Raw genomic sequence first — 72,089 nt, 5'->3', positions numbered from 1 at the left:
GCATTTGGCTCCCAAGCCTTCCTGATAACGTACGGGGTTCAGACCAGTGTTGGGGGTAACGAGTTACAAAGTAACGGATTACAGTAACTATATTACTTTTTTGGGTAACGAAGTAAAGTAACGCATTACACTAATAATATTGATAACTACACTACTTTACTAGACTATAGGAACGTGCTTTCCTGCATTACACAAGCCGTATTTGCCTGTGTGTAAAGTTCTGGGCCAGGTTTCCCGATAACGATTGATCTTAACGCTTAAGAACGTTTTCTACGAGTAATTTTACGATCGTTCGTTATTGTTTCACGTGCGTTTCCCAACAGTGCACGTAAAACAATCGCACGTAGCTGAGTTGAGAAAAAATAAAACAGAAAAAAATGGAATCCAGAAAAATTAAAACGGAAAAACGGAATTTGGAAAAAAATAAAACGGATTTCATAGGGCCCTAAAAAAGGAAAGTAAAGTAATAAGTAGTGTGGTTACTTTTCAAATGCAGTAACTAGTAAAGTAATCTCATTACAATTTACAGAAGTAACTAGTAACTAATTACATTTTTTGAGTAACTACCCCAACACTGGTTCAGACACACTCTCTCTGTTTAACCACTGATAAGCTACTACTAAATATACTGTAGAAACATAATTTTCTAAAGAAAGCTACTTTGCAATGATTTATCGTGAAAAGTGCTATACAAATAAACTTGAATTGAATTGAATTCTCTTGAGCAGCCCTCTCGGCTTTTAGGCTGAGGCAGGCCCTCAAAGCACAAATTGGGAACGATAGGGTCATAGGTAACCCTCACAGTAAGGGGAGCATTTCTTGGCTCGACCAGAAGTCAGCGCTAGATTAGAAGGGGCAGTCTAGCATGGTCCAATGAGAGACCATCAACTGATGCAGCTGAACACAGTCTTATATATCTCGAAAGAGAGCATGGGTCACGTTTAACCAGACCCGAAGAGAACCTGTAGAAACAATGGGACAAATAACCCATTCATGCATGGAGAGCTACTGATCCTCAGAGCCGGAGCACTCAGGAAGGGTTTCCAGAGAAACACATCTCACTCATACCTCAGGGAACACAGTGTACTCATGTCCAATCCACAGAGGGGCGATTTACCGGTTCGACCATAAGGGCAGTGTGACAAGGAGGTCCCATGGTCCTGAACATCTATCAAACTGCAGAGTGGAACCAAGGAGTGTTAGGCCAATCAATGCCTCGGCGAGAGGAGCTCTAGCTCAAAGAATGTGCATGATGGTTGAAAGGATGACTCAAATCCCAGGAAACCCCTCGGGTTGAAACATGGATAGCGCATCCTGTCTGGGGCAGCTTCTTGAAGCAAATACCCATCCAGGACACAATGGAAGCACATCACGAAGCATTATACTCCAAAAAGTGCTCAACCAGAATGTAGAAGCTGTATGACATGTGATTGCAGTGTTATACTGTGCACTTGATCATCTATAAAGGCTCTCACAGAGGCCCAGCGACTTGGCTGCATGGTCCAGTAAGCATGAAGCCAAAGATGCAGGGCTATTATCCAGTCTGGATCCAGTACTGGTGGGTGAGCTACCACCACCACAGTTGTTCTGACTTTAGCAGGGGAGGTGCTTGCATAAAAACAAAAAGAATCAGAAAAACAGAAAGACAGGTCCAAGTAGTACTGTGGAGCAAGCTAGTTAATGAATTCACATAAAACTAGCAATAGAGAAAATGGAAAAGGAACGTACTCGCCAACCACAGCTCCCGCGCATAACTCAAACTCACAGATTTAATCTGAAGATGAAGTCCCAAGAGCGCTTGGGTCCGGACCTTCAGTAGGTAGTTCTATGTCAAGTCAAGTCAAGTCAAGTCAAGTCACCTTTATTTAAATAGCGCTTTATACAAAACAGATTGTGTCAAAGCAACTGAACAACATTAATTAGGAAAACAGTGTGTCAATAATGCAAAATGACAGAGCAGTTCATCATTGAATTCAGTGATGTCATCATTCAGCTCAGTTCAGTTTAAATGGTATCTGTGCAATCATTTGCAATCAAGTCAACGATATTGTTGTAAATGAAGTGTCCCCCACTAAGCAAGCCATAGGTGACAGCGACAAGGAACCAATACTCCATCAATGACAGAATGGAGAAGAAACCAGGCTCAGTCGGGGGGACAGTTCTCCTCTGGCCAGACGAAACCAGCAGTTTAATTCCAGACTGCAGCTGGAATCAGATTGTGCAGAAGAATCATCTGTTTCCTGTGGTCTTGTCCCGGTGGTCATCTGAGACAAGGTCTTTACAAGGGATCTGGGGCTCATCTAGTTGTCCTGGTCTCCACTGTCTTTCAGGGCTGTAGAGGTCCTTTCTAGGTGCTGATCCACCATCTGGGCTGGATACGTACAGGCTCTGGGTGACTGCCGTGACCATCTGATCTGGATACAGACTGGATCTGGTGGCTACGGTGACCTCAGAATAAGAGAGAAACAGACTAATATTAGCGTAGATGCCATTCTTCTAATGATGTAGCAAGTACATCAGGTGTTATGGAAGTGTTCCCGGTTCCGGTTTACCTAATTAATGCAGCCTAAAAAACCTTTAACGGATTTGGATATTAGAAGCGTATTAGTGTGTTATGTGTAAGCCAGGTTAAAGAGATACAGAAGCTAACCAAAAGCATCGTAGGTCCAGCATGGGAGACTGCAATGCAAGCGCAGGAGTCTCCTACCTAATCTTGGTCAGGTGGGTGGTTTTTAGGGGAATTAAGGGGAGAATGATGAGAGCAGATGTTAATACTCTCAGAGGGAGGTAAGTAGATGTTTCATTGAAAGGTTGTGAGTTGTAGGTGGGGGAGTGAATGTACAGCGCTCTCTCCACCCTCAATACCATGACTGAGGTGCCCTTAAGCAAGACACCGAACCTCCAACTGCTCCCCGGACACCGCAGCATAAATGACTGTCCACTGCTCTGGGTGTGTGTTTACAGTGTGTGTGTGTGTGCGCACTTTGGATGGGTACCATACTTGGCTGTATGTCACGTAACTTTCACTTTTTTTCCCACCAAATGCTTTCCATGTCCTGCCCATCAACCACAAATCGCGTGCACTAGGCAGATAATTCTCACCGCAACAGCAACACGTAGCATGCATTCAGCTCCCACTGGAGTTAAGCCCACTCCACCCACATGCTAGATTATCTCAGAAATCAAGTGAGAACGGACACCACTGCTGCAAATGCGTCGCTATTCCTGCGAGAGGCAAACACACTCATGCAAATGCTATACAAACTCAGGTAACTGGTGAAGTACTAACATCCCCCTCAGTAGTCCCGCAAATGCATCACGATAAGCACAAGCCATCTTTTCTTGAGTCGAGCGCGTTCAATTCATGCCTATCCCTCACAAGAAATAAGCAATGATTGCAGAGTGCATTCAACTCCCTTGAGAGCAGAACGATATGAACAATACAGATATTTAATTAAAAACATTAAAAATCAAGCAGGGATTTAACTAACCCACTTTAAAAACTCACACTGCGTCTACACCGGATGCAAGCGCCGTGGTGCAGTGCAACATAAGACAATAGAACCCATTATAATTATGGCCCTATGATTTATGTGATGCGGAAAACGTGGATGGAATTGCAGAATCCAGTCATAAAAACAGAACTTACTGTATAACGCAGAATGTCACTTGATTCATTCACCCGAACTTTAACAAATTCAAAGTAGGTCATTACACATAAATTGCAATATTGACTGGTCTCTGTAAATATTAAATTTCTTAAGAATATTTTGCATTTCAAGATGGCGCCACAGATGGCAGCCATGATTTGTTGTTCCATGGTACTTTTACTTTTTTAGTTTGTCCTGTCCTTAAAAAACAGTCCAAGAGTGCACATCAATTAGGCCAAAAAAGCTCAATGTGGGTGCTCTACCACACAAAAATAAGAACAAAACATCAAAATAGGCACACCACAGCTCCAGATATAGAGAAATATTTAATGGGGGAAGTCATGGCCTAACGGTTAGAGTGTTGGCCTTGCAATCCAAGGGTTGTGAGTTTGAGTCTCGGGCCGGTAGGAATTGTAGGTGGGGGTGTGAATGTACAGCACTCTCTCCACCTTCAATACCATGACTGAGGTGCCCTTGAGCAAGGCCCCCCAGCAACCCCCAGCTGCTCCCTGGGCGTAGGGTAAATGGCTGCCCACTGCTCCGGATGTGTGTTCACAGTGTGTGTGTTCACTGCTGTGTGTGTGCACTTTGGATGGGTTAAATGCAGAGCACGAATTCTGAGTATGGGTCACCATACTTGGCTGTATGTCACGTCACTTTCACTGTCACTTTCACTTTCAAATCGGAATAGATTTTTCTGACATGCGCACACTGCACAAATAGTGAAAATGAAAGTGACATAGATAATATAGAGTTTCTCACTATTTGCACATAATAACCACTCTCCTACATGGTTTCTTAATTTGTTTTTAACAGCAGAATTAATATTTACCCATTTATGGATAAATATAGCCTACCTGTAAACTGCTGTGCTGTGCTGCTCATTTATCACGCAAAAAAAAGCCCCTCCCCGCGCCCAAACCGATACAACTCTTTATCACAACACAAAAAAAAATAACACTTCACCACTCCACAGTTGCTGAGTGAAACAAGAGCATTATAATCACATCACATTCACATACACAACCATATATTCAAGAGGAAGAGCTGCTCATTCCGTGCGTCATACATCATTACTTTATTTCTGCATCATTGCACATGCGCAGTCCTTTTAGTTTCGTGGTTCAATTCGATTGAGTGTTTACATGCACTCTCAATCGTATTAGAAGATGAATAAACCACCCGCTTCAATCCGATCTAAATTTCATTCCGATCGAGCTCAATCGGATCGATTAAGGTGTTTACATGAATGTTTTTCAATGTGTTTGAGCTGACAATCTGATTACAAATCGATTATTTGGTTGCATGTAAACGTAGCCATTGAAACCATTAGGAGATAAAGTATTCAAAGTATAAATCCAATATGCTTCACATTTTAAAAGTAGATTATGAATATCACCCCCTCTTCGAGGTAATTTTACTGCTTCGATGCCAATATACTGTAGAGTTGAAACGGATTGTTTAAACTTGGAAAAATGTTGTGCTACCGGACTTCTAGGGTCATGGTGCCTAATTGCACATCTATGTTCAGCAATACGAGTTTTAAGTTGTCTACTTGTTTTCCACATGTAGCCCAGTCCAGAAGGACAGAGCAACATATAAATAACGTTGGTTGTTTTACAAGAAATAGTTCCTCGGATCTTAAAACTTTTACCAGAAGAGGGATGATTAAAAGTTTGTGTTTTATATGTAAAATTACATTGTTGACAGCTACCACACTTGAAATTACCGAAAGGTAAATGTGTTGGTTGTGGAACTAACAAATCTGCCCTAACCAGCATGTTGCGCAAATTGGGAGGTCTTTTATAGACCATCCTATTTTATTCCAACTTGGGATCACTCTCAACAATGTGCCAATGTAACCCCTCTCTCCGGCATGGGAGGCGAACGCACTAACAAGGAGGCTAAATGACTGCAGCCACTAGCGTCTGTCGCTACTGCGTCTCTTGAGATCAGGGGAGTGAGGTTTACCTGCACAGCACCTACTCGCTGGCCTCAGTTACACTCACCCCCCTAAACCTCACTCCCATCCGGGTCACGGCACCAACGTAACCCCTCTCTCCCGGGTCCTCACCGCCACACCTCGCACTCGCTCAGAGTGGGCCTTGAACCCGGGTCTCCGGCATGGGAGGTGGACGCACTAACAAGGAGGCTAAATGACTTCAGCCACTAGCGTCAGTCGCTAGTGCGTCTCTTGAGATCAGGGGAGTAAGGTTTACCTGCACAGCACCTACTCACTGGCCTCCGTTACACCAATATTTCTGAATAATACCATCAATGTTTTTTATGCCAAAGGGGAATAACGAATAAAATGATTAACATGCTGTTTTAACATTTAGATCTCTTTTTCAGAAATTCTCTGACACTGCATTCGCCAGATGCAATACTAATAATAATAATAAAGATTAACAAAGTGAGGTGATTAAGATTAAGGTGATTAATTCTGTGGATTGGAGCACACTGAATTTTCTTGAGCTTAATGCAAGTAAAACTAAAGAAATTTTAATATATTTCCAAAAGAAACCCATCAGATTGTCCCTGTAAATGTATGTGTTGCTGCCTTGACATATGAATGCAACAGCTCCTCCCAAACAGCAATGGGTCAAATGGCTTACTTCAATTGCATTTCTCCACTCTGGTGACAATGAACTCTTATGAACCACATACTGTTTTTGTGGAACTTTAAGAAACTATTAAGAAATATTTCTTAAGATAGTGAAGAACACTGTTTTTTTGTGTTGTTTCACTTCTGCATCAGTTCCCAGTTTGATCCAAAAGGGGAAGAACTACATGAGCTTGAAGCATTTCGTAGTTTTGTACCTGTTTTAAATGATTTTTGTTTTATCTCGTAATACCTAGAACAGAGTTCACAATCTCAATTCCTGGAGGGCCACAGCTCTGCAGAGTTTAGATCCAACCAGCTCCAACTTACACCTGCTTGGAATATTCCAGTAATCATGAAGACCTTGATCAGCTGGATCAGGTGTGTTTGAATAGTTCCTGGAGAGCCACAGCTCTGCATAGTTTAGTTGTGGCCTAACGGTTAGAGTGTTGGACTTGCAATCCAAGGGTTGCAAGTTTGAGTCTCGGGCCGGCAGGAATTGTAGGTGGGGGAGTGAATGTACAGCGCGCTCTCCACCTTCAATACCACGACTGAGGTGCCCTTGAGCAAGGCACTGAACCCCCAACTGCTCCCTGGGCGCCGCAGCATAAATGATACCCACTGCTCCGGGTGTGTTTGTTCACTGCTGTGTGTGTGCACTTTGGATGGGTTAAAAGCAGATTGTGAATTCCAAGTATGAGTCACCATACTTGGCTGTATGTCACGTCACTTTCTTTTTTTTTTTTTTTCTACCTAACATTGTTCGGGAGGCAGACACACTCTTGCAGTTTAAATCTAGATTAAAGACCTATCTCTTTAACCTGGCTTACACATAACACACTAATACACTTCTAATATCCAAATCCGTTAAAGGATTTTTAGGCTGCATTAATTAGGTAAACCGGAACCGCAAACACTTCCCATAACTTGTTACATCGTTAGAAGAATGGCATCTATGCTAATATTAGTCTGTTTCTCTCTTATTCTGAGGTCACCGTACCGTTGACTTGATTGCAAATTATTGCACAGATACTATTTAAACTGAACTGAGCTGCATGATGACATCACTGAATTCAATGATGAACTGCCTTTAACTGAAAAATGAGTGTTTACTATTGTTATTTTTTTCATTATTGCCACACTATTTTAATATTTAATACTGTAATGCTGCTTTGACAGCTTTGAGCAGTAGGTACATGTTTGTTTTATAACAATTTCTGTGTAAAATACTTTTTAAACCAATCCCATTTTGTCCATTATGGGGATGAGAAAAAAAAAGGTGTCTAAAACTAAAAAAAAAAAAAAAAAAAAAAAAAACTTTTAAATAAAAATATGTATATTCCAAGTTGAAATGTTTCTGAATCCCAGGAATGAGCCACTTAACCTAACTAAACACCTAATAGGGAATCTTACACTTACAGATGGTACAGATCTCTGTGCACTAGGACATCATGAAAACAGTGTCATCTCCATCTTAAACAACGAACACAGAAAATCTGTAATTAATTTCTCCATTTCTAATGATTGCCTCTCTCTCAGGTACTATGTAAATACATATGCATTATATATATAGCTGTATGTAGAGGAAATAATCCACAAATATGTACATAAAGTTTCTGTTCCAGATTTCATATCACTTTTATTATTATTATTATTATTATTATTATTATTATTATTATTATTATTATAGTCTTATTTAATTGTTCTTTCTGTTCTCATGTCAGATATGTAGGGAAGAGTTGGGGGGGGCTACTGTTTTTCCCAAAATAATCACAAGATAAAGTCAAGATAAATTTGATTGTAACTGGGCTCCATTGACGAGAGTGATGTAGAAGTTTTCACCATGGAGCTTACACTGGTGATGAACCTGAGACAAAATCACAGTAAATTATCTCATTAAATTATCTCACAGTAAATTATCTCATTCCAAGCAGTAAGAAAAGTGTTTTAAAGTTTGTTGTTTTGTAGAACATCACAGTTATATGTGATATGAGAACAATAGAGCTTAGGGAGTACGTGCTATTTAATAAATATAATTATATTTTCAGAATGACATGATTTTTCCCTCAAATATAGTGAGTGGGGTAAAACGCCCCGAGGGGGCAATGAGCAATTACTGGAGCTATTGTGTTCTGAACATCAAATCAAACATTTCGCCGCCTTGGAATCATAAGGTTGGAATTCCATAGACTTATGTAAATAGAACCCTTTTTTTTTTTTTTTTTTTTTTTTAAGTGCCCAAATGTACTCAGCTAACAAAAGAAACATCTCATAATGTAAATAAGTTTTCACAGAATAAGAATAATAACTCCATTTTGACAAACGTCAGATAGAACCTTATAATTCCAAGACAATGATTTTTACTGTGTTCCTCACATGATGGCACAGTTTTTTGGTCCATGGAGCAAACGCTGGCTTTTCTGCTTCTGCTGAAGAAAACACAATTCCAGTTAGATTGAGAGGTTGTAATTATAATTGTGTGCTGGTATGGATATGAGTGTGGTTTATATGCGTGTACAAATCTGACTGTAACAACCCAATAATAAAAAAAAATTTTAATTAATTAAAAAAAATATTTTAAATCAGCTTAACATTTAGTATAATTAAAATATTTTTCATAAAAACCATGTTCAGCTGTCCACCACAGTTGCTTCAGTTATTACTCAGCAGTTTGTGGTTTGTTTCCTACAAATACAGAAATCTGTGCACATCCCAAAAACCCAAATCTGGTTCAGGTGCCTGGGGAAAATTCTTACTCCAAAATGAATATTCTGCTGTTCTGAAAATATTTTTAGAGCACTAACTAGTGTTTGTGGGTATTAGACTACCAGTAGTTGACTTGCATCTTACTGTTATTGCTTATAATCATAAATCTTCACTGTATATTATTTCTATAAGATGTCATCAAGAAAAATTAAACACTTCTGAAACTAATGTTTGATCTAATGCATCACTGTCTTTTTTTTTTTAATTGGAGAAAAAAGGAACATAAAATAGCAATACAAAATATAAACAAATAAGATAAAAAAAGCTCACATTTAGTTTTAACAAATAAAGATATTACAAAATAACAGGGGGATAGAAGATTGTATCAGCATTTAAAACATGTCACTTACTTTTTATTTTTTTTAACAGTCTAACTGAAGAAATATGAAAGTCAAAATCAGAACAAAACAAATTTAACAGGTATTTTTGTTTGTGTAAAATAAAACGGTTAACAATAAATTCTAGATCCTTATTGCTTTTGTTTTCATAATACAAGATAACATCCTTTAAAGTAAAGCAACAATTATTATTCATTAAATTAAATATAAACTCTACCAAATCCATCCAAAACTTGTTTATGACTTTACAGTCAAGTCAAGTCTCCTTCGGTGACAGAATGGAGAGAAAACATTGGGAGAAACCAGGCTCAGTTGGGGGGCCAGTTCTCCTCTGACCAGACGAAACCAGCAGTTCAGTTCCAGGCTGCAGCAAAGTCAGATTGTGCAGAAGAATCATCTGTTTCCTGTGGTCTTGACCCGGTGGTCGTCTGAGACAAGGTCTTTACAGGGGATCTGTCTCTGGGGCTCTAGTCCTGGTCTCCGCTGTCTTTCAGGGTTGTAGAGGTCCTTTCTAGGTGCTGATCCACCATCTGGTCTGGATACGTACTGGATCCGGGTGACTGCAGTGACCATCTGACTTGGATACAGACTGGATCTGGTGGCCACGGTGACCTCAGAATAAGAGAGAAACAGACTAATATTAGCGTAGATGCCATTCTTCTAACGATGTAGCAAGTACATCGAGTGTTATGGGAAGTGTTCCCGGTTCCGGTTTACCTAATTAATGCAGCCTAAAAATCCTTTAACGGATTTGAATATTAGAAGTGTATTAGTATGTTATGTGTAAGCCAGGTTAAAGAGATGGGTCTTTAATCTAGATTTAAACTGCAAGAGTGTGTCTGCCTCCCGAACAATGTTAGGTAGGTTATTCCAGAGTTTGGGCGCTAAATAGGAGAAGGATCTGCCACCCGCAGTTGACTTTGACATTCTAGGTATTATCAAATTGCCAGAGTTTTGAGAACGCAGCGGACGTGGAGGACTGTAATGTAACGAGCTCATTCAAATACTGAGGTGCTAAACCATTCAGGGCTTTATAAGTAATAAGCAAGATTTTAAAATCTATATGATGTTTGATAGGGAGCCTGTGCAGTGTTGACAGAACCGGCCTAATATGATCATACTTCCTGGTTCTAGTAAGAACTCTAGCTGCTGCATTTTGGACTAACTGGAGTTTGTTTACTAAGCGTGCAGAACAACCACCCAATAAAGCATTACAATAATCTAACCTTGAGGTCATAAACGTATGGATTTACATTTCTGCATTTGACATTGAGAGCATAGGCGGTAATTTGTCACAGTCTTCAGCTGGTGTGCCCAGGATGACACTGTTTTCTGTGAGCACATGGCTTGTGTTGTGTTTGTTTGGTGCCATGTGCTCTCTCCTGTCTATTTTCTGACCCCACCCATCTTGTTACATCATTATTGTCTCCCTCGTTGGGTTCCCTATTTATTCTCCTAGTGTCTGTAATCCTGTGCTGATCTGTTGTTTTCTATTGTGGTGTTATGTCTATTTATAGTGCAGTTTCTAGTCTGCCTGTTTTTCCCCCCTTGGGGTTGTTTTTGTTAGCTTTGTTTCATTTTCTTATTAAAAGAAGGACCATTCTGCCTCTTTCTCACTGTGACAGAACAGATCTGCCAGATTGAAGACTCAGCGGCAAGGGGAATTTTTTTATACTCAGCTGCCAGACAACAGAGGATCCAGACCCTGGCCAATGGGCCACATCCCTGCCCACAAGACAATTGCCCCTTTGGGTTGTATGCAGAAAAATGCAGTTTTACAAATGTTAGAAACGTGGCTTTCTAAAGAAAGATTGCTATCAAATAGCACACCTAGGTTCCTAACTGATGATGAAGAATTGACAGAGCAGCCATCAAGTCTTAGACAGCGTTCTAGGTTATTACATGCAGAGCTTCTAGGTCTTATAATTAACACCTCCTATTTTTTCAGAATTTAGCAGTAAGAAATTACTCATCCAGTTTTTTATATCGACTATGCATTCCGTTAGTTTTTCAAATTGGTATGTTTCGCTGGGCCGCGAAGAAATATAGAGCTGAGTATCATCAGCATAACAGTGAAAGCTAACACCGTGTTTCCGTGATGATATTTCCCAAGGGTAACATGTAAAGCGTGAAGAGTAACGGCCCTAGTACTGAGCCTTGCGGTACTCCATACTGCACTTGTGAACGATATGATACCTCTTCATTCACTGCTACGAATTGATGGCGGTCATATAAGTAAGATTTAAACCATGCTAATGCACTTCCATTAATGCCAACAAAGTTTTCTAGTCTATGCAAAAGAATAATGTGGTCAATAGTGTCGAACGCAGCACTAAGATCCAATAGCACTAATAGAGAGATACAACCACGATCAGATGATAAGAGCAGGTCATTTGTAACTCTAAGAGCAGTCTCAGTACTATGATACGGTCTAAATCCTGACTGGAAATCCTCACAGATGCCATTTTTCTCTAAGAAGGAATATAATTGTGAGGATACTACAATTGTGAGGATACAATTGCATTAGGCTAATTAAAATGTATTCAATATATGAATCTAACTTTTGCAAACATAGCCTTTCTAAAATGCAAAAACTGAAGAAGTGTATTTGATTTTCGTTCACTTTATTTCCGTGAAAATAGCTGCCATTGTTGTGCAATAGAACATTTAAAACAGGCTCATTAAAACAAATGCACACACACGAGATGAAATGTGCATAGATCTTTACAAAATACGACTGGATTATAAAGCCTGTGCCTTGCTTTGCTTTTGTCAAGTAAATAGCAGCTTGAATTTTCTTCTCAACTTCTTGTTGACTCCATTTCTACGATACACCACCGTTCCCCACGGGTCTCCCGCGAAATTTTCTGACCGCCCACACCCGCCCGCAGCAAAGGTAAACCCGCCCACTCCCGCGAGATTTGCGTTGTGTCCCGCGGGTCCCGCGGGAGCCCAAACCCAATGCAGCCCTTTAGTTTAGATGATTTATAAAGTTTATACAATTCTTCCTCTCCTATAGTAGAGAATGAGTGGAACTGTTCCTCAGGGGATCTATAGTGCACTGTCTGATGTGATACTGTAGCTGACGGCTACATGGTTACAATTTTATTTCTAATAGTATCGATCTTAGAAGTAAAGTAGTTCATAAAGTCATTACTGCTGTGCTTTTGGGAAATGTCAACACTTGTTGATGCTTTATTTTTCATTAATTTAGCCACTGTATTGAATAAATACCTGGGGTTAATGTTTGTTTTCTTCTAAAAGAGACGAAAAGTAATCAGATTTAGCAGTTTTTAATGCTTTTCTGTAGGATAGGTTACTTTCCTTCCAAGCAATACGAAATACCTCTAGTTTTGTTTTCCTCCAGCTGCGCTCCATTTTCCGGGCTGCTCTCTTTAGGGTGCGAGTGTGCTCATTACACCACGGTGTCAGACTGTTTTCCTTAATCTTCCTTAAGTGTAAAGGAGCAACTTATTTAAAATGCTAGAAAAGAAAGAGTGCATAGTTTCTGTTACATCATCAAGTTGTTCTGAGTTTTTGGATATGCTAAGGAATTGGGATACATGAGGAAGATTACTTACAAAGCAGTCTTTTGTGGTAGAAGTGATGGTTCTACCATACTTGTAACAAGAAGTAGAATTTACAGTTTTAGCTATATGAAGTTTGCACAAAACTAGATAATGATCTGGGATATCATCGCTTGGCTGCATAATTTCAACACCATCAACATCAATTCCATGTGACAGTATTAAATCAAGAGTATGATTTCGACAATGAGTAGGTCCTGAGACGTGTTGTCTAACCCCAATAGAGTTCAGAATGTCTATAAATGCTGATCCCAATGCATCTTTTTCATTATCAACATGGATATTAAAATCACCAACAATTAAAACTTTATCTGCAGCCAGCACTTACTCGGATTTTAAAATCAGCAAACTCTTTAATAAAGTCTGTATGGTGCCCTGGTGGCCTGTATACAGTAGCCAGTACAAACATCACAGGGGATTTATCATTAACATTTGTTTCTCTGGATTATGGTTATATGAAGCACCATTACTTACAGTCGGAAAATAAAAGACTTTCCCAGCATTACACAAACTGCATACATCATCAATATCAGTGACTCTTGATATTAATTAATTAGAAGGGTACATGGTTTGTAGAATTTTGAAATGTAGTATTTTATAAGTGATTTTTAAGTATATTTTATACTTATTTTATAAGTATATTTTAATAAGTGATTTTTTTGCACTAAAAATCTTTTAACTGCACTGTTGTTCACTTCATTGATTTGCACTATATCTGTCATTTACCTTGCGCTGCTTTATTTAACTTTATTTTTAACTTGTATTTTTATTATATGTCTTTTATATTTTATAAATCCCTTATTGTATAATTGTATCTACATTTTATATTTGATCTAGTTATTTTTTTAGGCTTTAATGTTAATGTTATCTGTATGCACCGGAGACTGAGAGTAACGCAATTTCGATTCTCTGTATGTATGTACTGTACATGTGGAAATTGACAATAAAGCAGACTTGAACTTGAACTTGAACTTATTAGTATAGGATTAGGTTAAGTTACCCTATCCCAGTATTTAATAGTAATTAACCAGCAATTCTCAATTATAGAGTAAAAAAATCCCTCTAGGAGATTTCAATTTGTTTTTGGAAAATATTTCAAATATGTTTGTTATTGCATTTTTTCTCCGTTAGCTCAGCCTTTGCTGTAAATCTCGGCTTTGACTGCGCTTGCGGAATAAAGGCGTGGGGGAGGGGCTCGCTGACACGCTCTGTGCGTCTGACGTCAGAACGCAAAGCCCCCAAGCCGGACCGAAGTTGTAAACAATAAAACCCAACCCCGTCCATCATCCATGCGCTAAAGATGCGTTTGTCCGCGATGACGGCCGTGTTGTCGGTGCTGCTGTGCCTCCTGTGCTCCCTCAGGTCCGCTCGAGGTGGGTGTGAATGTGTGTTTAGAGCGGTTCGGCTCTGAATCGGTGATGCTGCGCGATAGCAGCGCTGCTAATGCTAACGCGACCGTTATTCCGTTATTCCCGCAAATCCGCCGGTTCCCGTTGATGTTCGCTGCGGCTTCGGTCCTGAACGCTTCTCTGAGCTGCAGTGTGACAAAAGAGTCTGGAATGCGAGGGTCCTGGGCTGACAGAGGAGCTAACACACATCCAGCTTCAGATGAGGATGACGATGGAGGAGACTCCACGGTTCTCCATCATTCCCATAAACACATCACACTGCTGCTGATGACTAATATACAGTATATAACGCTGTCTCTCAGTAATGACTGCTGCTGATGATTACTGTACGGTATATAGCGCTGTCTCTCAGTAATGACTGCTGCTGATGATCACTGTACGGTATATAACGCTGTCTCTCAGTAATGACTGCTGCTGATGATCACTGTACGGTATATAGCGCTGTCTCTCAGTAATGACTGCTGCTGATGATCACTGTACGGTATATAACGCTGTCTCTCACAGTAATGACTGCTGCTGATGATCACTGTACGGTATATAGCGCTGTCTCTCAGTAATGACTGCTGCTGATGATCACTGTACGGTATATAACGCTGTCTCTCAGTAATGACTGCTGCTGATGATCACTGTACGGTATATAACGCTGTCTCTCAGTAATGACTGCTGCTGATGACTAATATACAGTATATAACGCTGTCTCTCAGTAATGACTGCTGCTGATGACTAATATACAGTATATAACGCTGTCTCTCAGTAATGACTGCTGCTGATGACTAATATACAGTATATAACGCTGTCTCTCAGTAATGACTGCTGCTGATGATTACAGTATATAACGCTGTCTCTCAGTAATGACTGCTGCTGATGATCACTGTACGGTATATAACGCTGTCTCTCAGTAATGACTGCTGCTGATGATCACTGTACGGTATATAACGCTGTCTCTCAGTAATGACTGCTGCTGATGATTACAGTATATAACGCTGTCTCTCAGTAATGACTGCTGCTGATGATTACAGTATATAACGCTGTCTCTCAGTAATGACTGCTGCTGATGATTACTGTACGGTATATAACGCTGTCTCTCAGTAATGACTGCTGATGATGATCACTGTACGGTATATAACGCTGTCTCTCAGTAATGACTGCTGCTGATGATCACTGTACGGTATATAACGCTGTCTCTCAGTAATGACTGCTGATGATGATCACTGTACGGTATATAACGCTGTCTCTCAGTAATGACTGCTGCTGATGATTACAGTATATAACGCTGTCTCTCAGTAATGACTGCTGATGATGATTACTGTACGGTATATAACGCTGTCTCTCAGTAATGACTGCTGCTGATGATTACAGTATATAACGCTGTCTCTCAGTAATGACTGCTGCTGATGATTACAGTATATAACGCTGTCTCTCAGTAATGACTGCTGATGATGATCACTGTACGGTATATAACGCTGTCTCTCAGTAATGACTGCTGCTGATGATTACAGTATATAACGCTGTGTCTCTCAGTAATGACTGCTGATGATGATTACTGTACGGTATATAACGCTGTCTCTCAGTAATGACTGCTGCTGATGATTACAGTATATAACGCTACCTCACAGTAAATACTGCTGCTGATGATTACTGTACGGTATATAACGCTGTCTCTCAGTAATGACTGCTGCTGATGATCACTGTACGGTATATAACGCTGTCTCTCAGTAATGACTGCTGCTGATGATTACTGTACGGTATATAACGCTGTCTCTCAGTAATGACTGCTGCTGATGATTACTGTACGGTATATAACGCTGTCTCTCAGTAATGACTGCTGCTGATGATTACAGTATAACGCTGTCTCTCAGTAATGACTGCTGCTGATGATTACAGTATATAACGCTGTCTCTCAGTAATGACTGCTGCTGATGATTACTGTACGGTATATAACGCTGTCTCTCAGTAATGACTGCTGCTGATGATTACTGTACGGTATATAACGCTGTCTCTCAGTAATGACTGCTGCTGATGATTACTGTACGGTATATAACGCTGTCTCTCAGTAATGACTGCTGCTGATGATTACTGTACGGTATATAACGCTGTCTCTCAGTAATGACAGATGGACAGCTGCTGCTGATTGTGTTTTCAGCAGCTCCATGGTTTTAATGAACCTGCTCCAGATGGCCTCATCCAGATCTTAATAATCATATATCTGTATCATAGATGAGCAGTTTATCAGTCATACATCCATATACTGATCAGCATCTGAGAACATCAGCAGCATTCTGGTTTCCTAGTCAAAGCCACAGCACCGATCATGTCAAATAAATGTAGAAATCTAATTTCAAGTTGATATTGTAATATATATATCACTATATATTGGTCACACCAGTGTTGATGTACTATTATAATTTTTTTAGTATTTATTTTTAGAATTTTAAAGTTTTAGTAATAATTACTAAAACTTTAAAATTCTAAAAATAAATACTAAAGAAAATTATTATTGTGTATTTGTCTTTTTTTTAGAATTTCGTTTTAATTTTAGAATTTTCATTTTGAAGTTTTAGTAAATTTTGGTATATTTTTTGTCTTATGTCTAGATTTTATATAAAAAAAAATCATCACTAATAATATTATTACATTTTTATTATTATCAATCTTAGCCATTTTATTCTTAAACATAATGAAAATGAGATCATTTGGCAACTATCTAGGTTATTTTTTTTTAAATGTTTTTCTATGATTAATCCTGGGCTGCACTGCTCTCTAGATATCAGTATCGGCCTTAGTTTTTAGACATGTATTAAACGTGTTATTAGAAGAATGAATATAAGGCCGCTTTGCTTTGTAAGTTCATCTGAATGTTGAACTACGGCTCACGCGTTACACTGACAGAACGAATCATGAGAATTCCCTTCATGTTGGTATCAGATTAAATGAATAACATGTTCCTTTCATATTCCACAGTGCTGTATTAGTTAAGATCCTGATGTGCTATTATTCCATGTAACGTCACTGTAGCTGCAGATATCTGACGTGGTGCACTGAGCTTGTTTATTCTCACAAGTCATGTGATCACCGCGGGCCAATCGCAGACGTGCTCATTGTCACATGTGTTCTGGCAGGTTACTATGGCAACCCCCTGAGCAAGTACATCCGTCACTACGAGGGTCTGTCGTATGACAGGGATCTGCTGCACAGTCAGCACCAGAGAGCCAAGAGAGCGCTGTCTCTGCAGGAGCGTGAGCTGCAGCTGGAGTTCCACGCTCACGGCAGGTGAGGGATCCTTCCTGCTCCGCTTCCGATCGGAGATCAAATCAAATCTTCAAATCTTCAAAATGGGTTGTTCAAAAAAACATTCTGAATTCAGATTAGATCACAAAATCCAATCTTGGTTTGGATCTGGATTAAATCCTCAGGTTGTGTTGTTCAAAATGTCTTAGAAAGATTGGGTACTTTTTGTCCAAAAAACCTGGATTATTCTGATCCCAGCAGAAGGGTGGATTCCAGGAACAAAAATGTAATTTGGGAGTGAATCATGAATTATGGGGAAAACTCCTAACACTGTGTCTGAGCGGGGCAAAATACTGCAGAACCACTGATCTATAATGGAGATTCATATAAAGATCAGTCAGTAGAACACATTATAATCAGTGATGCCGTCTACACTGGATGCGGTGCGACAAATCCCTGACAGTAAACTGCTGGCGCGTTTTGTTGATGTCAAGCGGACACAAATTTCAACTGTCGCTTTGTCACGTCCGGTGTAGACAGTCTTTAGCTGATGCGCCATCCGGTGTACACACGGTGTAAGGAGAGATGACTGAGGACTAGGGATGTCAACGATTAATCGACGCTCGATTAATTGTCGATAAGAGATGCAATCGATTAAAGCAATCATGGACGATTAACCTGTTTAATGTTGGGCTGTGTGCAGCTCATGCGCAAAACACGTGCGAGCGGCTGTGGGTGACGGTATATAAATGCATCATCATTCAATTATAATGTACAAATTAAGCTTTTAATGTGATTTAAACTTAAAAAGTACATTAAAATAGAAACAACACAAAACATGGAAAGCAATAGAAATGTAGTAACTAAGTAATTTCCGCAGATAATAGTTTCATATCATGCGCTTTGCAGGGCTGTGGGACACAGGACAGAAAGGCTATCCTACAACTTGTTAATCCATTCCTACGATTTATTAATTTGTGGCAACTGTCCATGTTTGGTTAATTTGTTCCTTAAGTAACCCATGATTTAACCGAAATAAGGGAACAAATGAATAAATCAAACGAATTCTTAATTAATTCTATTTTTTATTTCCCTTCCCATGTTTACCACAGTAAGAGATGCAAAAACAGTGATTAAAAGTGAAAGACAATAAAATAAACCTGCGAAATTGGAGGGTTAGACGGTGAGGATTTAGGAAAAGAAACAATGCCTAAATATTATTGAATTTGTGGAAATTCGTGACCAACCGGCAAACCAGAACAAAGCCGTGTAAATGTAGTCTACGGGCTGGAACGGCATCCAAAAGTATGGTGCGATGTAACATTTTCCAGCTAACCAATTATTTCTTTAATAAACAAAGCTTTTATACCACACTTGTCATAATCAGAGCTTATAATTTGTAAATAAATAAATGCTGGATTCAAAACAGCAATTAAAAGGCACTGTGACCGACCCTGACAACACGTTTTCCCGGAGCATTCAGTGATGTCACTAAACGGCCGAGCATTGTTCACTAGTTTCTGCATGGACCTAACTAGGGCACAGGTTTTCAAAAAAAAAAAAAAACTACATATATCTGACTTAAATAATTAAGATAACGAATTTAAAACAGAAGTGTGGCGGCGCTCCATAAGTTCATGTAGAAAAAAGGCATGACAACGCGCATTCTGTTTGTTTGCTTTATTTTACAAGAGCACAAATCTTCTGTTTTTATTGTGAGTGTGCACAATTTTTTTTTTTTTATGTCTCAACTGTTTCAATCACGCTGGTGCCTCGCGCGCACTTATTCTAGCAATTCAAACTTCAAATACAGTCAACCAAACATATAAATGCTTACACTGGTCAGTTTAAATAGACCGTAGTATACCGGCCCACTCTGCTGTTGTGCCAAGGACATTTTTTCTCATGTGAGAGGATAATCTTTTCCGTCTATATGTGAATGCATGTAAAGTGCAAGCCTAGTTTGCATTATAAAAAATAGTTTAACATTCAAATACATTGCGAATATGGAAACATTAGGATTTGTGCCGAATGAGATGTGAGCAAAAACCTCCAAATACAGGCCTGTGTTTGGAATGTTTTTATTTTAAATGCCATAATGTCAGTTGAAAACATTGCAACTGTGTTTTAAAATGCAACAACAAGCACCACGAAACCATGTAAAGAGGTCTCCGTGCCGGTATAGAAAACAGACAACAAAGTAAACGATGCCGGCTCAATATATCAGCCATCGATGGCATTGTCTATCAGCCCAACCCTATGTCCCTAAATCCCCAAACATCTGTTAATATCAAACAAAAATATTATATTCAGCTTTTTTTTTTTTTATCACTTTAATCACATCTTTAGAGATGGACCAGTCAGAACAAGTGGTAGTAGAGCACTAGTAATTCAGATTGAAAACCTGGAAAGTGTGTACCAGTCTAGGGATGTTCATTTTAAGAATTTTGACCGATTAATACAATCAGTTAAACGGTTTAAAAAGGTTTGCTGCATGGTTCAAATCAGCTTCTTGTATAAAAAAAAATAAATAGAATTTTTTTTTTTACAAAAAAAATACAGAAGTCGAGTACGCTATAAGAAGTCGCATTTTATTATTTCATTCCGGAATAGACCTAATGCCAGTTTACAAACATTATAATAAACACTGTAAACATAGCTTGGTTATTTATCAGTTCCCCCTCACTCCACAACAAATCATTTCAATCAACAGTATTTAGAAAAGAACAAGAATTAAAAATATAAGAAGTTATAACAAAATATAAACGACAAGCCAAAATGAATTAATTTAGGCTAAAACTAATTGGAAACCAACGTTGGGTCTGTCCTTCGACACATAATCAAATGTTTCCTTTTTAATGATGTATTTGCCAAATTATTATTTATTATGTAACCTAGCCTACTTCACTCGCGTTCCAATATCCACGTAAAACTAAATGTTTTTGCATAACATCACGGGCGGTACGGTGATAACACTTAACGGCACAGATTTTGCTACATAGGCCTATTTTTAAACTGAGCAGTGTGTTTAACCCCATATGTTTGACTGACTGTATTTTTATTATGATAATGAACAGGCTGCATTTTCAAGGTAGCAAAGCTTAACTTTGTGCTGCGCACGTGCGGGCGCCAGCGCAATCAATGGAGTTTTTTCCTTGTTCTAAACAGTGGAAGCAACTACTCCTTTTAGTCATAAAGATAATCGGAATTTTTGGTAAAAGGTTTGCCTTTTACTTGTTGACATTCACAATAAACCACAAAATCTTTGTGCTTTTGTAAAATAAGCCTAATGAAAAACAGGATGCCGCTTTCTGCCGTCTGGGTTCATTTCATGCAGTACAAAAATTAACAGAAACTCTGCATACTAGGCTACTTGTTTTTCATTCATTTTCTTAATTTATTATTTAAGTAAAAATATTTCTTGTATAGGCCTATATATATATATATGTACAGTGCCCTCCATAAGTATTGGAACAGTAAAGACAATATTGCTCTCTCTGCTGTGGAGTCAGTACATTTGCAAATATGATTAAAAGATGAATATGAGACAAAACTACAGAATGTCACATTTTATTATGGAGGTCTTAATCGACACATGTTTTTAACCAAATTAAAAGGACAGCACTTTTAGAGTTCATCCCCCTATTTGAATTGTGAGCATAAGAATTATAAGACGTAAAAGATTAAAGCTAATATTTTAGTTGCAGATCCCTTGCATGGCAATCAGACCAGTGTGAGTCTGCAACCAACATGACATCACCAGACTCTTGGTCTTATGCTTTGAAATGCTTTCCAGCCTTTAATCCAGCTAATTCCAACTGTTGCTTGTTTTGGGGAGTTTCTGTCTTTAGTCTCCTCTTCAGCTGGTGAAATTAATGTTCAATCAGATTTAAATCTGGAGATAGATTTGGGCAATCTAAGACTTTACATTTCTTTGCCCTGATATAGTCCTTGACTAAACTGACAGGGTGTTTTGGGTCATTGTCCTGATCCAATATGAAGTGCTTTCTAATGAGTCTGGTGGAATTTTCTTGAATATTGGTAGCAAGATGATTTTGTACCCTTCCAGATTCATTCTGCTACTGCCATCATACATGAAGTCATCATTAAAATGAAGAGGTCCTGTTCCAGAGACAGCCATGCATGCCCATGCCATGACACCACCTCCACCAAGCTTTACAGATGAGGTTGTGTGCTTAGGATCATTTGCAGTTCCCTTTTTTCTACACACTTTTGCTTTCCAATCACTTAGGATGGAAGGTTTAATCTTTTGTCCTCATCGGTCCCATCAACTCAGTTCCAAAACTCTACTGACTCACATTTGTGAATAGTCTTGCCTTTCTATTTTTGGTTGCTGATCAGAGGTTTGGCATCTTGCTGTAGTCAGTCTCTGTAATTCTGTGTCAAATTCTCCTGCGGACTGTAGATTATCAGAGCATCACCCCAGCTTTCTGTAGGTTTTGTTTTTCCTATAGTTCTAATTGACTTCCTCTTTTCTTTTAGCATCCAAATTGCTTGCTTTTCTTTCAGAGTCGGCTTCCTCGTCTTCTTCCTGGTTTGCGTGTGTCATCATCGAATGCAAGACTTAAAATGCACAACGAATCAATGGCTATACTAACTGATAAGGACACACATTCCCTGCTGTTAATATCTGAAAGACTTAATGCAACAGGACACAGCTGAACACTTAGAAAGAGCTGTGAGGCAACTGTTCCAATACTTATGCTCACATCAGATAGGGAGATGAAACTCTAAAAAAGTGCTGATCTTCTTACCTGGTAAAACATCTTTGTGTTGAATCATCACCCAATAATTAAAATGTGACCTTCTGTAGAGTTTGTCTCATATTCATCTTTCAAATCATATTTACACGAGATTTCTGATTCCAACAGCAAACAGAACAAATTTTTGTCCTTTTTTTTTTAACTGTCCTCCAATACTTAATATATATACACTATGCAAGTCAATGCAAATATATATATATATATAATAATATATTATATATACTTAGGGATGTGCGTCAAAATGAGTAATCACGATTAATCACCACCTCCAGAAAAATAATAAAGTTTTTGTTTACATATAAATATGTGTGTATACTGGTGTATATTTTTTATGTATGTATATAAATACACACACAATGCATGTATATATATTAAGAAGAATATGTTATGTTTCTATATTATCATATATATTTATATATAATATCTAAATAGAAAATAAATATAACAATCGTATATACATGTAAATAATTTTATATTATAATTTAATGTATGTGTGTGGATTTATATAACATAATAAATATACCCTGTACACATACATATATTATGTAAACAAAACTTTTATTTTTGGATGTGATAATCGTGATTAATCATTTGACAGCCCTAATATACTATAGATCTATAATATAATATAGAGAGAGAGAGAGAGAGGATGTGAATCCTCATGTTCAGTTGTTTGAAAGTGAAAACAGTGACGTGACATGTTTATTGTAGTCACAGTAGCCTATATAACATCACATTTAGAAAGAATTATTACTTTATATAATTTTTATTAAAGCTCCCAAAACCAAAAAAACCATTGTTATATTTTTATGACCTAGGCTACGCGGAGCTAAACTCTCGAGACGAGACTTATGACAGATAAAATGTGTTACTAAATAAATACATGATTGTGATAGAGAATTTGACCACAACATACATTACCACAGTCTTTTTGACTCTCTGAGATGAGCCTGAAATGATCCGCGGCTCTGACGCGCTCCAGACGCGGAGAAACTCCTTTTTGTTCATAACCACTCCTCTAGCCCCAGCTGGCCACAGCTTGGCCCAAGGTCTTTCGTCAGGCCAAAAAACCTGCCGTTTTGGCCCCGAGGAAGCCCCGACGAGGTTCGATCAAGTCCCGGAAGTGACAGTGGAAACGCGACTGGCCTGGCACGCCACTAGCACGCCCGTCTTTGACCCTGACAGTGGAAACGCGGCGGCTTAATGAGGGAGGAGAGCACTGTTACATTGACCTACAATTCCTGCCGGCCCCAGACTCGAACGCACAACCTTTGGGTTACGAGTCCAACTCTCCTAACCATTAGGCAGCACAACCTTCCCAACAAGAGGTTAGTATTTTAATGGGTCACAGACACTTATACTTCTAATTTAATTCAATTCTATTTTAAAACAATCTTGACAGTTAACGGTTAATAATTGGTTAACGAGCGTTGGTTGTCGGTTAGGAAAAATAACCAAAATGAACATCCCTAATCCAGTCCAATGTTGCTTTGAAAAACCTGATCCTAGATAGCAAAACACAGGATTTCCACATCCAGATCACTCTGATCCAGATTAAACCTTTTGAACAAGTGGAACCAGAAAGATTTTACCGATGGATTATGTCAGTGTGTCTCTGTCATCAACACCTTGAATTCATCTGGCATATGAGAGAAACTAATTATCTGCACATGACATGAACGGCTCATAGGTATTGTTTCATAAATCAGTATAATAACAATAAACACTTTAGGTTTTATAGCGCACTTAAAATTGCATCTCAAGCATTTTACTAAATTAAAGAAGTTAAGTAAAACATGCATGAAAAACAGTATGTGAGGTGTGTGTGTGTGTGTGTCATCTCTTCTTGCTGCTTGTCTCCATCTCTCAGACATTTCAGCTGCGAATGAAGCGAGACACCAGGCTGTTCTCAGACGACTTTAAGCTGGAGATGTGGGACAGGAGCTGGGACTACGACACCTCACACATCTACACCGGAGAAATATACGGTGATATACTCCAGATCATTCTTCATCAGTCCCAGTGTGTTTACACTACTGATTAAGACACTAAATTAATTACTTACATTACATTTTGAATTTAAATTATTTTGACTCATTTTTAAAGCATTTTTCCTCGTATTATTTCTGAACACGTTTGTACAAGATGTAGTTGTGTTCATGCATCTTTTCTGCAGAGATATTTAACAAGTGATTTGTTTAACATTTACATCATATTGATGACTTCATGTGTGCTGCACTTGGAATAGAATTTTCTAAACTAGAGGGTTAATAAAGAATAAGTTACTTGAATCATGTTGTAGTTACATTTTCAAAGTTGACTCGTTAATAATAGTTAAAAATTGAGAATCAGTCAAACGTTCTTTTGTTTTGCCATATTGTCCAACCTTACTTTCATTCATCAATTCAAGCCTGCATTAAACTGATCAAAAGTGAGAGTAAAGACATTTATAATGTTACAAAAGATTTCTATTTCAAATAAATGCTGTTCTTTTGATCTTTCTATTCATCTGTGAAATCCTGAAAATAAAGTGCATCACAGTTTCCACAAAAATATTGTGCAGCACACCTGTGTTCAACTATTGATAATAATCAGAAATGTGTCTTGAGCACCAAATCATCATATTAGAATGATTTCTGAAGATCATGTGACACTGAAGACTGGAGTAATGATGTTTTGATCACAGATATTTTGAATTGTAATATTTCACAGTTTCTACTGTATTTTTGATGGCATAAGCATTAGGGCTGTCAATTTTTTTTTTTTTTTTTTTTTTTCGAATTTTTTGTCGAAATTTAAAAACTAAAAAATCCACATTCGAATGTAAAAAAGGTTGCATTCAAATTAAGGAGGTGCGTTAAGGAGGATGCTTTACGGCCCGTCCCGGGTATACTTCAAATGCCGCGTTCCGTCTTGCGCCCAGCAGCAGCGTCACGGCTTTCAAAATGCGGACGAACTCAACACACAGTACCACTTCTGTCTCATCAGTCACCTCATGCATGTGCTGTTGTACACACACTGTCCTCACGGTCTCTAAAATTGCCTGCACGCGGGCGGGGTGCGCTGCTGTCCACAAGCCCTAGAGAACATCAATGTGGAGAAGATCTTGTTTACATCAAAACTGAAACCAATGCTAATGCTTTGAATAAACGTGCATTAGTAATATTTTGCTCGATGCACCCTCTTGTGGCCTCAGGAGAGAAGACAAAAGCTTTTCTTCACCCTAACTGAAATTATGCATTTTAAATTTGAATATAATTCAAATTTGATAATATAGAAGTACAAAATTCAAATAGAGTTTTTCAGCCATTTTGACAGCCCTAATAAGCACAGCCTGGTGAGCAGAAGAGACTCTCTCTCTCTCTCAGAAGCACGAGCAGATCTTGTGTGTTTGTCTGTGATGTTGTTGGCTCATCTCGTCTGATCCGGGTCCGTCTGTCACTCAGGTGAAAACAGGGCTCTCCTGACGCACGGGCTCGGTCGTGGACGGGAAAGTTCGAGGGCTTCATTCAGACCCATCGAGGCTTTTGTACGTGGAAAGCAGCGGGTCGAGATATTCTGCAGGGAAAGAACGTCCCGTTCCATTCCGTCATCTACCACGAGGACGACATCCGTGAGTGAGAAACACTGAACACCTCATACAGGAGGAGAAACAGCTCTGTGCTCAGCTTGCATCTTCATCAGGGCGTGACGTTTCTCTCGTCACTTATTCACCAGACTGCTTGTGTTTATCCAGCGACAGATGCTGACACATGTACAGCGTTCATAGGTCACAGGGTGATTTCTGCTGCGATTGTGTTGCGTGTTTAACCGGCCTTCAGCACTTCAGGACCAAACGGCTGAAAAACAACAATGTAAATGTCTCGAGTCGTGTTTTTTAACCAAGCTTCATTCTAAGCTACGATTGTTCCTCTGAAACCAAACGAGTGTTCCTGAGAGAGACGCTACTAACTCAAGACCACTGTCACGTGCGTCTGATTGAGTTCAGCAGAGTTGTTGGATCAGTTTGTTACGGATTGTCCTTATTTATAATCATAAACTGATTTGTTGGTAACAATTTGTACTTGTCAATATTAGTTAACAGGAACTAACAATGAAAAATACTCCTAAATTATTGACTAACATGTTAATTTCAACATTTACTAATACATAATTAAAAACAAAAGTTTTTGGTAATATCGTTTTACAAACCCCAGACATGAACAAACAATGAGCAGCTGTGTTTTTACTAACCAGATTCATGAATACTGTAACAAAAGAATTGCACATTGACAATGTTAGTTCATATATTTGGGATTTTTATAAAACGTCTATTTGTTTTCTTACTCAAGGGGTTTTTGTGCCTCTATGATATATACATATTGTGATAATTATGTGCTATGAACAGCTTCAATGTAGTTAACTGTTTATGACACATCTCTCTGAAATGCTTGATTCTGATTGGTCGGTCTTGTAGCTGGTGGTCACATGTTTTCTGTTTAACTGACCGCTAACCCTAAACTAGAGCCATATCAAATCCGTTTTATTTTTTTCCCAAATTCCGTTTCTTCCATTTGAATTAAATCACCGCGAGCATCACACTCTTCAGTGTGTGGTGTTCCTAATACATACTTAAAACAGTGGTTTTCAAACCTGTGGGCCGACATGGTATTGCAGGTGGGCCGCCAATTACTATTAAAATAAATAATAATATTGTTAATATATGTAAAAATGTCTAAGTCATAAAACATAATAACATCATTTCATATATATAATTAAATAAACCAGAGTTATTTTCTGTTCTTTGCCAGTTCATTCTAGGGCTGTGCGATAGAAATCGTCATAAAATCACGATTTGAGCGTGCGCGGTTTCTAAATCGCTTTATAGCACGATTTTCCGTTTCCTGACCTCCCGCAGTATGCCATCCGACATACTGCGCGAGAACAGAACAGACTGGGAATATGCCTACATAACTCCAGGTTCACACACTGTCTGTGATGCGCCTTTTTTCCGAGCCCATGTTAACGGATCAGAGCGTTCACACTGCACGCGGTAAAAGGGTAGAAATAAAAACGTGCGAAAATAATTAATATCTAGCACATGAGCATAGAGAGAGTTGTGAGTGCACAGGACGCAGTTTGAGTGAGAGAGAAGACACGTTTTAAGTGCGCGCACTTCTCTCCGGGCGAGAGCAGCGTGTATCTGAGCAAGCGCGTCTGGTTTTGTGACAGAGCAAAAGAAATCTGCGTGTGAACAGACAGATTCGCGCTCGCGCATTATTTTAATGTGCTTTCGCATTACATTAATGCGCTCTCGCTGCTGCACTGCATACACATACTGTATACGCACTGCAGACGCGTGTGGCCTACGTGTGAACCTGTATAATGTATAAACAAATCTGTTTCAACACCTGAAGCACCGCTACAATTAATGAGCTCTATTGAACCATGTATGGCAAAAAAGAAAAAAAGTCCCTGGTCACATGATGTATTTATTTATATTTTTTTGCCATAAGTCTAGAAATTTTGTAACACCTTTACTATAGTGATTATTTTGACTTATGTCTGTTCTAGAGAAGTTACAACTTTTGATAAAGCTCTAATTGGTTTTCTTTTGGAAATATGTTTCAAATTCATCCTGAATGCATTCATGACTGTAAAGCATATCTGTGTGTGTCAAAATTGTGATTAATTGCGATAGGTTTTTTTTTTTTTTGTCCATATCGCACAGCCCTAGTTCATTCAATAAACAAAGTTAACAATCTAGCTTCGAGTACTAAGTTATTAACCCAAACAATAGCGGGGTCAGTTCATTTTTTTGCAGTGGGCCGCGCAAACATGTGTTTTGGTTGTGTGGGCCGCGAGTTGAAAAAGGTTGGGAACCACTGCATTAAACTGTGCGCCTGCTCATTCATTCACACAGAGACACACAGAACACAGGATTCATATTTAAACACTGTTTCTGTGGTTTCATATTCACAGACAAGATTTAAGTAAACTGACCTACTTTTGATTCATTCATCCAAACTTTAGCAAATTTCATGTTAAAATTGTAGCGTCTGTTTTATGACTGGATTGGGCATCCCAGTTAAACTCATGTGATCTGCTCAGAGTCTGATAACACATCATGATGAAGTCCATCTGCTCTGAGCAGGTTCTGATGGTGTTTCTTTTTCCTCTCTGTCACCTGATCAGATTATCCTCACAGGTATGGGCCGGGAGGTGGCTGTGCGGACTCGTCTGTGTTCGAGCGCATGAAGAGATATCAGGCGTCTGCGCTGGAGGATCCGCTCAAGGTCAGACATCTGCTTCAGTGTTTGTTCAGAGAAAGTTCTGCTGACTCTCAGGTGATGAGGCGTCTGTGTTTCCCTCAGGAGACGATCACGTCCACAGATGACCACGTCTTAGCTGAGGAAGAAGAGGATGACGCAGGTGGAGAAGAACACCTGCCAGCTCTTCATCCAAACTGATCACCTCTTCTACAAGTACTACACGAGCAGAGAGGCCGTGATCGCTCAGGTGCGTCCTGTCCTGTCCTGTCCTGTCCCATTCTGACCTGACCTGTCCTGTCCTGACCTGTCCTGTCCTGTACTCTCCTGACCTGTCCCGTTCTGACTTGACCTGACCTGACCTGACCTGATCTGTCCTGTCCTGTCCTGTCCTGTCCTGTCCTCTGACCTGTCCTACCCCTACATCACCTAACCTGACCTGTCCTGACCTGTCCTGTCCTGTCCTGTCCTGTCCTGACCTGTCCTGACCTGTCCTGTCCCGTTCTGACCTGACCTGACCTGTCCTGTCCTGTCCCGTTCTGACCTGATCTGTCCTGTCCTGACCTGTCCCGTCCCGTTCTGACTGACCTGATCTGTCCTGTCCTGACCTGACCTGTCCCGTTCTGACCTGACCTGTCCTGTCCTGACCTCACCTGACCTGTCCTGTCCTGACCTGTCCCGTCCCGTTCTGACCTGTCCTGTCCTGACCTGTCCCGTCCTGTTCTGACCTATCCTGTCCTGTCCTGACCTGACCTGTCCCGTTCTGACCTGACCTGATCTGTTCTGTCCTGTCCTGTCCTGTCCTGACCTGACCTGTCCCGTTCTGACCTGACCTGACCTGACCTGATCTGTCCTGTCCTGTCCTGACCTGACCTGACCTGACCTGACCTGACCTGTCCCGTTCTGACCTGACCTGATCTGTCCTGTCCTGTCCTGACCTGTCCCGTCCCGTTCTGACCTGTCCTGTCCTGACCTGTCCCGTCCCGTTCTGACCTATCCTGTCCTGTCCTGACCTGACCTGTCCCGTTCTGACCTGACCTGATCTGTCCTGTCCTGTCCTGTCCTGACCTGACCTGTCCTGTGTCGTTCTGACATGACCTGTCACTGGACCTGACCTGACCTCCACCTGTCCTGTCCTGTCCTGTCCTGACCTGACCTGACCTGTCCTGACCTGTCCTGTCCTGTCCTGTGGACCTGTCCTGACCTGACCTGTCCCGTTCTGACCTGACCTGACCTGACCTGACCTGACCTGACCTGTCCTGTCCTGTCCTGTCCTGTCCTGTCCTGTCCTGTCCTGTCCTGTCCTGTCCCGTTCTGACCTGACCTGTCCTGACCTGACCTGACCTGATCTGTCCTGTCCTGTCCTGTCCTGTCCTGTCCTGTCCTGACCTGACCTGACCTGATCTGTCCCGTCCTGTCCTGACCTGTCCTGACCTGACCTGTCCCGTTCTGACCTGACCTGTCCTGACCTGACCTGACCTGACCTGATCTGTCCTGTCCTGTCCTGTCCTGTCCTGTCCTGTCCTGTCCTGACCTGACCTGTCCCGTTCTGACCTGACCTGTCCTGACCTGACCTGACCTGACCTGTCCTGTCCTGTCCTGTCCTGTCCTGACCTGACCTGACCTGACCTGAGGTCCGTTTCTGACCTGACCTGATCTGTCCTGTCCTGACCCTGAGACGGCTAGATCAGTGAGTGGTGATGCTGATGATGATGCTCTGTGTCCCGCGCAGATCTCCAGTCACGTCAAGGCCATCGATGCCATCTATCAGGGCACGGGACTTCATGGAATCCGCAACATCAGCTTCATGGTCAAGAGGATACGGGTGATTCACATTTAATGAGTGCATGCGCAGAGCTCAAAACACTTCCAGATGTTATACTATCACTGAAATACTGTTATAGGAACAATAACATTTAAAGTTTAAGTTTTCCTTTTTCATTTCAGTTAAAGTTGTAGTCATTTTGTTGTGTAGGTATGTTTTTTAGGTAAATATTTCTATATATTTTTAAATTTATTTTAATACTTTATGAAAGCCCTCGTAACGTTTGGTTAAATCATTATGACATAAAAAGTCAGAATTATTACGCAAGTCAAAATTTTGCCTTAATTTCAAGTTTGTATTTCCTAGTTATGATTTGTCATTTATTTGACTTTTTGTCATCATTTCAGATTTTGTCAAAATTATGACATAAAAAGTAAAAAAAAAAAAAAAAAAAAAAAAAAAAAAAAAAACATACGTCACAATTATAATACAAAGTGTTAATTTCATAATTACAAATTTTCACGTCATAATTATTCATCAAAGCATGATATTTTTTCTAATGTGGTGGAAATGTGCTTCCATGATCATCTTAATGCAAAATGAGGAAATGTTTTTTTAATTAGCGACTAGCTGAACCAGTTGTTTTTCAATATATATATATATATAGTATATTTTCAGTAACACAAATGTTGTTTAGTTGTTAATAGCCCAGCTTTAGACGCAGCAGCTGGTTCCTGACAGCGTTGTGTCGTTCGACTCGTCTCAGATAAACACCACCAGTGATGAGCGCGATCGCTCCAACCCCTTCCGCTTCGCTAACATCGGTGTGGAGAAGTTCCTGGAGCTGAACTCGGAGCAGAATCACGACGATTACTGTCTGGCGTACGTCTTCACTGACCGGGACTTTGATGACGGAGTGCTGGGTCTGGCCTGGGTCGGCGCTCCAGCCGGTAACTGTGCTGCATTATAAAGATGTTCACTCTGATGAAGTGTTTTCCCTCAGGCCTCTGATGCTGCAGTGTGTTTCTCAGGGAGCTCTGGGGGAATCTGTGAGAAGAATAAGCTGTATTCTGATGGCAAGAAGAAGTCTCTGAACACCGGGATCATCACGGTGCAGAACTACGCCTCACACGTGCCTCCACAAGTCTCACACATCACCTTCGCTCACGAGGTCGGACACAACTTCGGTTCCCGGTGAGTGAGGAGGAAGGTCCAGACTGTGTCTTATTTCAGAGTCACCCTGACATGAGGAGATCTGACTGAGAACAACACACAGTAGACTTCATTTACAGTTTATTCCTTGATTTATTCAGGGTTTCTGCGAGCCTTAAAAAGGTCTCAAGTCTTCAAGTTCTAAAGTCATTAAAGGCTGCATAATTGTATTCACAACCAAAAAAGGGACCTTTTTGTCTTGTTTCTCAGTACAAATATCTAAACATCCTTAATCAAGAGAACTATACTGGAGATGCAGATTGAACTTATAAAGTCTTGTTTTTTGAGAAATATAACAGTTTTATGCTTAAAACACAAATGCTCCATCAGAACAAATTCAAACCTTCAAATTCAGTTGATTTTTCTTACTCTATTTGTCCCTGGTTGACCATTTTCATAAAACACATGTAATTTAGTTTCTCCAGTAAATGTAAATGTATCTTGATGTAAGTATCTTCAGACATATGCACTGGAAGCACTGAGGAAGAGCAGCAGTTTGTTCAGAAGGAACAGTAAAAGCTATTTCCATATTCTTGTGTTTATGAGCAGAGATATTCAAGCTGTTATTGTGAACTGATTAAAACGTAATGGAGATTGACAGAACAGGTTTCAATTCAGTTTATTCCTTATAATTTTTTTTTGTTTGTTTTGTTTTTAAAAAGGTCTTTAAAAAGTCTTAAATTTACCTTCATAAAACCAGCAGAAACCCTGTTGATGTAAATTTAAATACTTTCAGGATTATAATTCATCTCAGTGTGTAAAGAGTGGTGGGACTTAAAGATGATGATGATGATGATGATGATGATGATGATTAGGGGTGAGTAAGATGAACAGAATCTTATATCACGATATAAGTACTTTTTTCATGGTAACAATACATATCACAATATAGTTTTTCAGCATTTACCATAGAACATGATACCATAGAAATACTCTCACTGAAGACAAGCAGAAAGCCAGTGATTAAGAATCAGAAACTAATTACAAGCAACAGAACAAAAATTACAGTAGAATAAAAAAATAAGAAATACTACATACTAAATTGTAAAAAAAATATGCATAAAAACTGCATATTCTTCACTGTCTAAATTAAATATATATTTCTTTTTATTAAAGTTCCAAAAGTGATTTAGTCAAGAGCAGTGAGTGAGAGATTTTCACTTGTGTTGTTTGAGTACCACGAATGACAGACAGCAGGAGTTTTAGACTGCTGTCACTTTAAGAGCTTTATGAGTTCTCTTTTGCTGCTGATTGCATTTCAATGGCTTAAAATCACTTGTTTTTAGACTGCAATGCTTAAAAACGCATACAAACGATAAGCACAGTAATGTCACATGAGCATTTAACCACGATAGAGACGATAAGTCCAATATCTCTACCGGTAAATCATGTCTACCGTATATTGCCCACCCCTAGTGATGATGAAGATGATGATGATGATGTTGTGATGATGTTAATGATGTTAATGATGATGGTTATGATGTAGGGATGCAACGATACCATTTTTTCAGAACCGATCCGATCCCGAAAATTCTGAGTATCTGATGATGCAGTTCAGTCAGTGCACTGTTTGAGTGAAAGAATTACTCCAGGATATTGTTTTTTTTTTTTTTTTTTTTTTCGACTCAGAGGGAGTGTCAGCCATGTTAAAAAAGTGAATAACTTAAGTAATTTGTGAATTAATACTTATTGGAGACACGAACCATTTCAAACGATTCAGTCCGATTTGGTGAACTGATTCAACCGGTTCACTAAGAAGAACCGGTCCAATCGAACGATTGGTTCACAAACCGGACATCACTAGTACAAAGGGAAGAGATACTGATACGTAGTGTATTAAATCTGTGTGTTAGTTTAATGAGCCTTATCTCTGAACAGTTTTAAACCTCAGTTACTCTTAACACATAATAGAGTTTTTTACTTTAGTAACCGAACTAACCGAACGCGACACAGTTTGATTGCTGAATGGAGGATGACAGACAGCTGCAGTGGAAAGAGTTTATGTGAACTTGAATTTAATGACTTCAATATTAATCCGTACCTCACATTGAACTACGGAACCGCTTCTATACGCACAATATCGGATTTTGATTGGTCTCGTCTGACCGATAACAGATCCGCAGAAAATTACAGTATCGGAGCGATGCATCCCTAATATGATAATGATGATTATTGTGATGATGATGATCCACAGCATGACTCTGGGTCGGAGTGCACTCCGGGCGAGTCCAAGAGCCAGGATAAGAAAGAGCGAGGGAACTACATCATGTACGCTCGAGCCACATCCGGAGACAAGCTGAACAACAACAAGTTCTCCGTCTGCAGCGTCAAGAACATCAGCCAGGTGCTGGAGAAGAAGAGTGGCAGCTGTTTCGTAGGTGAGTCTCAGAGCGGCGGGAGAGTGAGTCCTGATCTTCAGCTGGAGCACTGACACTGTGTGTGTGTGTGTGTGTGTGTGTGTCAGAGTCTGGACAGCCCATCTGTGGGAACGGTCTGGTGGAGCCGGGCGAGGAGTGTGACTGTGGCAACAATCATCATAAAGACGAGTGCTGCTACGACGCCAATCAGCCAGACAACAGGAAGTGCAAACTCAAACCCAACAAAGTCTGCAGGTACAGCACTCAGTGCTCAGTGCAGTGTGTGTTTCTCCAGCGTGATTTCTGTTGGATCCATATTAGTAGTAGAGGTCTTCACGGGTCCATTTGGATCCAAAAAACCCAAGGCCCAAGCAGGTTCAGAACTTCTAATGGTGCTTTTCCACTGCGTGGTACGACTCAGCTCGGCACAGCTCGGCTCTGTTTGCGTTTCCACTGCAGCTTTAGTACCACTTTAACGTGGGTGGGATTATTTACATGTTGTTATAGTTGTGCCGCCACTACTGCTGAAAAACTTTATTCCGTGTCGCCCCATCAAGCTCTTGCTGGATCCGCTCCTCTGCTATCAATAAGAGGAACGTCTGTACTTCCTCAATAGACCACGAAACAGCCATTTTTTGGTTGTTAAAAAAGGTGCGCTCATTCGAAACCGTTGTGTTTGATTCGCAAGTTCAGTGACGCAGGTAGTGACGATCCGTGATCAGCAGAGTTTACACGTCATGTTTTGGTAACAGTACGGTTCACTTGGAGCCTCAACCGAGGTGGTACTAAAAAAAGTACCAGGTGCTGAACCCAGTGGAAAACCCCCCAAAAGTGAAGCGTACCGTGCAGTGGAAAAGCGCCATAGGAGCGCCTCGGACACAGGTCGGGTGCAGCATTATTAAAGCTGTGCTGTCTGTCATTAATGATTATCAAAACAACACATTCACTGCTGCTGAACTGAATAACTTTTGAAACAAGAATCTGTTTTGTATTTGATAGTTTATTCAATTTTTTTATGTTTTTGTACCTGAATTCTACTGTTAGACCAAAATAGTTTCCAAAATGAAATTCAGGCCCTGAGTTTAACTCATATTATTGGTTAAATGACAATATTCAGTGATGTGATGAAATGTTCTCTGCATGGAGTAACGTCTGGTGCAGTTGCAGCTTGCACTTATTAAAACATAGAAAACAAAGAAGTAGCAAAGATAATAGTCATTCATTTTAATAAACATGCTATGATAAATTTGAGAATATTTTTATTCTCATTGTAAAGTAGCAGAGCATAAGGTCATGAATAATTGTGTGAGAAGTCGTGGAAGTTCACTGTAAGCATGTGCATGATGCCAGAATGTGTTGATATGCTGTGTGTGTGCAGTCCGAGTCAGGGCCCCTGCTGCAGGGCCGAGTGCTCCTACAAGGGCCGGAACGAGAAGTGTCGCGAGGATCATCAGTGCACTCATAACGGCACCTCTAACCACTCCCCCACCCAATACCCCAAATCAAACCCCAAAGCCAACCACACGGACACACACGTCTGACACGAACGTCTTCATTAACCCGCATCATAAACACCAATATAATCTCACCATTATAGTGACCTACATGAAGAAGATAATAATGTACTCTTATACTGTAATGTACTCATTCTAATATTTTAAAAAATCATTGTTCTGGGGATTGCGTCTCTTTATATCAGGCAATCCAGTTGTGTTCCTCTGCGGCCAGATTAAACCTTGTCGTAGCCTATAAATTATTCTGTATTCATTATTTTTCAGAAACCTTGCACTTTTCTTCTCCATTTTAAAGGTGTTCTTGTATTCAAATTAAGCACAGTCCACTGTCTCACTCCTGCTCTGTGTTTCAGGGCTGCTCCGGATCCATCTGTGAGAAGTATGGGCTGGAGGTCTGCACCTGTGCCAGTGTGGACGGCAAAGACGAGACCGAGCTCTGCCACGTGTGCTGCATGGAGAGAAGTCAGTACAGAGCTTCAGATTGTGATGTATATCACCAATAATCATATGCACACTCAGACAGGGGTCCTGCAGGTCTTAAACAGTTTCAGTGCACTCTTCCACAAAATAAGAGCTCTTAAATCAGAGCTGAACATCTGAAATTCATGAAGTCACTGCATTAAATACTGCATGGACTGCAAAATAATGACATCTTCCTCAGTGTTTTGCCTTGTTTTACAGTTCAAAATATCTAAACATCCTTAATTAAGATGTGTTTACTGGAGATGCAAAATGAAGAAGTCTAGTTTTCTAAGCATAATGACATGAGTTTACTATTAAAACAAGAACAAATATTTGCTAATGAGGAATGAAAACTTGTTGCACTGGAAAACAAGACTAAAATACTGAAGAGCAGCACGTTTTGCAGTATGATCAGAAGATACAGTAGAAGTTATTTAAACAACATAATGACATATTGTGTTACCTTTAATTTATTCATTTGAGGTTCTTTCTTAAAAAGCTCGTAAAAATGCTTAAATTGAACAAAACTTGCTGAAACCCTGTTTAAAACACTGCTAATATTTCTACATTGCATATTACTGTAATTTCTTACACGTCTCTGTACTTACAGTAGCTTCATTTCCATCGAGTCAAGATTCAGAATGCTTTAACACGATACAATTTCATAATCAATTGATGATTGATAATAATATAGAATTATTGTAATTATCAGTACCAAATGCACATGTTGCATTAATGAAGATCATGCTGCCAAGTTCACATTCCTGTATTATCCAGAAATTGGAGACTACTGATTTTTAATCAAGTTCATATTTGTTTTGTAGATATTATGCATACACAGGAATGTTTGGAGAATGATACTGTAACTTGCATTCATTTATTTTTTCAGTGCAATTACTAAATGAAACATAAGATGGTGCCAGTTGCATTTGTATGAAACAGGACTGTGTTTTATCAGTGAATATATTATTACTTAATGCTAAGATTGACCAATCAGAACTACATATCATAGAGAGCTGTACAATAAACACCACTCAATTAAATAACCATGCTTAAATTAAAGATACTCCCCTACTCACAACACACTTCATTAGTTTAAATCAGAAAATGTTGTCACAATGCAAACCTGTGTCCACAGTGAACCCCAGCACCTGCAGCAGCACGGGATCCGAGCGTCTCGCCCGCTTCTTCAATAAGAAGGTCACTACTCTCCAGGCCGGCTCGCCCTGCAATGACTTCAAGGGCTACTGTGACGTCTTCATGAAGTGCCGTCTGGTGGACGCCGACGGTCCTCTGGCACGCCTGAAGAAGGCCATCTTCAACCCGGAGCTGTATGAGAACATTGCAGAGTGGATTGTGGTGCGTGTCCCGTCGTCTCAGATCGTCTGAGTTTGTGTCTAAGTGTCTTTATTCAGTGTTTGATTCTGATAGTGTTTGTTCTGTGTTTGTTTCTGAGTGTTTATTCAGTGTTTGTGTCCGAGTGTGTTTATTCGGTGTGAGTGTTTATTAGGGGTGTAACGGTACACGTATTCATACCGTACAGCTCACGGGGCAAATTCCAAATGGAAGAGATCATCCCAATGCCTTTGGATTGGGGACTTTGGAGTGAGCAGGGCACATGTGTGCCATTATGTAGTCGTTTGGAATGCACTTGGCAAAGGGAACGACGTAATTACCACATTATCTTCGGCTGGGATGTTCCTGTGTCAACGCAGCACGGTGTCGATCAGCAGATGTCACTGACGTACACCTGCATAAAAAATATACATTTTATATTTAAAAAAGTTTTATATATATTAGTTTTCATATATTATATAGCGTATTTTAAAAACTTTTTCAAATATAAAATGTATGTTTATTTGCAACAGTTATGCTAACAACAATAAAAAGACATGCCAGTAAAACAGCAACATCTGCTGACGGACACCGTGCTGCGTTGTCACATCTCTAACCTTCAAAATCAACCGAACGATAACAACAATTTTACAAATTGCCCAAAAACCGTACGGTACGAATACGTTTACCCAGGGCCTAAAACTAACTTTTTGCCACATCTGCCAATGGCCGGTGACATGATAAAATTTACCGGCCAAAATTTTTTTTTACCGGCCATGAAACTCTTTTTGCAAAAACAGGCAGTTATTACTACTACAATGACTAAACATATTTACAATTTTTTTCATTTTTCCTGCTGGTGCATTTTTCCTCAATTTTACCTATTAATTATAGCCATTCAGCATTACAGTATAATTGAAATCCATTATTTTTAACATTTAATAGACTCTGAAATCCATTATTTTTAACATTTAATAGACTCTGAAATATATAACAACTTTTAATTTAAGTGATTTTAAAACAATCTTCACATAAACTATATTATATATGTATGAACTATACATATTAATCTTTATTCAAGCTATAAAAGTTAATCAGCGACTAGAACAGTCCAAGGATTTCTCTTTTTCTTTTGTTCTTTGATTAACATCAGTGACAGACTTCAGCAGGTTTCACTTTAAAATCAGCTTGTTTCTTTAAAAACCTGACGCATATGACGCGCGGATCTGACACGTATCCAATTTTTCTCCCAACGTCTTTACGGTCATTTAAAACTTTGTAACTCATTTTAAGACTGTTCACAAGGTTACTCGCCAAAACCGCTCATTTTGACATAATTGTGTGTGTTTTCATGCGTTGAAGCGCTACTGGTGTGCTGTCTAAAGCGGCTCAGTGTTTGTGTACAGCAGAACATGCAGCCTTTCAAACTGTTTATTCTGTGTTTGTGCCCTAGAGTGTTTATTCGGCGTTTGTGTCCGAGAGTGTTTATTCGGCGTTTGTATACCGATAACTCTAATACTGTGTTTGTGCCCTAGAGTGTTTATTCGGTGTATGTGTCCGAGAGTGTTTATTCGGTGTTTGTGTACGAGAGCGTTTATTCGGTGATTGTGTCCGAGAGTGTTTATTTTCGGTGTTGTGTCCGAGAGCGTTTATTCGGCGTTTGTGTCCGAGAGCGTTTATTCTGTGTTTGTGCCTTAGAGTGTTTATTCGGCGTTTGTGTCCGAGAGTGTGTGTTTGTGTCCGAGTGTTTATTCTGTGTTTATTCGGAGCGTTTGTGTCCGAGAGAGTGTTTATTCGGTGTTTGTGTCGAGGAGCGTTTATTCGGTTATGTGTTGTTTATTCCGTGTTTGTGTCTGTGTTTTATCGGCGTTTGTGTCCGAGAGAGTGTTTATTCGGCGTTTGTGTGTTGTGAGAGTGTTTATTCGGCGTTTGTGTCCGAGAGCGTTTATTCGGTGTTTGTGTCCGAGAGCGTTTATTCTGTGTTTGTGTCCGAGAGCGTTTATTCTGTGTTTGTGCCTTAGAGTGTTTATCTGGCGTTTGTGTCCGAGAGCGTTTATTCGGCGTTTGTGTCCCTATTTTTATTCTGTGTTTGTGCCCTAGAGCGTTTATTCGGCGTTTGTGTCCGAGAGCGTTTATTCGGCGTTTGTGTCCGAGAGCGTTTATTCGGCGTTTGTGTCCGAGAGTGTTTATTCAGTGTTTTTGTTCAATAGCGTTTATTCGGTGTGAGTGTTTATTCTGTGTTTATGTCAGAGAGCATTTATTTGGTGTTAGAGTGTTTATTCGAGTGTTTATTCGGTGTGTGTGCGAGAGTGTTTATTCGTGTTTATTCGGTGTATTCGTTTGTATCAGAGTGTTTATTCGGTGTTTGTGTCCGAGAGCGTTTATTCGGTGTTTGTGTCCGAGAGTGTTTATTCGGTGTTTGTGTCCGAGAGCGTTTATTCGGCGTTTGTGTCCGAGAGTGTTTATTCAGTGTTTTTGTTCAATAGCGTTTATTCGGTCGTTGTGTCCGAGAGCGTTTTAGAGCGTTTATTCGGCCGTTTATTCGTGTTGTGTCCGAGAGTGTTTATTCGGCGTTTGTGTCAGAGAGTGTTTATTCGGTTTTGTTCAATAGTGTGCCCTAGAGTGTTTTGTTTATTCTGTGTTTATGTCAGAGAGCATTTATTTGGTGTTTGTGCCCTAGAGTGTTTATTTGGCGACATATTTCAGAATTCTTTATTCGTTGTCCGAGTACCATATATTCTTATTCGTTTTTCCTGAGTGAGAGCGTTAAATCGTTTATTCAGTGTTTTTGTTCAATAGCGTTTATTCGGTGTGAGTGTTTATTCTGTGTTTATGTCAGAGAGCATTTATTTGGTGTTTGTGCCCTAGAGTGTTTATTTGGCATTTGTGTCAGAGTTCGGTGTTTGTGTCCTGAGAGTGTTTATTCGGTGTTTGTGTCCGAGAGCGTTTATTCGGCGTTTGTGTCCGAGAGCGTTTATTCGGCGTTTGTGTCCGAGAGCGTTTATTCGGCGTTTGTGTCCGAGAGCGTTTTCGGTGTTTTATCCGAGAGCGTTTTTTATCGTTTGTGTCCGAGAGTGTTTATTCGGTGTTTGTGTCCGAGAGCGTTTATTTCGGGTGTTGTGTCCGAGAGTCGTTTATTCGGCGTTTGTGTCCCAGAGCGTTTATTCGGTGTTTGTGTCTGAGAGCTATTCAGTTTTTGTGTCGGAGCGTTTATTCGGTGTTTGTGTCCGAGAGCGTTTATTCGGCGTTTGTGTCCGAGAGAGTGTTTTTGTTCAATAGGTTTATTCGTGTCCGTTTAGAGTGTTTATGTCAGGAGCATTATTTGTGTTTGTGGCCCTAGAGTGTTTTATTCGAGTGTTTTTGTGTCCGAGAGCGTTTATTCGGTGTGTTTGTGTCCGAGAGTGTTTATTCGGCGTTTGTGTCACGAGAGTGTTTGTGACCGAGATTGTGTCTGAGAGCGTTTATTCAGTGTTTGTGTCCGAGAGCGTTTATTCGGTGTTTGTGTCCGGAGAGTGTTTATTCGTGTTTTTGTTCAATAGCGTTTATTCGGCGTTTGTGTCAGAGAGCGTTTATTCAGTGTTTGTGCCCTAGAGCGTTTATTCGGTGTTTGTGTCCGAGAGCGTTTATTCGGCGTTTGTGTCCGAGTGTTTATTCAGTGTTTTTGTTCAATAGCGGTTTCAAGTCGGTGCCCTAAGTGTTTATTCTGGCATTTATGTCAGAGAGTGTTTATTCGGTTTGTGCCTAGTTTTATTGTCCGAGAGTGTTTATTCGGTGTTTGTGTCCGAGAGTGTTTATTCGGCGTTTGTGTCCGAGAGCGTTTTCGGTGTTCGTGTGTATGAGTGTCCGAGGTGTTTTTGTCCGAGAGTGTTTATTCGGCGTTTGTGTCCGAGAGCGTTCATTCTGTGTTTGTGCCCTAGAGTGTTTATTCGGCGTTTGTGTCCGAGAGTGTTTATTCTGTGTTTGTGCAATAGTGTTTATTCGAGAGTGTTTATTCGGTGGTGTTGTGCCCTAGAGTGTTTATTCGGCGTTCGTGTGTCCGAGTGAGTGTTTGTTTATTCGGTGTTTGTGTCCGAGAGCGTTTATTCGGCGTTTGTGTCCGAGAGTGTTTCGGTGTTTGTGTCCGAGTGTTTTAGAGTTCATTCGGTTTGTGTCGTGTTTGGATTGTGTTTTTGTGTAAGGTTATTTGGAGAGTGTTTATTCGGTGTTTGTGCCCTATAGGTGTTTATTCGTGTTTTGTATGTGTCCGAGATTATTCAGTGTTTGTGTCCGAGAGCGTTTATTCGGTGTTTGTGCCCTAGAGCGTTTATTCGGCGTTTGTGTCCGAGAGCGTTTATTCGGTGTTTGTGTCCGAGAGCGTTTATTCGGCGGTGAGTTTATTCGGTGTTTGTGTCAGAGAGCGTGTTTATTTGGTGTTTGTGTCCTAGAGGCGTTTATTATCGGCGTTTGTGTCCGAGTGTTTATTCGGTGTTTGTTCATAGAGTGTTTATTCAGCGTTTGTGTCCGAGAGCGTTTATTCTGTGTTTGTGTCGAGAGTGTTTATTTTCGGTTCGAGAGCGTTTGTTTGTCCGAGAGCGTTTTATTCGTTGTTTGTGTCCGAGAGCGTTTATTCGGCGTTTGTGTCCGAGAGTGTTTATTCAGTGTTTTTGTTCAATAGCGTTTATTCGGCGTTTGTGTCCGAGAGCGTTTATTCAGTGTTTGTGCCCTAGAGCGTTTATTCGGCGTTTGTGTCCGATAGCGTCAGAGTGTTTATTCCGTTATCTATCCCTGAATCTATCTATTATTTCTTTTATACAGTGTATCTAAAACTGTTTATTATCGGTGTTTGTGTCCGGTATCTATCTCTGAGTGTGTTTATTCTGTCTGTCTGAGAGTGTTTATTAAGTGTTTATTTCTATTAAGTGTTTGTGTGTTCATTCTATGTCACCAGGCTCACTGGTGGGCAGTTCTGCTGATGGGAATCGCTCTCATCATGCTGATGGCTGGATTCATTAAGATCTGCAGTGTTCACACGCCCAGCAGCAACCCCAAACTGCCTCCTCCTAAACCTCTGCCAGGTAACATATCTCCTCACAGTCCATTACTGAGACTTTTGAAACCCAATCAGTGGGGTTTTTGCAGTATGGATACACCGAGACTAGAGTGAAGCGCTGTATTCAAGTGTTTATATCCAGTGCTTTTACATCTCACTTCACAGTAAATGCAGTAAACTCAGTCTCTGTCCTGCAAGGTTAACATGCATTTTGGCAATGCAATGTTACACTTTTTTTCACAATCTCCAACATGTTTGTGGACAGATGATTACAGCAGTTCATGCTTTTCATGCATGGGTTTTACAAATGCTTCATGTTACAAATCTACCTGTCAGAAACGTACAGGTCTCTCTGCAACTTGTCTCCAAAATAAAACTTTGAACTCTTACAATTGAAGAAATTAACTATAAATATTGTTATTATTGTCATTGTACAAGTATAAAATAAAATAAGCTTATAAAATGTTCATTTTTTATTTTAGTGTAGTTGTACAATACCAATTACAATATTCATCTTAGTATTATTATTACTATCTCAATCAGAGCTTCAGTTTAAGTTGTTGATAAAATACATTGACTGTAGTCAAAAGTAAATAAACTGATTTTTGTGTGAGTTTGTTTTTCAACAAAAACAATATTTTTTTCAATCATTTTTTTAACACTGTAGTTGTATTATAACAGTATTATATCTTAGAAATAATAATAGTAATACAATTAATAATATATAAAGGAATATATATACCCTTTTTCAGTGTATTGTTCAGTATAACCATACCAATGTATTTCTGTCTTAGAAATAATAATAATAGTGATACATGTAATTGTTAAGATCCCAATAATAAATATTATTCCTGTAAATATTATTGTTATAATCCCAATCAGTTGAAAATGTTCCTTTACTTCTGACCATAGGTAAAGTATATTATTAGCTGAAGAGTTTCCATTGATAAAATGGTTTGACTATGGTCAGGAGTAAAAGAACATTATTTTGTTGGATGTTTTGGTCTGTGATCTCAGAAATGAGTATTTGAGGGGAAGGCCGTGTGTTTGTGATGCTGAAGCCGTTCTCTGTCTGTCTGTTTGTCCGTCTGGTGAGGTACTCTGAAGAGACGACGAGCTCAGCAGCAGCAGCAGCAGCAGCACCAGAACCAGCACGCTCACCAGAACCAGCGGCCCGCTCCACGCCAGGCCCAGCGCCAGCGACAGCCCCGGGAGAACTACCAGATGGGCCAGATGAGACGCTGAGAGCCTCTTTACAGAAGCACCAGTCCGTAACGCTTCCTCAGACTGCCCTCCTCTCCATCCTCGCAGCATTTCTCTGTTTTACCCTCGAGTGCCAAGGTTTACCGGGGTATTTGTAGATAGAGTGTCTCTTGTCATCCTTCATGAACTCCTCTCAAGACTCTTTTTAAGGATTCGTGCTTCAGCACGGAAAAGGACTTTTATTTTATAAGAGCAGAAACATTTCGCCTTCCATTTTCCGCAGACGTGCGGCTATAAAGAAAAACAATATTAGCTGTATTATATGTGAGAACAGATTATTTCTTCTACTGTCGATAAGAGATTTACAGTTGCAGTTTTGTTGACAACACTCAGGACTCAATAACACTAACGAAGGAGGCGGCTCTGTGTCAGTCTGCCATTTACAAGCTTCATTCTGTGTGCGTTCGTGTTTGTTTGTATATAGCTCCACACCTCTATGGCAAGCCCATTCAACATTTAAACCTGAAAACTTCTGCTACTTGTGCTTATTATTTAGGTACTATTTAGGGGTACTAATTTTTATTATCATAAGAAACTAGTACTTATTGATTATCCAGTTGTCCAGCTGCTAGTCCATATTCTTTAGGTACTTGGTATATTATTATTAAGGTACTAGTAACCTTTTAAAGATTACAGTACTTATTAGATACTAGTACTTATTTCAGTGGTGACTAGTAACTATTATGATGTTCATAGTAGCACATTTCAAATTGTTGCCACTTCTATGGGGATCTGTCATTCAGATATTAACTTCAGTTCTGACTAGTATGCATTCATAATGTGACTAACAAATAACTAAGTATGTACTAGTAGCTAATGAATGTTTACTAGTTTAAAAACATTAGTCACTACTTTTAGGTATTTATTTTTTAGACATATGTCTTTTGTAATTGTTACTAGTAACTGTTCTTACCTTAATAGAGTAAAAAAAAAAAAGATATTGTGACCGTTTTAACTTGTCAGATTGGCCACTGTATAGCTCAATTAAAAAAATCTTACTAATAAAAAAAATTAAAAATCTTGCCAGGACCATGTGGAATACGTACTTATTTCTAATGAATAGGTACTGTTATCTTTTTTTAAGAGGTACTAATAGCTATAGAATAAGTACTAGCAGTGTGCGAGTAGATGCTAGTATGTTGTAGGGATTAAATGTTAAAGTGGCTTGCCATACACTCACATTCACCACACTGCACTAATGAGGAACGTGTGCATGAAGAGCACCGCAGACTTGAGTTTAATGTGTGTTTAACTGTAGAAGAAACGGATCATGAAGAAACCTGCAGAAAGGTACAGTCACTTCAGAAGACTGCAATCACTGAGCATCATGGGAAAGCGGAGGATTCTCACAGTCACATTAACATGTTTAGTTTACAGACTCTGACAGAAACACACCTTCATCATCATCATCATCGTGGAGACGGACTGGTCTCTCATGTGAACTCTGTACAGTAACTGGAGGATTTCTGTTGGTTTTGATACTATTCTTTGTTTTAGCGTTCGTGAGTCCAGGCCGACTGCACCGTACTGCCATCTGCGAGGAAGAAACCCCGCTCGGTGGTTTTGTGGCGGTCTGGATCAGAGAATATTTGACTGTATTTGACTTTTCCTTGTTTTTTTTTTGTTTTTTTTATGTATACTTGGTGAAATTTCATAGAGGAAAAGTGCACTGAAAAAAAGTCTTAATCGAGTCCAGAAGTCGTAGGTGACAATAGGCCAAACACTAAAATTGAGAAACGAATTAAAACCAAAACAAACAAAAAAAAATTAATACTGCTGTCTGTTAATGTTCACTGTGTTTTATACAGTACCTAAATTTTTGTTCACTTTGAACATTTTTACGTAACATTTCAGAACGTATTGTGCAAAGAGATGTAATTTTTTTTTGGAGTACTTGAACTGCATTAATAAACAGACTGGGTTGAAGCGCTGCTGTTTGTGTTCTGATGTTTGATCCGGCAGCGTGTGAACTCCTGCTCCTCTGAGATCCTGAGATGAGAGCCTCCAGCGGAGACACTGCAGAACCACGTCCTAAACAGAGAGATGAGGAAATATACCCTTCTTACAAATCAGTTGTGACCCTGGAGCACAAAACCAGTCATGAGGGTCATTTTTTGAAATTGAGATTTATACATAATCTGAAGCTGAATAAATCATCTTTCCTTTGATGTATGGTTTGTTAGGAGGACAATTTGTCTGAGATGCAACTATTTGAAAATCTGGAATCTGAGGGTGCAAAAAAATCTAAATATTGAGAAAATCATCTTTAAAGTTGTTCAAATGAAGGTCTTAGCAATGCATATTACTAATCAAAAATTAAGTTTTGATATATTTACGGTAGGAAATGTACGAAATATCTTCATGGAACATGATCTTTACTTAAACATATCCTAATGATTTTTGGCATAAAGAGAAATGTAATAATTTTGACCCATACAACTAATTATTACCTATTGCTACAAATATACCTGTGCTACTGATGACTGCTTCTGTGCTGCAGGGACACAAACAATACTCTTTTATAATTGTAATGAAGCAGCAAACTGAACTGGCCTGCTGGTGATCTGTATTTTCATGCACAGAAACCAGCAGAACTTCTGAGTTATTGATATTAACTTTCTTTCATGAGAAAATAATCATCTTACATAGTTAAACTTGGCTTAAGCTTTGACAGTAATGTCTCCAGAGCATGCATTAACATCAGTTTTTCTCAGAGGCTTTGCTTCAGTTCTCAGATCTCTCCACATCATCTGATCACATCATTACAAACAGTTTCTCAACATTTAGAGAAAACTCTTCTTCATCAATCATGACTACTTCCAAAAAAAAACCAATCAATAAAAAAAATAAATCAACTCACGTAAAAAAAAAAAAAAACAGGTCAAATATGCAAATTAAACTGATGTCAAAAACTTGATATGACATGATTTGATGTAAACCGAACATCAAACATGTCGGGCTACATATATCTCAGTGTGGGATGAACTTCCTTTTTCCACCCAATGACCACTGGACTGTTCCTGATACATGATCAATAGCTAATGCCACAATCAATCAGAGCCTGTGTGATATATTGTTTAACCGTCTTACCCTCCATCATATATATGTATATATATATATATATATATATAATATATATATATAGATATATAGTATAATATATATATAAAGAGGCCTGACGTGCCTCATCCAGCTGGACCAGACCAGATCTCCCTTCCTCACACAACACCCACACAGAGTAGACACACCACAAAAGACAAGAAACTACATAACAGCCCCTCTCCCCATACCTCCAGACACACACAAAAATAACTCAGTCATATCTCCACTTACTGGACTGAAGCAGCTCAGCTTTACTTGATTCTCCACAATCACTGTTTTAATAGTCTCAAACTCTGATCCTCATGATCTTTTGAGGGAGCGGTTGTTTCCAGAATGCTTTACTTTCACACTGTTCCTCAGCGGGAGGAATGATCTTCCACATAGCCTCCAGAGAACATCTCACATCTTTCTGAGGATAGCCTTTATTTCTTCATCTCTCAATCACTGCATTATATGTTTGGATCCTTACATCTCATCCTCACTGACACACATTAGACTGGAGATATAGAGCACCAGACTGATTTGAGATCATTTTACTGGTCAGTCTCTGCCTCTACACTGTTGATAACATCTCATTGATTTTACATCGCAAGCATCATAAGATTTCAATGTTCAGCATTTGCAGAAAATTCATATTTTAAACAAAAATTAAAAAAATACAACACTCAACATTTACACAACTATACAAAAATATAGCAAAAATAAAAAATAAACATTAACAATAATATATGTTGAAATGTGTTTTATATGCTTTTAAAAATATATATTGATATTTTAAAATCATGTTTTTAAAAAAATCTACAACCCTAACCCTATTTTAAAACAAAATATAAAATTATAATTATTATAAAATATATTTTATTTTTACTTTTTTGCCTTTTTTGTGTATATATATATATATGTGTGTGTGTGTGTTTTAAAATATATTTTGAAACATATTTTAAATATATTTTGAAATACGTAACGCAAAATATTTTCAAATGATCTAAATTATTTTTTAGATATATTTTTAAAAATTAAACAGCCAAAATATATAAAAATATTTTGTTCCAACCAGACTTCAATCAATGTTGAAAAGACATCAATTCACGTAAAAAAAAAAAAAAACAGGTCAAATATGCAAATTAAAACTGATGTCAAAACTTGATATGAGCATGATTGGATGTGAAACTACGAACATCAAACATGTCGGGCTACATATATCTCAGTGTGGGATGAACTTCCTTTTTCCACCCAATGACCACTGGACTGTTCCTGATACATGATCAATAGCTAATGCGACCTAACTGAATGTATACAAACATAAATTTAATATATATATATATATATATCTATATATCTATATACAGGTCCTTCTCAAAAAATTACAGGTCCTTCTCAAAAAATTAGTCTATATCTATATCAAGCCTGTTCCTGACGTGCCTCATCCAGCTGGACCAGACCAGATCTCCCTTCCAGACCAGCCCCACGGAGCGGAGCCAGCCCAGAGACGAGAAGGACTTCAGAGCGCCGCTCTCCTGATGCCTGCAGACGCCACAATAACTCAGTCATATCTCCACTTACTGGACTGAAGCAGCTCAGCTTTACTTGATTCTCCATCAATCATGTTTTGAAAGTCTTCAAATCTGATCCTCAACTCGGATCTTTTGAGTGAGCCGTTTGTTTCCAGAAGCTTTACTTTCACTGTTCCTCAAGCGGAGGAATGATCTTCACAAGCCTCCAGAACATCTCACATCTTCTGGAGAGCCTTTATTTCTTCATATCATCTCTCAATCACTGCATTATATGTTTGGATCATTTACATCTCATCTCACTGACACACATTGCTGGAGATATAGAGGCACAGACTGATGTGTTAGGATCATTTTATTTCAGTCCTCTGCTCTCTGTTAAACATCTCATTGATTTACTCGCCAGCATCGAGAATTTCAGCAAGAATTCAGCATCTTTTGCAGAAAATTCATATTTTTATTAAAATATGATACTCAACATTTATATTTTCACAACTATAGCAAAATTGCCAAATAAATATTTACAGGAATATATGTTGAAATGTGTTTTATATGCTTTTAAAAATAATTAGTGATATTTTAATCTGTTTTTAAAAAAAAATCGCTACAACCCTACCCATTTTTAAACAAAATATAAAATTATAATACTTAAAAATATATTTTATTTTTTTACTTTTTTGGCCTTTTTTCTGTGTCTCATATCATAGATCGTGTGTGTGTTGTATGTACATATATATTGTTGAAACATATTTTAAATACGGATATTTTGAAACTACGTAACGCAAAATATTTTCAAATGATCTAAATATTTTTTTAGATTTGATATTTTGAATTAAACAGCCAAAATATATAAAAATATTTTGAAATATTTTAGAAATAATAATATTAATAATTATTATTATTATTATTATTATTATGTTATATATATATATATATATATATAATTGCACACATTTACTAGAAATGTGTACTTATGAGACCTAGATATATAGATATTATATATATATATATACTCCTATTATAATATATATATATATAATGTGCAGTATCATTCTCAATATTTAATCTTGAGAAAGGGTTGTTTTATTGTTGTGTTGTGGTTTTTGGAACAGTTTGTCCTCTCGCCCAAATTTGTCACTACTGAAACAGTAATAATAATTTAATTAGAATTTAATTAAGATTTTGCTTACAACTACATTGTAAATATAATATATTATATTATATTATATTATATTATATTATACAATAGTAATAATTAATGAGAAAAACATTTAAGTAATAACAGTCAAAAAAGTAGCAATGAATAAAATAACACACAAAAACCAAAAAATCAAAAAATAAAAACCTAAATTTAAAAATCTAATAAAAAAAATACTAAAAACGTAGATGTCACAAACGAAACTTCACCAGATGTTTCGGTAGTGACTTTTTTTGGAAGTGACAATTTTATGGGACAACACCCAAAAAAGTTGCTTTAGATAAAAGCGTATGTTAAACTAATAAATGTAAATGTAAAAAAAGTTGTCACTACCGAAACATCATCATATTTAATCTATCACATCGATCTCTTTTATATATTTTTATTTAGGTATTTTTTCTATCTAATTGATTTTATCTAATCTATAATCTGAAATAAAACTTTGTCTTTGTTTTATTAAAGAAGCTGTATTTCCCTTTTTACATATTCTATGTTTCACCTCTTCAGTAATATTTTCCATTAGAAGCGGTGTTGCTCAGTTGTGCGAGAAGTATGCCGCACGCGGGTTTTATCCCTTTTTGCATCATTGTTTCTGTGACGATACCCGTGGTCTGTTTTCAGAATGCCGTGAACGTGCACTTATCCCAACTATCTACACTTGGCTTGACATAGCTGCACGCTGTCACCTGTTGCTTATAGCAATGTTGCACCAGACTAAGCCAGGGATGTGGCTGATATGAACTAGGGTCAAAGGCGCTCCTTTTCTGTTATCCTGGCTTTCTTAATTCTACTTTTGTGCAATACCCCTCTGGTTAGAGATGATAGAAAGGCATCAGTAACTCAAATAACCACTCGTTACAACCAATCTCTGAACACACAACCATTGAACCCTGAAGCAGATGGGCTACAGCAGCAGAAGACCACACCGGGTGCCGCTCCTGTCAGCTAAGAACAGGAAACGGAGCATACAATTCACACAGGCTCACCAAAATTGGACAATAGAAGATTGGAAAAATGTTGCCTGGTCTGTTGAGTCTTGATTTCTGCTTTTCTGCTGAGCGCACATGTTCAGATGGTAGGGTTCAAATTTGGCGTAAAGACACCATGAAAGCATGAGATCCACCTGTCTTGTCTCACAACGTCCCCCAGGCTGCCTGCTGGGGTGTGTAATAATGTGGGGGATATTTTCTTGGCACACTTTGGGTCCCTTAGTACCAACTGAGCATCGTTTAAATCCCACAGCCTACCTGAGTATTGTTGCTGACCATGTCCATCCCTTTATGACTACAGTGTAACCCATCTTCTGATGGCTCTTCCAGCAGGATAATGCACCACTTCACAAAGCTCAGATCTCTCAGACTTGGTTTCTGTGAACTGGCAATGATTCACTTTACTCAGATGGCCTCCACAGTCACCAGATCTCAATCCAATAGAGCAGCTTTGGGATGTGGTGGAACGGGAGATTCGCATCATGGATGTGCAGGCCGACAAATCTGCAGCAAACTGCGTGATGCTATCATGTCAATATGGACCAAAATCATCTGAGGAATGTTTTCCAACACCTTGTTGAATCTATGCCAAGAAGAATTAAGGCAGTTTTGAAGGCAAAGGGGGGTCCAACTCGGTACTAGCAAGGTGTACCTAATAAAGTGGCCAGTGAGTGTAGAAGTAAAAAGACTAAAATAAAAATCAAAACTGAAATTAACTGGAAAACTAAAACTAACAAACAAAATCATTGACAATAAGCTAACCAATAATTAAAAAGCCAAAACGACAATGACCTATAATAACATAATGACATTTTCTTCAGTGTTTATGCAGATGGTTGTCTTCATCTGTCATTCAGCCTCAGTAGACAGCAGCAGATTTGTCCAGACATGAACACAACCTACACATGCAAACATCTGTTTGTAAGGAAGACAAATCTGCCGCAAAAGTTCAGCAAAAGTTCTGTTTATTTCAGCAAAAAAACACAAATATACAGTTGAAGTCGCAGGATTTCATCATTACAAAATTACTTTTTACGAAAGACTTTCAAAAATAAGTCAATAAAAGAAGCCTGATCTACAAACACATAAGCATAAATATCACAGACAATATATGAATGACAACAAGGTGAAATAAAACTTTTTATTTTTAACATACATTTAACAATGGTGATCTAATACAAAATCTAACCCATACAAATAACAATCACATCCAGTGAACCATAAAATATAGTCTTGCTAAAACAAGCACGTTCTCACAGAACATATCATTATATAACTAAAGGCAAAGCATCAAACAGTGTTGTCAGTGCACTTTTGTTTGGTGATTCTTGCTTTAATCTGAACAGAGTTCCTGACAGGATCCTGATGCGTTTCTATCATTTTCTATCTATCAGTTAAGCCACTGAATCAATTGTTCTGTTCACAACAAAATAAAATAAACAACCATCAAAAAAAAATCAAAAGTCAAATTCATATGTGCAATTATGGAATAAAGAAAAGATTTGTACACAAATTTAAACTTGTATTTAGTTAAAGCACTTACATGAATCAATCAGTGAAAACCCATTCATTATCTGAGCTGTGAAGGTGGATGGAGGTCTGCTGGTGTCACTGATGAGTTTACTCAAGTAAACAGCGTGTCAAACTGAGTTTACCGGCTTTACTTCACGACAGGAATTCTACTGATCTCGGGTTTCTAGCTCATGTTGATCATTTCGTATTTGTCCTTCAGGCTGCTGTCCTCATCTTCGTCTTCATCCTCCTCCTCCTCCTCCTCGGGTTCTTCGTGGGGTTTGTCGCTGTGGTTGGTGTGATGAAGCTCGATCAACAGGAAGTAGATCACAGCACCGGCGACACCCCCTACCAATGGCCCGGCAACAGGGATCCACCACCAGTAATCTGCAGTGCTGCACACACACACACACACACACACACATCACAATATATCACTGAACCATCATAATATAACACTGAATCATTACAATATATCACCAAATATCCCCGGGCGCCGCAGCATAAATAGCTTCCCACTGCTCCAGGTTGTAAAGGGTAAAAAATTCCCACTGCTCTGGGTGTGTGTTCCCGGTGTGTGTGTGTGTGTTGGTGTTCACTGCTGTGTGTGTGCACTTTGGATGGGTTAAATGCAGAGCATGAATTCTGAGTATGGGTCACCATACTTGGCTGTATGTCACGTCACTTTCAAATCATATTATAACACTGAATCGTCATAGTATATCACTAAATCATCAGAATTGTCACAGTCTTCAGCTGGTGTGCCCAGGATGGCCAGCAGCTGACACTGTTTTCTGTGAGCACATGGCTTGTGTTGTGTTTGTTTGGTGCCATGTGCTCTCTCCTATCTATTGTCTGATCCCGCCCATCTTGTTACCTCATTATTGTTTCAGTTAATCACCTGTGTCTTCCTCGTTAGCCTCCTCATTTGATTCACTATTTATTCTCCTTGTGTCTGCAGTCCCCTGCTCTTTCTCTTTTCACAGTTATATCTCACAGAATATTCTTAAGTATGTATAGTTTGTTCCTCTTGCCATGCTGTGCTCTGTCTTGGCCTGGCTGCCTGTTCTTCCCCCTCAGAGTAGTTTTTGTTGTGGTTTTGTTTATGTTTTACTATTAATAAATGCCCTTATCTTCCTGCATTTGAGTCCTCACCTCATCCCTTCACCCGACCTTGACAAGAATATAATCATAAAAATAATTTATTTATATCTAAATTTGTTAAAAATTCCAATCACAAAAAAATAAAAAAAATTATCAACGATCAACATGACCAAAACTTTATATAAGTAATTTAAAGATAGCGATATACTGTATATCAAATATATATTTTCTGTATATTTTGTACATTTTAGAGACCAGCAAAAATGTCAAAATTCTCAATTCCACAGCAGAATACTAGAGTAATTTGTATCAGGTAAGAAAGGTCTACAAATGATATGTAACACATTTACAAGTGATGAATAGTTTACACTTTAGATTAGGGGATGCAGAAAGCTTTGTAAATGATTTATTCATGCGTTTCCACATCATCTATAACAGGTGTTGAACACTCTGTAGTGTGTACTGCAGTGTAAGTCCTGACTGGTGAGGGTATAGACAGCTGTCTTCTCTGACACACATGGAGTCTTTAACTCTGTGCACCTGATGTGAGCTTCAGTGGAAGGTGTTCACTTCATCACTAGATCCCACACACTCCACAAAGAACACAAGTCTGTGCTGATGAGAGAAAGGGTTTAAAACAACCCACTGGAATCATCTGACTAAGGCATTTATGAAGTGATGTTATATCCACTTCAAAACAAATGAATTACTCTTCTTAAAAACAGTTCTTTAGCATACCTGCATGTTTGTGCTTTTGAACACGGACCAGCTAACAAAATCCAAAAAAAAACAAACCATCTACTTCATCATTTGTTCATGATTAACAATTGTTTATTGAGACGATACAAAACAATTTTGACATAAATACTTCACTGATTTATAAATGATAAATAATGTATCAGCCAATAACTTATAACCCATCTACTAATGATCTGTTTGATTTATTTCATGTTTTTATCACTTTTTAAGATAACTTAAACACATTTGTAAATGGTTAGCATACCACTCATTAATCATTTATGAACATATAAGTTATTAGTTAATGATGAACAAATTATTTACAAAACATGACTATAAGTGACTTATAACTAAATTAATAAAACATTACTAAAATGTTAACTTATCACTTATTAATCATTTATGAATGTATAGTCATGTTTTGTAAACGATTAGTTTATCATTAACTGATAATTTATAAATGACTTATAAATGAACGTTATTATTAAGTGTTACCGAAAATATGACCATATTACCCCAATTTTACAGTCTCTGCACTGGCTACCTATTAGGTTCCAGTAACAGTTACAAAATACTACTACTTACATATATATCTTTAATAGTACGTAGGATAGCAAAGTCCACTAAAGGAGGAAGAGCTTTTTCAAATTTGGCTCCAAACTCTAGAATAGCCTTCCTGATAATGCTCGGGGTTCAGACACACTCTCTGTGTTTAAATCTAGATTAAAAAAAAAACATTTCAAGTTTCAAGTTTCAATATCAAAAATATTAAAAGAATATAAAAATCAGCACAACTACACAATTAAAACAGGGTCTCGCCCCGATAATAGAAAAGTAAATATAATAATAACACAAGATAGACAAAGTATAAACCCTTAGAAGACTAAGCAAAGACCATAATAGAAAACTATTTATAAGCCAAATAAACCAGATATGTTTTAGGAAGAGATTTAAAAAGTGGACAGAGAAGGGGCAAGGGACTAATCTCTAAAGGGAGGTTATTCCACAACCACTGCCGAACCACAGAGAAAGCTCGATCCCCTCTACGTTTGAGTCTGGATTGTGGGACTAGAAGAAGATTCTGATCACTGGATCTTAAACATCTGGAGGGAGTATATGGATACAGCAATTCAGATAAATAGATAGGGGCTAGATCATGTAAAAATGTATATACAAATAAAATAATTTTAAAATCAATTCCAAATTTAATAGGCAGCCAATGAAGGGTCCGGAATGAAGGAATCTTGCAGCAGCATTTTGAACTAGGAGATAAATTATAGACTTAGAACTACCACAGTATAGTGAATTGCAGTAGTCTAAGCATGAGGTGAAAAAAGCATGAACAGCCATCTCTAAAGTTTTATGATTTAAGAAAGGTTTGATTTTTTTTATAACAGGCCAAGTTAATAAAAACTAGAACGTATAACAGAGGAGATATATTTGTTAAGGTTTAAGGACTCATCTAACAAAACACCAAGGTTCCTTACATGTGAAGATCTAAACACTGATAAACTACCCAGATCTAAACTGGTTGCCTGAGGATTGTCACCTCATTTTATCTTCATTTAAAGATAACATTTTTTGGACCAGCCAGATTTTTACTTCATCTAAGCATTTTAGTAAAGAAGGAAATGCAGAGGGATCATTTCTCTTGATAGGCAGGTAAATTTGGGTATCGTCTACATAAAAATGAAAAGACAACCCATGTCTTCGTAGAGTGGATCCCAGAGGTAGCATGTACAAAGAGAAAAGAGAGGGTGCCAAGATAGAGCCTTGAGGAAGACCGCAGGTTAGATGAGCAACAGAAGAAAAAAGTTTCCTAACTTGACTAAGAATTTTCTGTCAGTGAGGTATGACTGAAACCACTTAAGGACGGTTCCTTATATCCCCACATTCTTCAGAAGAGAAGAATCCAGTGAAGGCTTCTTGAGTATAGGAGTGACAGGGCAGCAGGGACAGAGCCAGTACAAAGACTTATTAAAAAGAGACACCAATCCCAGCCCAACAGAATCAACAATTCATTTAAAACATTTAGGGTGTATAATATCAAAAGAACAAAAAGATGATTTGATATTAACAATTCTATCTTTAAGTAGTTGCAGAGAAATAGGTTCAAAAACATACCAGGAAGCAAAATGCAACGACGGGGTAGAGGGTTCAGTATGAGAAGGGTGTATGCTGGGTCTCAAATTAGAGAACATAAACAATTAAAAAAAACAATAAGCTTTCACATAAACACAAAAAATCATAATAAACTGTATAAACACAAGGATTCACAACATAATTAATAACTGAAAATAAAACCTTAGGTCTAGATTGTTTTTCCATGATTGGAAAAGAAAAATATGTAGCTTTGGCAGACTTAACAGCACTCTGACAAACCAATAAACTTTCTTTAAACAACTGGAATGAAATATGTAAATTGTCCTTTTTCCATTTACACTCGGCCTTTCTACAAGCTTGTCTTAAAAGTTGAATCTCATAATTGAGCCACGGCTCTGATTTAGGTTTAGGCTCATAAGGCTAGAACTTACACATATACATTTAGACAAATAACCAACAATTCACATCTCATTATCTCATTGGCAATATGACCAAAATCTTATATCAAAAAGTACGTTTTTTTTTTTCCTTTTACTATAATAATATATTAATGATATTGTGGTAAAACTTAGATAAAAATATATATTAATGAGGCTAAAATAACACTGGTGAAGAACAATGAAATCTATTCATTCTTTTTTTATAATTATAAAATTATTTTTTTTTTTTTTTTCCTTTTTAAATGTACTTTTAACATCATGTGTTGTTTTACAATTATGAAATTTATTCATTCTGTTATTCTCAGGGTATGTTTAGGATTCAGAAATGGATAATATTAACCTGATCAAAAAACAGTTTGAGACGAGTTCACTAATACAGTAAAACAAACATAATGTGACTGTGAAGCTGCACATTCATCACATTTAAAGCTCTTGAGTGCATGTGATGTTACGCAATGAACTAATCAATCGAGTATGTGTACAGCACATTAATTAGACTGTCAGAGCTCATTAACTCAAACTAAACTGATGCTGTGACTGAAACTCTGTCAACAAGAATGTCTAAACTCAAGCTGAGTGAGTCGCTCATCTAGACAGCATGTAATGCAACGTATTTCAGCAGATGGCAAAATTATGTCAACCCTCAACACACTCGCTCCAGAACTCCTGATCACACTCACACCAAATCACTTTTGCACCTGATCACACTCATATTTGATCACACTCACACCTGATCACACTCATACCTGATGACACTCGTAACTGATCACATTCGTACCTGAACACCTGATCACACTTTTACCTAAACACACACACACCTGATCACACTCGCATCTGATCATACTTAAAGGGTTATTTCACTCAAAAATGAAAATTCTGTCATTAATTACTCACCCTCATGTCGTTTCAAACCCGTTAGACCTTCATTCATCTTCAGAACACAAATTAAGATATTTTTGATGGAATCTGAGAGCTGTCTGACCCTACCATAGACAGCAACGCAACTGAAATGCTCCCAAGTCCAGAAACGTAGCAAAGAGATCTGTAAAGTAATTCATGTGACATCAGTGGTTCATCCAAAATTATACGAAGCTACGAGAATAAACTTATTCAACAAATGTATTCAACGATTTGTCTTTTCTGCATCACCCTGGTGCCATTTTAAAGAATATCCACTGGACGTATGCTGTTCTGTGTCAGCTGTGTCACACCGGATTTGTTTCCTACGTTCTTGTGATTTGATCTGAACAGAAACAGCATATCAGTGTGACGCAGCTGACATAGAACAGCATATGCCAAAATGGCACCAGGGTTATGTGGAGGAGAGAAATTGTTGAATAAATTTTATTTATTTTTTTTGCGCACAAAAAGTATTCTTATAGCTTTGTATAATTGCAGATGAACCACTGATGTCACATGGATTTTTTTTTTTTTTTTTTTACAGATCTCCTTGCTATGTTTCTGGACTTGGGAACATTTCAGTTGCATTGCTGTCTATGCAGGGTCAGACAGCTCTCAGATTCCATCAAAAATATCTTAATTTGTGTTCCGAAGATGAACAAAGGTCTTACAGGTTTGAAACGACATGAGGGTGAGTAATTAATGACAGAACTTTAATTTTTGGGTGAACTAACCCTTTAAGTGAAGTGACATGTGGCCAAGTATGGTGACCCATACTCGGAATTAGTGCTATGCATTTATCCAATCCAAAGTGAACACATACACCATGAACACACACCCGGAGCAGTGGGCAGCCATTTTTTTGCTGTGGCACCCGGGGAGCAATTTAGGGATTGGTGCCTTGCTCAAAGGCACCTCAGTCGTGGTATTGAAGGTGGGAGAGAGCGCTGTACATAAACTCTCCCACCTACAATCCCTGCCGGTATGAAACTCAAACCCGCAACCTTTGGGTTACAAGTCCGACTCTTTAACCATTAGAACACCTGATCACACTCACACCTGAACACCTTATCACAATTGTACCTGATCACACTTGCACCTGATCACCTAATCACACTCACACCTGAACACCTGAACAAACTCACACCTCATCACACTCGCACCTGATCATGCTCGTACTTGATCACACACGTAGTTGAACACACTCACATCTGATTGCAAATAATTGCAAAAATTACTATTTAAACTGAACTGAGCTGGATGATTACATCACTGAATTCAATGACGAACTGCCTTTAACTGTCATTTTGCATTATTGATGCACTGTTTTCTCTCCCCTAATTAATGTTGTTTAGTTGCTTTGACACAATCTGTTTTGTTTAAAGCGCTATATAAATAAATGTAAATAAATAAAGGTGACTTGACTTGACTTGACACTCATACTTGATCACACTTTTACTTGATTACACACTAACCTGACCACACTTGCACCTGATCACACTTTTACTTAATTTACATTCGAACCTGATCACCTGTGCCTGATCACTCATACCTGAACACCTCCATGCCCCATCCAGCAGCGGCAGTGAAGAGGCGAGGGCCTAGGTCTCTGGCGGGGTTCAGAGGGTAACCCGCAGTCAGTCCCATAGAGACGCTGATGCCCAGCAGGATAAACCCACAGCCAGCGGCCACGCCTCGAGAGGAGCACCGATGTTTCCTTCCTGCCGTCCCACAACCGCTAGAATACACAGGACCAGCATTCCTGTCCCCACCACCTGATGGACAGATGGAGATCGGTTATTCAGTGGTCACTACCCTAACCTAGTCTCAGCCTCAGATGTCATGCCCACGAACCGCTGGCTAAACATCTGATGCATATGGCACACAAAAGTGGAAACCCTCTTCAGGAGTTTTGAAGTCCTCATCAGATTGGTTAGATTATACAGGATTTCTGGGAGACGTGTGTGGCACCCCATTTTTTTTTTAACGTTTTGCCTGGAAACAAAAATGCTGTGATGCCAAACCCCCTTACGAAAGAAGAGAAAGCCGTTGGTGTTTACAACTGTGAAGACAAGCGTTTATTAGGATCAACTAAACACTGGATTTTCAAAAGTATGTGAAATATTTAAAGTTCATGGCATAGAATCTTTAAAATACACACCGGTCTGAGCTTGTCATTCCGCTAAACTCCTGGGAAATTTAGGAAATAACTGAAAGTAGAATGTTGTACTGATGGTTTTTGATTCAGATCCACAATGCACATGCAAAAATATTTAGACTTAAATTTTAAGATGTATTTGAATGTATATAAAATTTCCATCCAAATATTTTAATGATTGAGCAAGCCTTTGTTGGCAATTTATTATTATTTTTTGTATACATTTAGTGTGTGTGTGTATGAGTATATATATATATATTATATATATATATTATATATTATATATATATATATATATATATATATATATATATATATACTATATATATATATATAAGCTTCACAGTAAGATGCCAGCAACAAACAGGAATGGAAGTCACTTCCTGTATATTGCTGCCATGTGTTTTGAGTTTGAGCTCTGTCAAGTTAATTCTTCTCTGGAAACCTCCCAGGCTGACGCTCACATCTGGGGTAAGTATACAACGCACTGCTAGTAGTCCCACCACCTCTACTCCATGTGTTTCTCTGCACAGGCCCCGTACTCCACCAACTACTGTTATAAGCATGAGCCCTGTCAGACTGGTCGTGGCAGAGGTGTTGCAACAGTTGAGTCCTCTCCTCTCAAGAATTTCAGTCAGGTTTCAGGCCCCACCATAGCACAGAAACTGCACTTGTTAATATTATAAATGACTTGCTTCTTGTGTCAGACTGTAACGAGGAGTCAGAGACATTCGGATCCATGTGCAATGTTTATTTAGAAAACCTAGAAGTACCAGGCAGAGGTCAGACAACAGCGGCAAGGTCTGACATTGATATTGAGTTGTTGGCAGATTGTTCTCCATACCTGAGAAGTGAATTGTGGACCTTGGTCCGAGATGATGTCCTCAGGAAGACCATAGAACCTGAACACATTCTGTAGCAGGGCTTCGGCCGTCTCAAAGGCTGTAGGCAGGCTTTGGATTAATAAAGACTTATTTGTATTATCTCCAGTGTTTCCTTGTTCCTCTTTCCCTCCTAGAAGGAGAAGACCCGACCTAAAACAGTAACTTCCATGTTTTACCCACCATTTGTTTTCTCATTTTTCTCCTAGGGTTTTTTCTTTCTGTTGTGTCCCATGGATTCCCTCCTTTGCCCTGAATACCTCCTTCTTGTGTTGGGAGCAGGGGGAGAAAATCGCTCGGGGCCCACACCAGACTGTTCTGGGTACGGGCAAGCAAGCTACCAGCTACCCAGACGACCCACTCTGTGTGTTCCTACGATGGCAGTTTGAACATCGCGTACAGAGCACTGTTGTGTCTGAGGATGGTCCCCAAGCAAATTTCACTGCCTTCGTGGAGTGGACACTCCAAACCCAGAGCCCAGCCCACCATCTCCCCATGGTTTGGAGCATAAGCTCTAGTCCACCGATGGGCTGCGCCTCGTTGCTCCATCCCACTGGCTCTGTTGGGCTCCTTCCTCCTGCCAGCTCCACTTTGGTCCTCAGTCACTTAGGCTCTGCCGCGGATCTCCGGATATTCGCCTTGGTCGCTAGAGCCCTCGTCTCCACTCTGGCCCCCCAGATCTTCGGCAGCCGCCTGGCTCATTGGCTCTCCATCTCTGCCTCATCCATCTCAGGTTCTTCCTCCATGGCTCCTCCCTCCGTCGGCTCCACCGTGGGTCGACATCATGGCTGTGGCCTGGGTCCAGCTGGACTCCTCCTGCTCCAAGCTCCACTTGTCTCCTGCCTGGCTCCTCCCTCCTTCGTTGCCCTCCTGGTCTCTGTCTGCCGGCCTCCTCCCGGATATCTGTCCTCCTCCAGAACCCTCCTCCAAGTTCTCAGCCACGCCTCCCTCTGTTGTTACTACAGTGCGAGGACTCAACTTTCAGGAGGGGGTGTTATGTCAGGATTATGGACCAGTCTGAGCGTGTTGTTTTGCTCCGGGACCCAGATTTCTGTTTCCTGTTAATTGTGTTAATTTGATCCCCAGGTGTGTCTCGTTCCTCCCCAATTATACTGTCTTTAAAAGCCCTAGTCCTTTCAGTTCTTGTTTTGTCGGAGACTCTACTTGTTGGATGGTCCTCCCTGGTTTCCTGTCTCTACTTTGGATTAATAAAGACTTATTAGTCTTATTTCCTCGTTCCCTCCTAGAGGGAGATTATGACTAAATATTGGAGAAACTTAATTTTTCTGTAAAGTTGCTTATACAAATAGCTATACAAATAAACTTGTTAAATTGTATAATTCAAATTTTATATGCAATTCAATACATGAATCTTAAATTTAGGCTTAAAATTGTTTGAGTAATGGACTTGTTTATTTGGGACAGAAGGAGCTGAATTAGGTCATGGGTTCACATCTGAATTGGTGTGTTTCTGCAGCCGATCGATGTGCATTAGTCAAATGGCATCAGTCTGCGGTTGTGAAACCACGGACTGAATGTGTGTTTTCAGTTCAGTGATGCACAGACAGACTGACCTGATCCACGAAACCGCCCAGGACTGTCAGGTGTCTGCCAGGGTATGAGGCAAAGATGTGGTAGTGGCGTTAATTCCTGTGACTGACAGAATCCCGCTGGTGAAGTCCATGAAGGCATCTGAACACACACACACACACATTAATCTCATGCATCAAACATGTGGGAAACCTCTGTATTCCTCAAACTCACCGTAATACAATCCAAAGACTGCAGCTGCTCCCACAAATGCGCCCAACATCTGTGCGGTCACATAGATGGGAAACTTCCAGATCTTCTTCAGCTTCCCCAGGATGACCATGGCCAGAGACACGTCCAGGTTAACACCACCACACACATACATACATTCCAAATATAAATTAAATATATGCTAAATATACACTGTAAACCAGAGGTGCCAAAACTCGTTTCTGGAGAGCCGGTGTCCTGCAGAGTTTAACGTTTAAACTCCAACCCAATCAAACACACCTGAAGCAGCTAATCAAGCTCTTACGAGGCATTACTAGAAACTTCCAGCAGGTTTTAATGACACAACTTTGTATAATGACAGTGTGTGTGTGTGTGTGTGTGTTTGAGTGAGTGAGAGTGTACAGGAGTGCGTGTTTTTGTGACATATAATGACACAACTTTGTATAATGACATGGGTATGACACAAGTATTACAAGGAGAGGGTGACTTATGAGGACATAACCCATGTCCCCATTTTTCAAAACGCTTATAAACCATACAGAATGAGTTTTTTTTTTTGAGAGAGTAAAAATGCACAAAGTTTCCTGTAAGGGTTAGGTGTAGGGTTGGTGTAGGGCGATAGAATATACAGTTTGTACAGTATAAAAACCATTACGCCTATGGAATGTCCCCACAGTTCACAAAAACAAACATGTTTACACACACACTCACACACACAAACACTCATGCACACACACACAGATCAATGGATCTGTCCTGATGCTCCAGGCCCTGTCTGACCTCAGAAAGCAAGCCAAGAGCAGCGTTTGGTCAAACTAATGTCATTCAGAGACTGACGGCTGAGAAAACATCTCAGATCATCTGAGAGAAGAAGACTTCATCCAGAAACCCAGAAAGAACCGAACCCCAGCAAACTCCAGGAGCTGCTGTGGATTGGGTTTTTATCGATCGGTTCTGGGAACAGCAGTGATCAGACGCGTGTGGCTCCAGCTCACGTGTGTGTGATGCTTATATAATGTGTGTGTGTGTGTGTGTGTGTGTGTGTGTGTGTGTGTTTGTTTACCCGACACGCCGCCGGCCACATAGACGCCCATCATGAGTCCGGTGCTGAAGCCAATGTGAACGGTCAGCGGTTCCCCGAGAGTGTTTCTGCTCAACACCGTCTGAGCCACTGAGCCGCAGCCGAACAGCTGACATACACACACACACACACACACACACAGAGCAATGACTATCACTGATCAGCAGCACCGCTGCACAATAACACAGAGAATTAATCATTATATATATTTATAACATGAACTCTGTTTGTGAGTCTGTGCAGAAAAAGCAAGGTTTCTGCAGGTCTGATGAAGGTGTATTAGAAACACTTCAGATTTTAAACACACAACTTACAACCGATTTCTTTTTTAATGCAAGAAGGAAAATCTGCCAATGGACTTGGAAAAAAATCAACTCAAGTTTTCATTCCCCATTGTCATATACTTGTTCTGGTTTCCATCATAAACTTACTTCATTTTGTTCAATTTCTCAGAAAACAAGACTTGAATCTTGAAACTAAGTGAATATATCTTGATTTAAGGATGTTTTTAGATATTTGTACTGGAAAACAAGACAGAAATATTGAGAAAGATATTCATTTTTTGCAGTTCATGCAACATTTATTGCCTTACATTACATTATGATTTTTATTTAAGGCTTTCTGCTCTGATGATAATAGGACTCTTTTTAAGGCTTTAACCTGAGGAACAGCAAAGGAAGTGTTAGTAAGAGCCACAGAAACCATGTGAAGCTGCGGTATGAACTGAATCTGAAGGATTGTAAGCATGCAGATACTCACCACCAGCACAAAGGTCCCAAGGAACTCGGCCAGGAACTCTTTGAAGACACTGTGTTTGATGGCACAGTGCTGCTTCATGATGCTGTGAGTGTGTGATGAGTCTGGACTGAACACACACCGGACGCTCCGCTGCATTAAAGCTGTGATGGGACATCCAGCACACACCCCATCGATCTGCCTCGCTAATGACCAATCTCTCACAAACAGCTGGAAAAGCTCACAGATGATTACAAAAAAGCAGCACGAAACACATTAAATCAAAGTAGATTTATGAATTAGAAAAACACGAAATAGTATTTTCCTTTATACTCCAATAATCTTTGTTTTATTTACTACTTAGAAAATAATTTTTACAGTGTACATTTAACCACAGCCACAGACATCACTTCTTTTATTTATTTTTGTGGTTAAAACAGAAAAAGAAACAGTCAAGAAAGCCAAAAAAAAAAAAAAAAAAAAAAAGCACCATGGTATTATTACTATGCTTTCTGAACACATCTCATGGTGATACTATAGTATTCTTGGAAGCTACTTGAGGTACCATATAAATAGTTCTTTCAAATATAAACTGCTGTTTTGGGTAAGATTTAAAGAAATTAAAACTATTATTTAATTATCAAGGATGCATTAAATTGATCAGAAGCGCCAGTAAACAGATTTATAACGTTCCAGTAGATTTCTATTTCAGATAAATGCTGTTCTTTTGAACTTTCTATTCATCTGTGAATCCTGAAAAATACAATGTATCACAGTTTCCACAAAAATATTCATCAGCACAACTGTTTTCAACATTGATAATAATCAGAAATGTTTCTTGAGCAGCAAATCATCATATTAGAATGATTTCTGAAGATCATTTGACACTGAAGACTGGAGTAATGATGCTGAAAATACAGCTGCACATCACAGAAATAAATTACACTTTAACAGAGATTCACACAGAAAACAGTTATTTCAAATAACAATGTTTCACTATTTTTACTGTGTTTATGATTAAATAAATTCACCTTTAATGAGCAGAAACTTCTTTCAGCCCCAAACTTTTACAGTTTTTCCGAATTGCTTAGACACAATTCTAGGAACAACTCACCATTTTCTCAAATCTTCACACACAATTTTAAAATCTCACACCCAACGGTACAAACAGCTAACTTCTGAATCCCAATACAAACTTTGCCCTCAGTCAATACAACAAACTGTCAAAAACACAGACTACATGACTGTTTTTTACACATTGGAGGGATAAATTCAAAACACTGCTACCAAATGCTTTAAGTCAAGTCACTTTTATTCATATAGCGCTTTTAACAATACAGATTGCGTCAAAGCAACTGAACAACATTAATTAGGAAAACAGTGTGTCAATAATGCAAAATGACAGTTAAAGCAGTTCATCATTGAATTCAGTGATGTCATCATCTCAGTTCAGTTTAAATAGTATCTGTGCAAATAATTTGCAATCAGTCATCCATGATATCGCTGTAAAGGAAGTGTCCCCAACTAAGCAAGCCAGAGGCGACAGCGGCAAGGAACCAAACCTCCATCGGTGACAGAATGGAGAAAAAAACCTTGGGAGAAACCAGGCTCAGTCGGGGGGGTCAGTTCTCCTCTGACCAGGACGAAAACCAGCAGTTCAATTCCAGGCTGCAGCAAAGTCAGATTGTGCAGAAGAATCATCTGTTTACTGTGGTCTTTTCCTCCCGGTGGTCGTCTGTATCAGTCCTAGCCCTATGCACAGTTTTGGATAGTGTTCCTGTAGAGTGTGAATGCTAATGCCATGTGTGACAAGACCCAGTTTGGTGATGGCAGGTCTAGCAGTGGTGAATGCAGACCTTTTAACAAAATACACACTCCTCCTATGTATGCTTGTCTCCTTTCTGAAGCAGCATGTTTGAAACTTACTCATCACCACTAAGAGGTGAGCATCCAAGTCCAAGTAAAGGCTTGGTCACTCTTTGGAGTGCTGGTTTGTTGCCATCTTCGAATATCTCATGGAACACATGGTCTGGCATAACAGTGAGTGTACTTATTTGATTGGCTTGCATGGAAGTGTGGAGAATACTTAGTCAGTACTGTTACTGTACTGCTATGCTCTACACTGCACTGGTCATGAAGAATATCACACAGTTCAGCATCATCCACTTAATCTGACGAACCTTCATTTAGCTTCATTCTCTGTAGTAAACAGCTTTTGAGTTTCTTCCTACTTATAATTCATTAAAGATTTCAATATACTGTTATATTTGAAACTTGAATTGTTGTCTGATGGTGGCAGAAGTCATCTTGTAAGGACACAGAAATGTAAGAGTTGTGTAAAGTGTGTTAACTTCAGCACTGCAGGGTTTCTGATCAAACACACCTGCAGGAGGTAAAGCAGAAGAGAGTCTGGTGAAGCTGCATCTGCAGGAAACCTGGTAAGAGATCTACATAATGCACTGAATTCAGAACACCATAAATCTGACCATGTTTGTTTGCTTGTTTAATCCTGCTAATTCGATAGATGGAGGTTTCGCTACTGTTACTTCATCACTACATACTAAAAGAAAGTCTACAACCTGTCCCAGTAGCATTTAAGTACACTAGCGAGGGAAAGAGAGAACATTAGACATGACATTTAGGACTCTCTCTCTCTCTCTCTATATATATATATATATGTATATATATATTTCTCTGTGATCTGGTTGATTTTTCTCTGTGATTTTTTTTTTTTTTTACTTTTGCTTTCTCTTTTTACTCACCACGACACAACCTGCACTGATCATTTACTGAAAAGGGAACACTTTTGGACATCTGGACACCGATCACTGACCTGTTTCAGGACATTTTATCCTTCAACCCATCGTGGCCCACTGAGATTCTTCAGAACGCAGTGATGAACAATGGCCACTTGAATAACCACCCGAGGCAACGGATCAAGAAACACCGCGGGAAACGTGCTGGGATTCGCAACAGACTAAGAAAAAGAGCACACAGCCCTCCTCTGCCGAGCATTCTGCTCGCCAATGTCCAGTCTCTGGAGAATAAGATGGACGATCTTAGAGCCAGGATAAGTTTCCAACGGGACATAAGGGACAGTAAAATCCTTTGTTTGTCTGAATCGTGGCTCACGACCTCGGTCCCAGACTCTGTTGTAATGACGTCTGATAACTTATCTGTTTTACAGAATGGACAGAACAGTCGAGGCTGGTAAATCCAAAGGTGGAGGAGTGTGTTTCATGTTTTACAAGAAATGGTGTGACCCCAGGAATATCTCCACTCTGTCGCGCTCCTGCTCACCTCATCTGGAACATTTATCCATTATTGCCGCCCATTCTATCTGCCCCGGGAGTGTTAATCGGATCATCATTACTTGCTGTCTTACATTCCACAACAGGCAGACACAAAGCTTGGCTTAGTTTAAGCTTCACGATGTGCTCAGTGGTTACATCAACAAACATCCTGACGCTGCTGTTATCATCGCTGGGGACTTTAACAAAGCCAACCTCAGGCAGGTTATGCCGAACATTTATCAACATGTATCCTGTCCAACCAGAGGATGGAATACACTGGATCATTGCTACTCTCAGTTTAAGAATACCTACAAAGCTTGCTCACTACCAGCTTTTGGAAAATCGGACCATGCCGCCATTTTCCTCACACCGGAATATATTCAAGAACCCATATCAAGACCCCTGGTGCAGAGGGTGGTGACGTGCTGGTCCATCCACTCTGAAGCCATGCTACAGGCGGCTCTTGATGACGTAGACTGGGACATGTTCCGAGCGAGTTCCTCTGACGTCAGTGAGGTCACGGAAGTAGCATCAAGCTTTGTAAACATGCTAGCCAAGCAAGCAACTTAAACAATAATTATTAGGACCTTCTCAAATCAGAAACTGTGGGTGGACAGAACATTGTGCATCGTGCTATGCTCTCCGATGTGCAGTAAGAGCCACCAAGATCCAATACAAGGAACAAATAAAGTCTCATTTTCAGCTTAATGACCCCCAACGCATGTGGCAGCGACTGAGAACCATCTGTGCCTTTGGAAATAAATCCTCTGCAGAGGTGAGAGCAGATCTGTTGCTGGCTGACGAGCTAAACTCTTTCTACGGCCGTTTTGAAAACAATCAAGGCAGCGCGAGTCTGCCGATCAGCACGTCTGGTAGCAGCAGTCAGAGCAGCGATAATCATGTAATCACTGTGTCAGAGGACAAGGTTCGGAGTGAACGTCAGGAAAAAGCAGCCGGGACCTGATGGGATTTCTGGCCGTGTTCTGAGGTCCTGTACTGATCAACTCGCTGGAGAACGTCAAAATGGTTATCATTGAGCTTTTCAGGAACCTCTCTCCACATTCCGCGGAGAAATTACAGGAGATCGTTGACATTGCGCATAGACTTGGCCCCAAGTCTGGAAATTCCAACCCGCGGCGTATCATCGTCCAGTTTTTATCCCGCACTTACCGTGATGCAATATGGGCAGAAGCCAAACGATCTGAGATGCTGAAACAGAAGAAAATTCGGATCCTGGAAGATCTCACTCAGGAAGACAAAGAGGCTAGAAACAAACTCTGGCCACTCGTCGAAAAGGCAAGAAAGGAAGGAAAGAAAGCTGGGTTTAATGGGCCAGTGCTTTCATTAACGGGAAGAGAATTTCTGTGTATGATATATAGTATACCTTTTACACTTTGATTTTTCAAAACCCGATTACAATTTTATAAATTTTTTTATGTATGTATATGTATGTGTGTATGTATATGTATATATATATATATATATATATACACACACATATATATAATATTATTATTTTTATTAACCTTTTTTGATTTATTATTGTTTTTTTTTTTCTTTTCTTTCGGGGTCCACAACAGAGTATAATTACCTTACCAAACTTAACTGTTAATAACAGCTCCATTCACTGCATATCTTCTAAGAAGTACTTTATTTGTCGTATCTGTTTGTAACAGTTCCATTTACTCCGAGTTGAGTTCCACTACTATTTTTAGTTCGTATTTCTCCTGTTTTTCTTTGAATGTTCGGGGGCTATGTGACTTAAACAAACGAAAAGCTTTATTTTTGTTTTGTAAATCCATGAAAAGGGATGTTTATTCTTTGCAAGAGACACACTCTTGTGTGAATGATGAAAAGTTCTGGCGTACCCAGTGGGGGAGCTCTATTTCTTTCTGTCATAACTCTAGTTCATCAGGTGGGGTCGCTATTCTACTTGATAATGGTTTTCAGGGAAAAATTATAGAAACGCTTTCTTCAGGGATAGGAAGATGGATTATCTCAGTTGTTCTCTTGAATAACATTTCTTTATAATGGCTAACTTATATGGGTTCAACAATTCTTCAAACAATAAAACTCTTCTTGATAGTATAATCCTTAATGTAAATAATCTGAAACTTAAGTATCCCTCTGCCTTCACATTAATTGGTGGTGATTTCAATGAAGCACCGGACTTTGTTGCTGATAGATTTCCATCTAGATCTGTGTCTAACAGTGTTAACCCCTTAATAGGAAAGTTATGTAGATGTCTGAACCTGATTGATGCACATAGATATTTAAACCCCGATAGCCCCATGTTCACTTGGTTTAAATCTGATCTTTCTCAAAAATCTCGTATAGACCTGTGGCTAATATCTGACTCTTTAATTTCATATTTGACATCAGCAGAAACCTCACCCTCACCTCTAACAGATCATTTATGGGAGAATTAATGGGAGAATTTAGAATTTATGGGAGAGTCCTGCTGACTAAGTTTATCCTGCTTTTTCCCTTTATGTTGATCAAAAAACGATTAAAATGATTAACTCTCTGCTATTCCGCTTTATTTGGAAAAATAAGACCGAATATGTTCAAAGGAAATCTATAATAAGAAACCAGGAGGGTGGTCTTAATGCTTTAGATTTTAATATCATTAACCAGACTTTCAAAATTAATTGGATCAAGAATTGTTTATCTAATAATGAGTTACCCTGGTTTTGGATCCATAATCTAATCTTCAAACGTTGTGGTGGCCTTAAATTTTTATTGACCTGTAACTTTAAGTGTAGTTAATTACCTATTAAACTGTCAAATTTTCATAAACAAGCCCTAGAATCCTGGAAGATTGCTTTTAAGCATAATCCCCACACACGTGTATTCTTTGGAACAATTAAAATATTTTGTCTGGTAACAAATCCCTTTTTCTCATTGAATGGGTGAATCAAAATATCTTTTTTGATTCTGATTTGTTTAATGCTGATGGGGACCTTCTTTCCTTTCCTGACTTTGTGTCTTTGAAAGGTGCAATAAATCTCACTAAGAGATTTTAATACGGTGACTAAAAGTATTCCTGTCAGTTTAAAAACTTTGTTTAAAGTGCATTTATGTTATGGGTGGTAAACAAACTATTTTCCTACACTTGCGGTTAATGGTGTTTATTTATTCGATAAAAAATGCAATAACTTTTTTATTAGAAATGCTCTTTCTTCAACTCCAGGATGCCCATCTAAAGCACAATCTAAATGGAGGATCTGTTATCCGAACTCTGATTTAAAAAACTTATGGACCTTTTCTCACAAATTATTTATCCCAGTAAAATTAAAGAACTCCATTTCAAAATTGTTCATAGATACTACCCTTGTAATTTATTTTTGAGCAGATTTTTTGAGAATATATCTTCAATGTGTTCATTTTGTAATTCTGATGAAGAATCTATTTTACATCTGTTTTATATCATTGCCCATTCTCCAAATCCTTTTGGTCAGATGTTACCATGTTAATTTTTTCTTGCTGTAACAAAATGATAGAATTAACAGAATCTATTATTTTTGTGTCAGATTTTCATTCCAAAGACATTAATCTGGAGCATATTGTTTTATTGCTTTGTCTTCTGGGTAAATTTCACCTACATAAAGCCAGAGCCATCCATTGCAAACCTAACTTTAGAATGTTTTCATCTGATATAAAGTCCCTTTTTACTTCCTTTAAGAATATGTCAATTCCGTTGAACTCAAAGGCTTCAAAAACTTGTAACATTATTGAGTCTATTGTAAGCTATCTTTAAATGATCCTTTCTTTCCTTTACATATATATATTTTTTTAATCTTTGATGTCTTGTAAATTTGTGTCTCTAACCTAACCTCTTGTGATGGTGTCCGTTTGCCCCCTGTTGCTTCAAATATGTTGTTATTCTTTCAACTGCAATAAAAAAAAAAAAAAAGAAGAAGTCAATTAGAAGCACGCACTTCCTGGGGGTCGAGCGTACTGCCAGACTCAAACTGAGCTTGATGACGTAAATGTCACGTGAGCAACCTGTCTGACAATTGTAAGTCTTCTAATCGCTGTGCCAAGAGAAATCTGAATCACCCACCAAATCTTGCAGACCTTTTTTTTTGTTTTATTGTTGAACACACTTATTTACAAAACACAATTTACAAAATCTCTCATTGGGAGACTTATGTGCAGAACATAGTTAGACACAATTAAATGAAACAAATTTCGATAAAGAAAATAAATACAAATAAATGTAAAATAAAATAAATTAAGCATAGGCACTTCAGTCCATAAGGTATGACAAAATTGTTTACATACATATATTGTCCTCAATCATATTCTTAAAATAAAGATACATGGAAGCTTAAGTTATAATGACAAGTATTTTGAGACATCTTCACATAGCGAGTAAATGTTATCACTGGAGTCTTGCAGAAGTTTCAAAGAAGCAAAGTATTCCCTCAGTTCAGTTTTAAACACCAATAGGGATGGATTTTTGTTTTGCCATTTACATTTATGAATATGGTATTTACCCATAATTGTTATAATATTGTACATTCTAAAAAGTTCCTTCGGAAGGTTTTCATTACCAAGCATAGCTGCTGCTGGATAATATCCAATTATAATTTTAAATTGCATTTCTTTGATTTTAGGAGGTATAGGCCATTTCATGAATTTGATGTATTTATTTGTTATTTTATCATCATAATGCCTTATTTTTATATTTTGGTCAAAATCATGAAAATAGTTTACATTTGAATATTTTGCTAATACAATTATTGTTAAAAATTTTTGCTATTTAGGGGAATTTGGTTAAGTTGCAGTTTAGGCAAATTTATTTGACTTTTGGAATAATGTAAATAGTTTTGTATCATCTTTAATAGGGCTATTGGTATTGCTTTACATACCTTATTATAAATCCCTTATTAAACTTTGTATATTAATTTTGTTTTAAAATCCATAAACCTAAGAAATTACCTTGTTCATCTAATATATCTGTGATGAAAATGATTCCCTTTTCAAACCAATTTCTGAAAAAAAAGTGTTTTTCTACTTATTGTTATC

The 72,089-nt window shown here is 38.8% G+C and overlaps 2 pseudogenes; one reads left to right on the top strand and one right to left on the bottom strand.

Annotated features, from left to right (window-relative positions):
• Positions 1 to 14,008: 14,008 nt before the first annotated feature.
• On the top strand, positions 14,009 to 44,533 carry LOC109062319 (annotated as a pseudogene).
• A 7,330-nt stretch (positions 44,534 to 51,863) lies between these two features.
• On the bottom strand, positions 51,864 to 63,998 carry LOC122142488 (annotated as a pseudogene).
• Positions 63,999 to 72,089: the final 8,091 nt, after the last annotated feature.

Source organism: Cyprinus carpio, chromosome B25, assembly GCF_018340385.1.
Source record: "Cyprinus carpio isolate SPL01 chromosome B25, ASM1834038v1, whole genome shotgun sequence".
Lineage (NCBI taxonomy): Eukaryota > Metazoa > Chordata > Actinopteri > Cypriniformes > Cyprinidae > Cyprinus > Cyprinus carpio.
The sequence above is the reverse complement of the archived record's forward strand: the minus strand, read 5'-3'. Positions and strand labels throughout refer to the sequence as shown.